Genomic DNA, 67,134 nt, shown 5'->3' with positions numbered 1-67,134 from the left:
AGTGTCAGCTTTTATGTGCAGGGTCCTGTCTACTGTAGAGTGTCAGCTCTTATATACTGTGTCCTCTCTCCTCTAGAGTGTCAGCTCTTATGTGCTGTGTCCTCTCTCCTGCAGAGTGTCAGTTCTTTTGTGCAGGATCCTCTCTCCTGTAGAGTGTCAGCTAGTATGTGCATTGTAATCTCTCCTGTAGAGTGTCAGCTCTTATGTGCAGGATCCTCTCTCCTGTTGAGTGTAAGCTCTTATGTGCAGGATCCTCTCTCCTGTAGAGTGTCAGCTCTTATGTGCAGTGTCCTCTCTCCTGTAGTGTGTCAGCTCTTATTTGCAGTGTCCTCTCTCCTGTAGAGTGTCAGATCTTATGTGCAGTATCCTATCTCCTGTAGAGTGTCAGCTCTTATGTGCAGGATACTCTCTCCTGTAGAGTGTCAGCTCTTATGTGCAGTGTCCTCTCTCCTGTAGAGTGTCAGCTCTTATGTGCAGTGTCCTCTCTCCTGTAGAGTGTCAGCTCTTATGTGCAGGGTCGTCTCTCCTGTAGAGTGTCAGCTCTTATGTGCTGTGTCCTCTCTCCTGTAGAGTGTCAGATCTTTTGTGCTGTGTCCTCTCTCCTGTAGAGTGTCAGCTCTTATGTGCAGGGTCCTCTCTCCTGTAGAGTGTCAGCTCTTATGTGCAGGGTCCTCTCTCCTGTAGAGTGTCAGCTCTTATGTGCTGTGTCCTCTCTCCTGTAGAGTGTCAGATCTTTTGTGCTGTGTCCTCTCTCCTGTAGAGTGTCAGCTCTTATGTGCAGGGTCCTCTCTCCTGTAGAGTGTCAGCTCTTATGTGCAGTGTCCTCTCTCCTGTAGAGTGTCAGCTCTTATGTGCAGGGTCCTCTCTACTGTAGAATGTCAGCTCTTATGTGCAGGGTCCTTTCTCCTGTAGAGTGTCAGCTATTATGTGCAGGGTCCTCTCTCTTGTACAGTGTCAGCTCTTATGTGCTGTGTCCCCTCTCCTGTAGAGTGTCAGCTCTTATGTGCAGGGTCCTCTCTCCTGTAGAGTGTCAGCTCTTATGTGCAGTATCCTGTCTCCTGTAGAGTGTCAGCTCTTATTTGCAGGGTCGTCTCTCTCCTGTAGAGTGTCAGCTCTTATGTGCAGGATCCTCTCTCCTGTAGAGTGTAAGCTTTTATGTGCAGCCTCCTCTCTCCTGTAGAGTGTCAGCTCCTATGTGCAAGGTCCTCTCTCCTGTAGAGTGTCAGCTCTTATGTGCAGGGTCCTCTCTCCTGTAGAGTGTCAGCTCTTATGTGCAGGGTCCCCTCTCCTTTAGAGTGTCAGCTCTTATGTGCAGGGTCCTCTCTCCTGTAGAGTGTCAGCTCTTTTGTGCAGGATCCTCTCTCCTGTAGAGTGTCAGCTCTTATGTGCAGTATCCTGTCTCCTGTAGAGTGTCAGCTCTTATGTGCAGTGTCATCTCTCCAGTATTGTGTCAGCTCTTATGTGCAGGGTCCTCTCTCCTATAGAGTGTCAGCTCTTATGTGCAATGTCCTCACTCCTATAGAGTGTCAGCTCTTATGTGCTGTGTCCTCTCTCCTGTAGAGTGTCAGCTCTTATGTGCAGGGTCCTCTCTCCTGTAGAGTGTCAGCTCTTATGTGCAGGGTCCTCTCTATTGTAGAATGTCAGCTCTTATGTGCAGGGTCCTTTCTCCTGTAGAGTGTCAGCTATTATGTGCAGGGTCCTCTCTCTTGTACAGTGTCAGCTCTTATGTGCTGTGTCCCCTCTCCTGTAGAGTGTCAGCTCTTATGTGCAGGGTCCTCTCTCCTGTAAAGTGTCAGCTCTTATGTGCAGTATCCTGTCTCCTGTAGAGTGTCAGCTCTTATGTGCAGGGTCGTCTCTCTCCTGTAGAGTGTCAGCTCTTATGTGCAGGATCCTCTCTCCTGTAGAGTGTCAGCTCTTATGTGCAGGATCCTCTCTCCTGTAGAGTGTCATCTCTTATGTGCAGTTTCCTCTCTCCTGTAGAGTGTCAGCTCTTATGTGCAGGGTCCTCTCTCTCCTGTAGAGTGTCAGCTCTTATGTGCAGTGTGATCTCTCCTGTAGAGTGTCAGCTCTTATGTGCAGGGTCCTCACTCCTGAAGAGTGTAAGCTGTTATGTGCAGCCTCCTCTCTCCTGTAGAGTGTCAGCTCCTATGTACAAGGTCCTCTCTCCTGTAGAGTGTCAGCTCTTATGTGCAGGGTCCTCTCTCCTGTAGAGTGTCAGCTCTTATGTGCAGGGTCCCCTCTCATGTAGTGTGTCAGCTCTTATGTGCAGGGTCCTCTCTCCTGTAGAGTGTCAGCTCTTTTGTGCAGGATCCTCTCTCCTGTAGAGTGTCAGCTCTTATGTGCAGTATCCTGTCTCCTGTAGAGTGTCAGCTCTTATGTGCAGTGTCATCTCTCCAGTATTGTGTCAGCTCTTATGTGCAGGGTCCTCTCTCCTATAGAGTGTCAGCTCTTATGTGCAGTGTCCTCACTCCTATAGAGTGTCAGCTCTTATGTGCTGTGTCCTCTCTCCTGTAGAGTGTCAGCTCTTATGTGCAGGGCCCTCTCTCCTGTAGAGTGTCAGCTCTTATGTGCAGGGTCCTCTCTACTGTAGAATGTCAGCTCTTATGTGCAGGGTCCTTTCTCCTGTAGAGTGTCAGCTGTTATGTGCAGGGTCCTCTCTCTTGTACAGTGTCAGCTCTTATGTGCTGTGTCCCCTCTCCTGTAGAGTGTCAGCTCTTATGTGCAGGGTCCTCTCTCCTGTAGAGTGTCAGCTCTTATGTGCAGTGTCCTCTCTTCTGTAGAGTGTCAGCTCTTATGTGCAGGGTCCTCTCTCCTGTAGAGTGTCAGCTCTTATGTGCAGTGTCCTCTCTCCTGTAGAGTGTCAGATCTTTTGTGCTGTGTCCTATCTCCTGTAGAGTGTCAGCTCTTATGTGCAGGGTCCTCTCTCCTGTAGAGTGTCAGCTCTTATGTGCAGTGTCCTCTCTTCTGTAGAGTGTCAGCTCTTATGTGCAGGGTCCTCTCTCCTGTAGAGTGTCAGCTCTTATGTGCAGTGTCCTCTCTCCTGTAGTGTGTCAGCTCTTATGTGTAGGATCCTATCTCCTGTAGAGTGTCAGCTCTTATGTGCAGTGTCCTCTCTCCAGTAGAGTGTCAGCTCTTACGTGCAGGATCCTCTCTCCTGTAGAGTCTCAGCTCTTTTGTGCTGTGTCCTCTCTCCTGTAGAGTGTCAGCTCTTATGTGCAGGGTCCTCTCTCCTGTAGAGTGTCAGCTCTTATGTGCAGTGTCCTCTCTTCTGTAGAGTGTCAGCTCTTATGTGCAGGGTCCTCTCTCCTGTAGAGTGTCAGCTCTTATGTGCTGTGTCCTCTCTCCTGTAGAGTGTCAGCTCTTATGTGCAGGGTCCTCTCTCCTGTTGAATGTCAGCTCTTATGTGCAGTGTCCTCTCTTCTGTAGAGTGTCAGCTCTCATGTGCAGGGTCCTCTCTCTTGTAGAGTGTCATCTCTTATGTGAAGGGTCCTCTCTCCTGTAGAGTGTCAGCTCTTATGTGCAGGGTCCTCTCTCCTGTAGAGTGTCAGCTCTTATGTGCAGGGTCCATTCTCCTGTAGAATGTCAGCTCTTATGTGCTGTGCCCTCTCTCCTGTAGAGTGTCATCTCTTATGTGCAGGGTCCTCTCTCCTGTAGAGTGTCAGCTCTTATGTGCAGTATCCTGTCTCCTGTAGAGTGTCAGCTCTTATTTGCAGGGTCGTCTCTCTCCTGTAGAGTGTAAGCTGTTATGTGCAGCCTCCTCTCTCCTGTAGAGTGTCAGCTCCTATGTGCAAGGTCCTCTCTCCTGTAGAGTGTCAGCTCTTATGTGCAGGGTCCTCTCTCCTGTAGAGTGTCAGCTCTTATGTGCAGGGTCCCCTCTCCTTTAGAGTGTCAGCTCTTATGTGCAGGGTCCTCTCTCCTGTAGAGTGTCAGCTCTTTTGTGCAGGATCCTCTCTCCTGTAGAGTGTCAGCTCTTATGTGCAGTATCCTGTCTCCTGTAGAGTGTCAGCTCTTATGTGCAGTGTCATCTCTCCAGTATTGTGTCAGCTCTTATGTGCAGGGTCCTCTCTCCTATAGAGTGTCAGCTCTTATGTGCAATGTCCTCACTCCTATAGAGTGTCAGCTCTTATGTGCTGTGTCCTCTCTCCTGTAGAGTGTCAGCTCTTATGTGCAGGGTCCTCTCTCCTGTAGAGTGTCAGCTCTTATGTGCAGGGTCCTCTCTACTGTAGAATGTCAGCTCTTATGTGCAGGGTCCTTTCTCCTGTAGAGTGTCAGCTATTATGTGCAGGGTCCTCTCTCTTGTACAGTGTCAGCTCTTATGTGCTGTGTCCCCTCTCCTGTAGAGTGTCAGCTCTTATGTGCAGGGTCCTCTCTCCTGTAGAGTGTCAGCTCTTATGTGCAGTATCCTGTCTCCTTTAGAGTGTCAGCTCTTATGTGCAGGGTCGTCTCTCTCCTGTAGAGTGTCAGCTCTTATGTGCAGGATCCTCTCTCCTGTAGAGTGTCAGCTCTTATGTGCAGGATCCTCTCTCCTGTAGAGTGTCATCTCTTATGTGCAGTTTCCTCTCTCCTGTAGAGTGTCAGCTCTTATGTGCAGGGTCCTCTCTCTCCTGTAGAGTGTCAGCTCTTATGTGCAGTGTAATCTCTCCTGTAGAGTGTCAGCTCTTATGTGCAGGGTCCTCACTCCTGAAGAGTGTAAGCTGTTATGTGCAGCCTCCTCTCTCCTGTAGAGTGTCATCTCCTATGTGCAAGGTCCTCTCTCCTGTAGAGTGTCAGCTCTTATGTGCAGGGTCCTCTCTCCTGTAGAGTGTCAGCTCTTATGTGCAGGGTCCCCTCTCATGTAGAGTGTCAGCTCTTATGTGCAGGGTCCTCTCTCCTGTAGAGTGTCAGCTCTTTTGTGCAGGATCCTCTCTCCTGTAGAGTGTCAGCTCTTATGTGCAGTATCCTGTCTCCTGTAGAGTGTCAGCTCTTATGTGCAGGGTCCTCTCTCCTGTAGAGTGTCAGCTCTTATGTGCAGTGTCCTCTCTTCTGTAGAGTGTCAGCTCTTATGTGCAGGGTCCTCTCTCCTGTAGAGTGTCAGCTCTTATGTGCAGTGTCCTCTCTCCTGTAGTGTGTCAGCTCTTATGTGTAGGATCCTATCTCCTGTAGAGTGTCAGCTCTTATGTGCAGTGTCCTCTCTCCAGTAGAGTGTCAGCTCTTACGTGCAGGATCCTCTCTCCTGTAGAGTCTCAGCTCTTTTGTGCTGTGTCCTCTCTCCTGTAGAGTGTCAGCTCTTATGTGCAGGGTCCTCTCTCCTGTAGAGTGTCAGCTCTTATGTGCAGTGTCCTCTCTTCTGTAGAGTGTCAGCTCTTATGTGCAGGGTCCTCTCTCCTGTAGAGTGTCAGCTCTTATGTGCTGTGTCCTCTCTCCTGTAGAGTGTCAGCTCTTATGTGCAGGGTCCTCTCTCCTGTTGAATGTCAGGTCTTATGTGCAGTGTCCTCTCTTCTGTAGAGTGTCAGCTCTCATGTGCAGGGTCCTCTCTCCTGTAGAGTGTCAGCTCTTATGTACTGTGTCCTCTCTCTTGTAGAGTGTCATCTCTTATGTGAAGGGTCCTCTCTCCTGTAGAGTGTCAGCTCTTATGTGCAGGGTCCTCTCTCCTGTAGAGTGTCAGCTCTTATGTGCAGGGTCCATTCTCCTGTAGAGTGTCAGCTCTTATGTGCTGTGCCCTCTCTCCTGTAGAGTGTCATCTCTTATGTGCAGGGTCCTCTCTCCTGTAGAGTGTCAGCTCTTATGTGCAGGGTCCTTTCTCCTGTAGAGTGTCAGCTCTTATGTGCTGTGCACTTTCTCCTGTAGAGTGTCAGCTCTAATGTGCAGTGTCCTCTCTCCTGTAGAGTGTCAGCTCTTATGTGCAGTGTCCTCTCTCCTGTAGAGTGTCAGCTCTTATGTGCAGGATCCTCTCTCCTGTAAAGTGTCAGCTCTTATGTGCAGTCGCCTCTCTCCTGTAGAGTGTCAGCTCTTATGTGCAGGGTCCAATCTCTCCTGTAGAGTGTCAGCTCTTTTGTGCAGGATCCTCTCTCCTGTAGAGTGTCAGCTCTTATGTGCAGTGTCCTCTCTCCTGTAGAGTGTCAGCTCTTATGTGCAGGATCCTCTCTCCTGTAGAGTGTCAGCTCTTATGAGCAGTTTCCTCTCTCCTGTAGAGTGTCAGCTCTTATGTGCAGGGTCCTCTCTCTCCTGTAGAGTGTCAGCTCTTATGTTCAGTGTCCTCTCTCCTGTAGAGTGTCAGCTCTTATGTGCAGGGTCCTCTCTCCTGCAGAGTGTAAGCTGTTATGGGCAGCCTCCTCTCTCCTGTAGAGTGTCAGCTCCTATGTGCAGTGTCCTCTCTCATGTAGAGTGTCAGCTCTTATGTGCAGGGTCCTCTCTCTCCTGTAGAGTGTCATCTCTTTTGAGCAGGATCCTCTCTCCTGTGGAGTGTCAGCTCTTGTGTGCAGGATCCTCTCTCCTGTAGAGTGTCAGATCTTATGTGCAGTGTCATCTCTCCTGTAGAGTGTCAGCTCTTATGTGCAGTGTCCTCTCTCCTGTAGAGTGTCAGCTCTTATGTGTAGTATCCTATCTCCTGTAGAGTGACAGCTCTTTTGTGCATTGTCCTCTCTCCTGTAGAGTGTCAGCTCTTATGTGCAGGATCCTCTCTCCTGTAGAGTGTCAGCTCTTATGTGCAGGGTCCCCTCTCCTATAGAGTGTCAGCTCTTATGTGCAGTGTCATCTCTCCAGTATTGTGTCAGCTCTTATGTGCAGGGTCCTCTCTCCTGTAGTTTGTCAGCTCTTATGTGCAGAGTCCTCACTCCTATAGAGTGTCAGCTCTTATGTGCTGTGTCCTCTCTCCTGTAGAGTGTCAGCTCTTATGTGCAGGGTCCTCTCTACTGTAGAATGTCAGCTCTTATGTGCAGGGTCCTTTCTCCTGTAGAGTGTCAGCTCTTATGTGCTGTGCCCTCTCTCCTGTAGAGTGTCAGCTCTTATGTGCAGGGTCCTCTCTTGTGCAGTGTCAGCTCTTATGTGCTGTGTCCTCTCTTGTGCAGTGTCAGCTCTTATGTGCTGTGTCCTCTCTCCTGTAGAGTGTCAGCTCTTATGTGCAGGGTCCTCTCTCCTGTAGAGTGTCAGCTCTTATGTGCAGGGTCCTCTCTCTCCTGTAGAGTGTCAGATATTTTTTGCAGGATCCTCTCTCCTGTAGAGTGTCAGCTTTTATGTGCAGGGTCCTGTCTACTGTAGAGAGTCAGCTCTTATATACTGTGTCCTCTCTCCTCTAGAGTGTCAGCTCTTATGTGCTGTGTCCTATCTCCTGCAGAGTGTCAGTTCTTTTGTGCAGGATCCTCTCTCCTGTAGAGTGTCAGCTAGTATGTGCATTGTAATCTCTCCTGTAGAGTGTCAGCTCTTATGTGCAGGATCCTCTCTCCTGTTGAGTGTAAGCTCTTATGTGCAGGATCCTCTCTCCTGTAGAGTGTCAGCTCTTATGTGCAGTGTCCTCTCTCCTGTAGTGTGTCAGCTCTTATGTGCAGTGTCCTCTCTCCTGTAGAGTGTCAGATCTTATGTGCAGTATCCTATCTCCTGTAGAGTGTCAGCTCTTATGTGCAGGATACTCTCTCCTGTAGAGTGTCAGCTCTTATGTGCAGTGTCCTCTCTCCTGTAGAGTGTCAGCTCTTATGTGCAGTGTCCTCTCTCCTGTAGAGTGTCAGATCTTATGTGCAGTATCCTATCTCCTGTAGAGTGTCAGCTCTTATGTGCAGGGTCCACTCTCTCCTGTAGAGTGTCAGCTCTTATGTGAAGGATCCTCTCTCCTGTAGAGTGTCAGCTCTTATGTGCAGGATCCTCTCTCCTGTAGAGTGTCAGCTCTTATGAGCAGTTTCCTCTCTCCTGTAGAGTGTCAGCTCTTATGTGCAGGGTCCTCACTCTCCTGTAGAGTGTCAGCTCTTATGTGCAGTGTCCTCTCTCCTGTAGAGTGTCAGCTCTTATGTGCAGGGTCCTCTCTCCTGTAGAGTGTAAGCTGTTATGTGCAGCCTCTTCTCTCCTGTAGAGAGTCAGCTCCTATGTGCAGTGTCCTCTCTCCTGTAGAGTGTCAGCTCTTATGTGCAGGGTCCTCTCTCTCCTGTAGAGTGTCAGCTCTTTTGAGCAGGATCCTCTCTCCTGTGGAGTGTCAGCTCTTGTGTGCAGGATCCTCTCTCCTGTAGAGTGTCAGCTCTTATGTGCAGTGTCCTCTCTCCTGTAGAGTGTCAGATCTTATGTGCAGTGTCATCTCTCCTGTAGAGTGTCAGCTCTTATGTGCAGTGTCCTCTCTCCTGTAGAGTGTCAGCTCTTATGTGTAGGATCCTATCTCCTGTAGAGTGTCAGCTCTTTTGTGCAGTGTCCTCTCTCCTGTAGAGTGTCAGCTCTTATGTGCAGGATCCTCTCTCCTGTAGAGTGTCAGCTCTTATGTGCAGGGTCCCCTCTCCTATAGAGTGTCAGCTCTTATGTGCAGTGTCATCTCTTCAGTATTGTGTCAGATCTTATGTGCAGGGTCCTCTCTCCTGTAGAGTGTCAGCTCTTATGTGCAGAGTCCTCACTCCTATAGAGTGTCAGCTCTTATGTGCTGTGTCCTCTCTCCTGTAGAGTGTCAGCTCTTATGTGCAGGGTCCTCTCTCCTGTAGAGTGTCAGCTCTTATGTGCAGGGTCCTCTCTACTGTAGAATGTCAGCTCTTATGTGCAGGGTCCTTTCTCCTGTAGAGTGTCAGCTCTTATGTGCTGTGCCCTCTCTCCTGTAGAGTGTCAGCTCTTATGTGCAGGGTCCTCTCTCTTGTACAGTGTCAGCTCTTATGTGCTGTGTCCTCTCTCCTCTAGCGTTTCAGCTCTTATGTGCAGGGTCCTCTCTCCTGTAGAGTGTCAGCTCTTATGTGCAGGGTCCTCTCTCTCCTGTAGAGTGTCAGATATTTTTTGCAGGATCCTCTCTCCTGTAGAGTGTCAGCTTTTATGTGCAGGGTCCTCTCTACTGTAGAGTGTCAGCTCTTATGTGCTGTGTCCTCTCTCCTCTAGAGTGTCAGCTCTTATGTGCTGTGTCCTCTCTCCTGTAGAGTGTCAGCTCTTATGTGCAGGGTCCTCTATCTCCTGTAGAGTGTCAGTTCTTTTGTGCAGGATCCTCTCTCCTGTAGAGTGTCAGCTAGTATGTGCATTGTAATCTTTCCTGTAGAGTGTCAGCTCTTATGTGCAGGATCCTCTCTCCTGTTGAGTGTAAGCTCTTATGTGCAGGATCCTCTCTCCTGTAGAGTGTCAGTTCTTATGTGCAGTGTCCTCTCTCCTGTAGAGTGTCAGCTCTTATGTGCAGTGTCCTCTCTCCTGTAGAGTGTCAGATCTTGTGTGCAGTATCCTATCTCCTGTAGAGTGTCAGCTCTTATGTGCAGGATCCTCTCTCCTGTAGAGTGTCAGCTCTTATGTGCAGTGTCCTCTCTCCTGTAGAGTGTCAGCTCTTATGTGCAGTGTCCTCTCTCCTGTAGAGTGTCAGATCTTATGTGCAGTATCCTATCTCCTGTAGAGTGTCAGCTCTTATGTGCAGTGTCCTCTCTCCTGTAGAGTGTCAGCTCTTATGTGCATTGTCCTCTCTCCTGTAGAGTGTCAGATCTTATGTGCAGTATCCTATCTCCTGTAGAGTGTCAGCTCTTATGTGCAGGATCCTATCTCCTGTAGAGTGTCAGCTCTTATGTGCAGTGTCCTCTCTCCTGTAGAGTGTCAGCTCTTATGTGCAGTGTCCTCTCTCCTGTAGAGTGTCAGCTCTTATGTGCAGGGTCCTCTCTCCTGTAGAGTGTCAGCTCTTATGTGCAGGGTCCTCTCTCCTGTAGAGTGTCAGCTCTTATGTGCAGGGTCCTCTCTCCTGTAGAATGTCAGCTCTTACGTGCAGGATCCTCTCTCCTGTAGAATGTCAGCTCTTATGTGCTGTTTGCTCTCTCCTGTAGAGTGTCAGCTCTTATGTGCAGGGTCCTCTCTCCTGTAGAGTGTCAGCACTTATGTGCAGTGTCCTCTCTCCTGTAGAATGTCAGCTCTTACGTGCAGGATCCTCTCTCCTGTAGAGTGTCAGCTCTTATGTGCTGTTTGCTCTCTCCTGTAGAGTGTCAGCTCTAATGTGCAGTGTCCTCTCTCCTGTAGAGTGTCAGCTCTTATGTGCAGGGTCCTCTCTCTCCTGTAGAGTGTCAGCTCTTTTGTGCAGGATCCTCTCTCCTGTAGAGTGTCAGCTCTTATGTGCAGTGTCCTCTCTCCTGTAGAGTGTCAGCTCTTATGTGCAGGATCCTCTCTCCTGTAGAGTGTTAGCTCTTATGTGCAGGATCCTCTCTCCTGTAGAGTGTCAGCTAGTATGTGCATTGTAATCTTTCCTGTAGAGTGTCAGCTCTTATGTGCAGGATCCTCTCTCCTGTTGAGTGTAAGCTCTTATGTGCAGGATCCTCTCTCCTGTAGAGTGTCAGCTCTTATGTGCAGTGTCCTCTCTCCTGTAGAGTGTCAGCTCTTATGTGCAGGATCCTCTCTCCTGTTGAGTGTAAGCTCTTATGTGCAGGATCCTCTCTCCTGTAGAGTGTCAGCTCTTATGTGCAGGATCCTCTCTCCTGTAGAGTGTCAGCTCTTATGTGCAGTGTCCTCTCTCCTGTAGAGTGTCAGCTCTTATGTGCAGTGTCCTCTCTCCTGTAGAGTGTCAGATCTTATGTGCAGTATCCTATCTCCTGTAGAGTGTCAGCTCTTATGTGCAGTGTCCTCTCTCCTGTAGAGTGTCAGCTCTTATGTGCATTGTCCTCTCTCCTGTAGAGTGTCAGATCTTATGTGCAGTATCCTATCTCCTGTAGAGTGTCAGCTCTTATGTGCAGGATCCTATCTCCTGTAGAGTGTCAGCTCTTATGTGCAGTGTCCTCTCTCCTGTAGAGTGTCAGCTCTTATGTGCAGTGTCCTCTCTCCTGTAGAGTGTCAGCTCTTATGTGCAGGGTCCTCTCTCCTGTAGAGTGTCAGCTCTTATGTGCAGGGTCCTCTCTCCTGTAGAATGTCAGCTCTTACGTGCAGGATCCTCTCTCCTGTAGAATGTCAGCTCTTATGTGCTGTTTGCTCTCTCCTGTAGAGTGTCAGCTCTTATGTGCAGGGTCCTCTCTCCTGTAGAGTGTCAGCACTTATGTGCAGGGTCCTCTCTCCTGTAGAATGTCAGCTCTTACGTGCAGGATCCTCTCTCCTGTAGAGTGTCAGCTCTTATGTGCTGTTTGCTCTCTCCTGTAGAGTGTCAGCTCTAATGTGCAGTGTCCTCTCTCCTGTAGAGTGTCAGCTCTTATGTGCAGGGTCCTCTCTCTCCTGTAGAGTGTCAGCTCTTTTGTGCAGGATCCTCTCTCCTGTAGAGTGTCAGCTCTTATGTGCAGTGTCCTCTCTCCTGTAGAGTGTCAGCTCTTATGTGCAGGATCCTCTCTCCTGTAGAGTGTTAGCTCTTATGTGCAGGATCCTCTCTCCTGTAGAGTGTCAGCTCTTATGTGCAGTGTCCTCTCTCCTGTAGAGTGTCAGTTCTTATGTGCAGGGTCCTCTCTCTCCTGTAGAGTGTCAGCTCTTATGTGCAGTGTCCTCTCTCCTGTAGAGTGTCAGCTCTTTCGTGCAGGATCATCTCTCCTGTAGAGTGTCAGCTCTTATGTGCTGTTTCCTCTCTCCTGTAGAGTGTCAGCTCTTATGTGCAGGGTCCTCTCTCCTGTAGAGTGTCAGCACTTATGTGCAGGGTCCTCTCTCCTGTAGAGTGTCAGCTCTTATGTGCAGTGTCCTCTCTCATGTAGAGTGTCAGCTCTTATGTGCAGGGTCCTCTCTCCTGTAGAGTGTAAGCTGTTATGTGCAGCCTCCTCTCTCCTGTAGAGTGTCAGCTCCTATGTGCAGTGTCCTCTCTCCTGTAGAGTGTCAGCTCTTATGTGCAGGGTCCTCTCTATCCGGTAGAGTGTCAGCTCTTTTGTGCAGGATCCTCTCTCCTGTGGAGTGTCAGCTCTTGTGTGCAGGATCCTCTCTCCTGTAGATTGTCAGCTCTTATGTGCAGTGTCCTCTCTCCTGTAGAGTGTCAGATCTTATGTGCAGTGTCATCTCTCCTGTAGAGTGTCAGCTCTTATGTGCAGTGTCCTCTCTCCTGTAGAGTGTCAGCTCTTATATGTAGGATCCTATCTCCTGTAGAGTGTCAGCTCTTATGTGCAGAGTCCTCACTCCTATAGAGTGTCAGCTCTTATGTGCTGTGTCATCTCTCCTGTAGAGTGTCAGCTCTTATGTGCAGGGTCCTCTCTCCTGTAGAGTGTCAGCTCTTATGTGCAGGGTCCTCTCTACTGTAGAATGTCAGCTCTTATGTGCAGGGTCCTTTCTCCTGTAGAGTGTCAGCTCTTATGTGCAAGGTCCTCTCTCTTGTACAGTGTCAGCTCTTATGTGCTGTGTCCTCTCTCCTCTAGAGTGTCAGCTCTTATGTGCTGTGTCCTCTCTCCTGTAGAGTGTCAGCTCTTATGTGCAGGGTCCTCTCTCCTGTAGAGTGTCAGCTCTTGTTTGCAGTGTCCTCTCTTCTGTAGAGTGTCAGCTCTTATGTGCAGGGTCCTCTCTCCTGTAGAGTGTCAGCTCTTTTGTGCAGTGTCCACTCTCCTGTAGAGTGTCAGATCTTATGTGCAGTGTCCTCTCTCCTGTAGAGTGTCAGATCTTATGTGCAGGGTCCTCTCTCCTGTAGAATGTCATCTCTTACGTGCAGGATCCCCTCTCCTGTAGAGTGTCAGCTCTTATGTGCAGGGTCCTCTCTCCTGTAGAGTGTCAGCTCTTATGTGCAGGGTCCTCTCTCCTGTAGAGTGTCAGCTCTTATGTGCAGGGTCCATTCTCCTTTAGAGTGTCAGCTCTTATGTGCTGTGCCCTCTCTCCTGTAGAGTGTCAGCTCTTATGTGCAGGGTCCTCTCTCTTGTACAGTGTCAGCTCTTATGTGCTGTGTCCTCTCTCCTGTAGAGTGTCAGCACTTATGTGCAGTGTCCTCTCTCCTGTAGAGTGTCAGCTCTTATGTGCAGGGTCCTCTCTCTCCTGTAGAGTGTCAGCTCTTATGTGCAGGATCGTCTCTCCTGTAGAGTGTCAGCTCTTATGTGCAGGGTCCTCTCTCCTGTAGAGTGTCAGCTCTTATGTTCTGTGTCCTCTCTCCTGTAGAGTGTCAGCTCTTAAGTGCAGGATCCTCTCTCCTATAGAGTGTCAGCTCTTATGTGCAGTGTCATCTCTCCTATATTGTGTCAGCTCTTATGTGCAGGGTCCTCTTAACTGTAGAGTGTCAGCTCTTATGTGCAGAGTCCTCTCTCCTGTAGAGTGTCAGCTCTTATGTGCAGGGTCCTCTCTCCTGTAGAGTGTCAGCTCTTATGTGCAGGGTCCTCTCTACTGTAGAGTGTCAGCTCTTATGTGCAGGGTCCTTTCTCCTGTAGAGTGTCAGCTCTTATGTGCAGGGTCCTCTCTCTTGTACAGTGTCAGCTCTTATGTGATGTGTCCTCTTTCCTCTAGCGTTTCAGCTCTTATGTGCAGTGTCCTCTCTCCTGTAGAGTGTCAGCTCTTATGTGAAGGGTCCTCTATCTCCTGTAGAATGTCAGCTCTTACGTGCAGGATCCTCTCTCCTGTAGAGTGTCAGCTCTTATGTGCAGAGTCCTCTCTCCTGTAGAGTGTCAGTTCTTTTGTGCAGGATCCTCTCTACTGTAGAGTGTCAGCTATTATGTGCAGTTTTCTCTCTCCTGTAGAGTGTCAGCTCTTATGTGCAGGATACTATCTCCTGTAGAGTGTCAGCTCTTATGTGCATTGTCCTCTCTCCTGTAGAGTGTCAGCTCTTATGTGCAGTGTCCTCTGTCCTGTAGAGTGTCAGCTCTTATGTGCAGGGTCCTCTCTCCTGTAGAGTGTCAGCTGTTATGTGCAGGGTCCTCTCTCCTGTAGAATGTCAGCTCTTACGTGCAGGATCCTCTCTCCTGTAGAGTGTCTGCTCTTATGTGCTGTTTCCTCTCTACTGTAGAGTGTCAGCTCTTATGTGCAGGGTCCTCTCTCCTGTAGAGTGTCAGATCTTATGTGCAGGGTCCTTTCTCCTGTAAAGTGTCAGCTCTTATGTGCTGTGCCCTTTCTCCTGTAGAGTGTCATCTCTAATGTGCAGTGTCCTCTCTCCTGTAGAGTGTCAGCTCTTATGTGCAGTGTCCTCTCTCCTGTAGAGTGTCAGCTCTTATGTGCAGGATCCTCTCTCCTGTAGAGAGTCAGCTCTTATGTGCAGTGGCCTCTCTCCTGTAGAGTGTCAGCTCTTATGTGCAGGGTCCACTCTCTCCTGTAGAGTGTCAGCTCTTTTGTGCAGGATCCTCTCTCCTGTAGAGTGTCAGCTCTTATGTGCAGTGTACTCTCTCCTGTAGAGTGTCAGCTCTTATGTGCAGGATTCTCTCTCCTGTAGAGTGTCAGCTCTTATGTGCAGGATCCTCTCTCCTGTAGAGTGTCAGCTCTTATGTGCAGTTTCCTCTCTCCTGCAGAGTGTCAGCTCTTATGTGCAGGGTCCTCTCTCTCCTGTAGAGTGTCAGCTCTTATGTGCAGTGTCCTCTCTCCTGTAGAGTGTCAGCTCTTAAGTGCAGGATCCTCTCTCCTATAGAGTGTCAGCTCTTATGTGCAGTGTCATCTCTCCTGTATTGTGTCAGCTCTTATGTGCAGGGTCCTCTTAACTGTAGAGTGTCAGCTCTTATGTGCAGAGTCCTCTCTCCTGTAGAGTGTCAGCTCTTATGTGCAGGGTCCTCTCTCCTGTAGAGTGTCAGCTCTTATGTGCAGGGTCCTCTCTACTGTAGAGTGTCAGCTCTTATGTGCAGGGTCCTTTCTCCTGTAGAGTGTCAGCTCTTATGTGCAGGGTCCTCTCTCTTGTACAGTGTCAGCTCTTATGTGATGTGTCCTCTCTCCTCTAGCGTTTCAGCTCTTATGTGCAGTGTCCTCTCTCCTGTAGAGTGTCAGCTCTTATGTGAAGGGTCCTCTATCTCCTGTAGAATGTCAGCTCTTACGTGCAGGATCCTCTCTCCTGTAGAGTGTCAGCTCTTATGTGCAGAGTCCTCTCTCCTGTAGAGTGTCAGTTCTTTTGTGCAGGATCCTCTCTACTGTAGAGTGTCAGCTATTATGTGCAGTTTTCTCTCTCCTGTAGAGTGTCAGCTCTTATGTGCAGGATACTATCTCCTGTAGAGTGTCAGCTCTTATGTGCATTGTCCTCTCTCCTGTAGAGTGTCAGCTCTTATGTGCAGTGTCCTCTCTCCTGTAGAGTGTCAGCTCTTATGTGCAGGGTCCTCTCTCCTGTAGAGTGTCAGCTGTTATGTGCAGGGTCCTCTCTCCTGTAGAATGTCAGCTCTTACGTGCAGGATCCTCTCTCCTGTAGAGTGTCTGCTCTTATGTGCTGTTTCCTCTCTACTGTAGAGTGTCAGCTCTTATGTGCAGGGTCCTCTCTCCTGTAGAGTGTCAGATCTTATGTGCAGGGTCCTTTCTCCTGTAAAGTGTCAGCTCTTATGTGCTGTGCCCTTTCTCCTGTAGAGTGTCATCTCTAATGTGCAGTGTCCTCTCTCCTGTAGAGTGTCAGCTCTTATGTGCAGGATCCTCTCTCCTGTAGAGAGTCAGCTCTTATGTGCAGTGGCCTCTCTCCTGTAGAGTGTCAGCTCTTATGTGCAGGGTCCACTCTCTCCTGTAGAGTGTCAGCTCTTTTGTGTAGGATCCTCTCTCCTGTAGAGTGTCAGCTCTTATGTGCAGTGTACTCTCTCCTGTAGAGTGTCAGCTCTTATGTGCAGGATCCTCTCTCCTGTAGAGTGTCAGCTCTTATGTGCAGGATCCTCTCTCCTGTAGAGTGTCAGCTCTTATGTGCAGTTTCCTCCCTCCTGCAGAGTGTCAGCTCTTATGTGCAGGGTCCTCTCTCTCCTGTAGAGTGTCAGCTCTTATGTGCAGTGTCCTCTCTCCTGTAGAGTGTCAGCTCTTAAGTGCAGGGTCCTCTCTCCTGTAGAGTGTAAGCTGTTTTGTGCAGCCTCCTCTCTCCTGTAGAGTGTCAGCTCCTATGTGCAGTGTCCTCTCTCCTGTAGAGTGTCAGCTCTTATGTGCAGGGTCCTCTCTCTCCTGTAGAGTGTCAGCTCTTTTGTTCAGGATCCTCTCTCCTGTGGAGTGTCAGCTCTTGAGTGCAGGATCCTCTCTCCTGTAGAGTGTCAGCTCTTATGTGCAGTGTCCTCTCTCCTGTAGAGTGTCAGATCTTATGTGCAGTGTCATCTCTCCTGTAGAGTGTCAGCTCTTATGTGCAGTGTCCTCTCTCCTGTAGAGTGTCAGCTCTTATGTGTAGGATCCTATCTCCTGTAGAGTGTCAGCTCTTATGTGCAGTGTCCTCTCTCCTGTAGAGTGTCAGCTCTTATGTGCAGTGTCATCTCTTCAGTATTGTGTCAGCTCTTATGTGCAGGGTCCTCTCTCCTGTAGAGTGTCAGCTCTTATGTGCAGAGTCCTCACTCCTATAGAGTGTCAGCTCTTATGTGCTGTGTCCTCTCTCCTGTAGAATGTCAGCTCTTATTTGCAGGGTCCTCTCTCCTGTAGAGTGTCAGCTCTTATGTGCAGGGTCCTCTCTACTGTAGAATGTCAGCTCTTATGTCCAGTGTCCTTTCTCCTGTAGAGTGTCAGCTCTTATGTGCAGGGTCCTCTCTCTCTTGTATAGTGTCAGCTGTTATGTGCTGTGCCCTCTCTCCTGTAGAGTGTCAGCTCTTATGTGCAGGGTCCTCTCTCTTGTACAGTGTCAGCTCTTATGTGCTGAGTCCTCTCTCCTCTAGCATTTCAGCTCTTATGTGCAGGGTCCTCTCTCCTGTAGAGTGTCAGCTCTTATGTGCAGGGTCCTCTCTCTCCTGTAGAGTGTCAGATCTTTTGTGCAGGATCCTCTCTCCTGTAGAGTGTCAGCTTTTATGTGCAGTGTTCTCTCTACTGTAGAGTGTCAGCTCTTATGTAATGTGTCCTCTCTCCTCTAGAGTGTCAGCTCTTATGTGCTGTGTCCTCTCTCCTGTAGAGTGTCAGCTCTTATGTGCAGGGTCCTCTATCTCCTGTAGAGTGTCAGTTCTTTTGTGCAGGATCCTCTCTCCTGTAGAGTGTCAGCTAGTATGTGAAGTCTCCTCTCTCCTGTAGAGTGTCAGCTCTTATGTGCAGGATCCTCTCTCCTGTTGAGTGTAAGCTCTTATGTGCAGGATCCTCTCTCCTGTAGAGTGTCAGCTCTTATGTGCAGTGTCCTCTCTCCTGTAGAGTGTCAGCTCTTATGTGCAGTGTCCTCTCTCCTGTAGAGTGTCAGATTTTATGTGCAGTATCCTATCTCCTGTAGAGTGTCAGCTATTATGTGCAGGATCCTCTCTCCTGTAGAATGTCAGCTCTTATGTGCAGGATCCTATCTCCTGTAGAGTGTCAGCTCTTATGTGCAGTGTCCTCTCTCCTGTAGAGTGTCAGCTCTTATGTGCAGTGTCCTCTCTCCTGTAGAGTGTCAGCTCTTATGTGCAGGGTCTTCTCTCCTGTAGAATGTCAGCTCTTACGTGCAGGATCCTCTCTCCTGTAGAGTGTCAGCTCTTATGTGCTGTTTCCTCTCTCCTGTAGAGTGTCAGCTCTTATGTGCAGGGTCCTCTCTCCTGTACAGTGTCAGCACTTATGTGCTGTGCCCTTTCTCCTGTAGAGTGTCAGCTCTAATGTGCAGTGTCCTCTCTCCTGTAGAGTGTCAGCTCTTATGTGCAGTGTCCTCTCTCCTGTAGAGTGTCAGCTCGTATGTGCAGTGTCCTCTCTCCTGTAGAGTGTCAGTTCTTATGTGCAGGGTCCTCTCTCCTGTAGAATGTCAGCTCTTACGTGCAGGATCCTCTCTCCTGTAGAGTGTCAGCTCTTATGTGCTGTTTCCTCTCTCCTGTAGCGTGTCAGCTCTTATGTGCAGGGTCCCCTCTCCTGTAGAGTGTCAGCTCTTATGTGCAGGGTCCTCTCTCCTGTAGAGTGTCAGCTCTTATGTGCTGTGTCCTCTCTCCTGTAGAGTGTCAGCTCTTTTGTGCAGGATCCTCTCTCCTGTAGAGTGTCAGCTCTTATGTGCAGTATCCTGTCTCCTGTAGAGTGTCAGCTCTTATGTGCAGGGTCCTCTCTCTCCTGTAGAGTGTCAGCTCTTTTGTGCAGGATCCTCTCTCCTGTAGAGTGTCAGCTCTTATGTGCAGTGTCCTCTCTCCTGTAGAGTGTCAGCTCTTATGTGCAGGATCGTCTCTCCTGTAGAGTGTCAGCTCTTATGTGCAGGGTCCTCTCTGCTGTAGAGTGTCAGCTCTTATGTGCTGTGTCCTCTCTCCTGTAGAGTGTCAGCTCTTTTGTGCAGGATCCTCTCTCCTGTAGAGTGTCAGCTCTTATGTGCAGTATCCTGTCTCCTGTAGAGTGTCAGCTCTTATGTGCAGGGTCCTCTCTCTCCTGTAGAGTGTCAGCGCTTTTGTGCAGGATCCTCTCTCCTGTAGAGTGTCAGCTCTTATGTGCAGTGTCCTCTCTCCTGTAGAGTGTCAGCTCTTATGTGCAGGATCGTCTCTCCTGTAGAGTGTCAGCTCTTAAATGCAGGATCCTCTCTCCTGTAGAGTGTCAGCTCTTATGTGCATTTTCCTCTCTCCTGTAGAGTGTCAGCTCTTATGTGCAGTGTCCTCTCTCTCCTGTAGAGTGTCAGCTCTTATGTGCAGTGTCCTCTCTCCTGTAGAGTGTCAGCTCTTATGTGCAGGGTCCTCTCTCCTGTAGAGTGTAAGCTGTTATGTGCAGCCTCCTCTCTCCTGTAGAGTGTCAGCTCCTATGTGCAGTGTCCTCTCTCCTGTAGAGTGTCAGCTCTTATGTGCAGGGTCCTCTCTATCCTGTAGAGTGTCAGCACTTTTGTGCAGGAACCTCTCTCCTGTGGAGTGTCAGCTCTTGTGTGCAGGATCCTCTCTCCTGTAGAGTGTCAGCTCTTATGTGCAGTGTCCTCTCTCCTGTAGAGTGTCAGATCTTATGTGCAGTGTCATCTCTCCTGTAGAGTGTCAGCTCTTATGTGCAGTGTCCTCTCTCCTGTAGAGTGTCAGCTCTTATGTGTAGGATCCTATCTCCTGTAGAGTGTCAGCTCTTATGTGCAGTGTCCTCTCTCCTGTAGAGTGTCAGCTCTTATGTGCAGGATCCTCTCTCCTGTAGAGTGTCAGCTCTTATGTGCAGGGTCCCCTCTCCTATAGAGTGTCATCTCTTATGTGCAGTGCCATCTCTCCAATATTGTGTCAGCTCTTATGTGCAGGGTCCTCTCTCCTGTAGAGTGTCAGCTCTTATGTGCAGAGTCCTCACTCCTATAGAGTGTCAGCTCTTATGTGCTGTGTCATCTCTCCTGTAGAGTGTCAGCTCTTATGTGCAGGGTCCTCTCTCCTGTAGAGTGTCAGCTCTTATGTGCAGGGTCCTCTCTACTGTAGAATGTCAGCTCTTATGTGCAGGGTCCTTTCTCCTGTAGAGTGTCAGCTCTTATGTGCAGGGTCCTCTCTCTTGTACAGTGTCAGCTCTTATGTGCTGTGTCCTCTCTCCTGTAGAGTGTCAGCTCTTATGTGCAGGGTCCTCTCTCCTGTAGAGTGTCAGCTCTTATGTGCAGTGTCCTCTCTCCTGTAGAGTGTCAGATCTTATGTGCAGTGTCCTCTCTCCTGTAGAGTGTCAGCTCTTATGTGCAGTGTCCTCTCTCCTGTAGAGTGTCAGCTCTTATGTGTAGGATCCTATCTCCTGTAGAGTGTCAGCTCTTATGTGCAGTGTCATCTCTCCTGTAGAGTGTCAGCTGTTACATGCAGGATCCTCTCTCCTGTAGAGTGTCAGCTCTTATGTGCAGTGTCCTCTCTCCTGTAGAGTGTCAGCTCTTATGTGCAGTGTCCTCTCTCCTGTAGAGTGTCAGCTCTTATGTGCAGTGTCCTCTCTCCTGTAGAGTGTCAGCTCTTACATGCAGGATCCTCTCTCCTGTAGAGTGTCAGCTCTTATGTGCTATGTCCTCTCTCCTGTAGAGTGTCAGCTCTTATGTGCAGGGTCCTCTCTCCTGTAGAGTGTCAGCTCTTATATGCAGGGTCCTCTCTCCTGTAGAGTGTCAGCTCTTATGTGCAGGGTCCATTCTCCTGTAGAGTGTCAGCTCTTATGTGCTGTGCCCTCTCTCCTGTAGAGTGTCAGCTCTTATGTGCAGGGTCCTCTCTCTTGTACAGTGTCAGCTCTTATGTGCTGTGTCCTCTCTCCTGTAGAGTGTCAGCTCTTATGTGCAGTGTCCTCTCTCCGGTAGAGTGTCAGCTCTTATGTGCAGGGTCCTCTCTCTCCTGTAGAGTGTCAGCTCTTATGTGCAGGATCGTCTCTCCTGTAGAGTGTCAGCTCTTATGTGCAGGGTCCTCTCTCCTGTAGAGTGTCAGCTCTTATGTGCTGTGTCCTCTCTACTGTAGAGTGTCAGCTCTTTTGTGCAGGATCCTCTCTCCTGTAGAGTGTCAGTTCTTATGTGCAGTATCCTGTCTCCTGTAGAGTGTCAGCTCTTATGTGCAGGGTCCTCTCTCTCCTGTAGAGTGTCAGCTCTTTTGTGCAGGATCCTCTCTCCTGTAGAGTGTCAGCTCTTATGTGCAGTGTCCTCTCTCCTGTAGAGTGTCAGCTCTTATGTGCAGGATCGTCTCTCCTGTAGAGTGTCAGCTCTTATGTGCAGGATCCTCTCTCCTGTAGAGTGTCAGCTCTTATGTGCAGTTTCCTCTCTCCTGTAGAGTGTCAGCTCTTATGTGCAGGGTCCTCTCTCTCCTGTAGAGTGTCAGCTCTTATGTGCAGTGTCCTCTCTCCTGTAGAGTGTCAGCTCTTATGTGCAGGGTCCTCTCTCCTGTAGAGTGTAAGCTGTTATGTGCAGCCTCCTCTCTCCTGTAGAGTGTCAGCTCTTATGTGCAGGGTCCTCTCTATCCTGTAGAGTGTCAGCTCTTTTGTGCAGGATCCTCTCTCCTGTGGAGTGTCAGCTCTTGTGTGCAGGATCCTCTCTCCTGTAGAGTGTCAGCTCTTATGTGCAGTGTCCTCTCTCCTGTAGAGTGTCAGATCTTATGTGCAGTGTCATCTCTCCTGTAGAGTGTCAGCTCTTATGTGCAGTGTCCTCTCTCCTGTAGAGAGTCAGCTCTTATGTGTAGGATCCTATCTCCTGTAGAGTGTCAGCTCTTATGTGCAGTGTCCTCTCTCCTGTAGAGTGTCAGCTCTTATGTGCAGGGTCCTCTCTCTCCTGTAGAGTGTCAGCTCTTTTGTTCAGGATCCTCTCTCCTGTGGAGTGTCAGCTCTTAAGTGCAGGATCCTCTCTCCTGTAGAGTGTCAGCTCTTATGTGCAGTGTCCTCTCTCCTGTAGAGTGTCAGATCTTATGTGCAGTGTCATCTCTCCTGTAGAGTGTCAGCTCTTATGTGCAGTGTCCTCTCTCCTGTAGAGTGTCAGCTCTTATGTGTAGGATCCTATCTCCTGTAGAGTGTCAGCTCTTATTTGCAGTGTCCTCTCTCCTGTAGAGTGTCAGCTCTTATGTGCAGGATCCTCTCTCCTGTAGAGTGTCAGCTCTTATGTGCAGTGTCATCTCTCCAGTATTGTGTCAGCTCTTATGTGCAGGGTCCTCTCTCCTGTAGAGTGTCAGCTCTTATGTGCAGAGTCCTCACTCCTATAGAGTGTCAGCTCTTATGTGCTGTGTCCTCTCTCCTGTAGAATGTCAGCTCTTATGTGCAGGGTCCTCTCTCCTGTAGAGTGTCAGCTCTTATGTGCAGGGTCCTCTCTACTGTAGAATGTCAGCTCTTCTGTGCAGTGTCCTTTCTCCTGTAGAGTGTCAGCTCTTATGTGCAGGGTCCTCTCTCTCTTGTATAGTGTCAGCTGTTATGTGCTGTGCCCTCTCTCCTGTAGAGTGTCAGCTCTTATGTGCAGGGTCCTCTCTCTTGTACAGTGTCAGCTCTTATGTGCTGTGTCCTCTCTCCTCTAGCGTTTCAGCTCTTATGTGCAGGGTCCTCTCTCCTGTAGAGTGTCAGCTCTTATGTGCAGGGTCCTCTCTCCTGTAGAGTGTCAGCTCTTATGTGCAGGGTCCTCTCTCTCCTGTAGAGTGTCAGATCTTTTGTGCAGGATCCTCTCTCCTGTAGAGTGTCAGCTTTTATGTGCAGGGTCCTCTCTACTGTAGAGTGTCAGCTCTTATGTAATGTGTCCTCTCTCCTCTAGAGTGTCAGCTCTTATGTGCTGTGTCCTCTCTCCTGTAGAGTGTCAGCTCTTATGTGCAGGGTCCTCTATCTCCTGTAGAGTGTCAGTTCTTTTGTGCAGGATCCTCTCTCCTGTAGAGTGTCAGCTAGTATGTGCAGTGTCCTCTCTCCTGTAGAGTGTCAGCTCTTATGTGCAGGATCCTCTCTCCTGTTGAGTGTCAGCTCTTATGTGCAGGGTCCTCTCTATCCTGTAGAGTGTCAGCTCTTTTGTGCAGGATCCTCTCTCCTGTGGAGTGTCAGCTCTTGTGTGCAGGATCCTCTCTCCTGTAGAGTGTCAGCTCTTATGTGCAGTGTCCTCTCTCCTGTACAGTGTCAGATCTTATGTGCAGTGTCATCTCTCCTGTAGAGTGTCAGCTCTTATGTGCAGTGTCCTCTCTCCTGTAGAATGTCAGCTCTTATGTGTAGGATCCTATCTCCTGTAGAGTGTCAGCTCTTATGTGCAGTGTCCTCTCTCCTGTAGAGTGTCAGCTCTTATGTGCAGGGTCCTCTCTCTCCTGTAGAGTGTCAGCTCTTTTGTTCAGGATCCTCTCTCCTGTGGAGTGTCAGCTCTTAAGTGCAGGATCCTCTCTCCTGTAGAGTGTCAGCTCTTATGTGCAGTGTCCTCTCTCCTGTAGAGTGTCAGATCTTATGTGCAGTGTCATCTCTCCTGTAGAGTGTCAGCTCTTATGTGCAGTGTCCTCTCTCCTGTAGAGTGTCAGCTCTTATGTGTAGGATCCTATCTCCTGTAGAGTGTCAGCTCTTATTTGCAGTGTCCTCTCTCCTGTAGAGTGTCAGCTCTTATGTGCAGGATCCTCTCTCCTGTAGAGTGTCAGCTCTTATGTGCAGTGTCATCTCTCCAGTATTGTGTCAGCTCTTATGTGCAGGGTCCTCTCTCCTGTAGAGTGTCAGCTCTTATGTGCAGAGTCCTCACTCCTATAGAGTGTCAGCTCTTATGTGCTGTGTCCTCTCTCCTGTAGAATGTCAGCTCTTATGTGCAGGGTCCTCTCTCCTGTAGAGTGTCAGCTCTTATGTGCAGAGTCCTCTCTACTGTAGAATGTCAGCTCTTCTGTGCAGTGTCCTTTCTCCTGTAGAGTGTCAGCTCTTATGTGCAGGGTCCTCTCTCTCTTGTATAGTGTCAGCTGTTATGTGCTGTGCCCTCTCTCCTGTAGAGTGTCAGCTCTTATGTGCAGGGTCCTCTCTCTTGTACAGTGTCAGCTCTTATGTGCTGTGTCCTCTCTCCTCTAGCGTTTCAGCTCTTATGTGCAGGGTCCTCTCTCCTGTAGAGTGTCAGCTCTTATGTGCAGGGTCCTCTCTCTCCTGTAGAGTGTCAGCTCTTATGTAATGTGTCCTCTCTCCTCTAGAGTGTCAGCTCTTATGTGCTGTGTCCTCTCTCCTGTAGAGTGTCAGCTCTTATGTGCAGGGTCCTCTATCTCCTGTAGAGTGTCAGTTCTTTTGTGCAGGATCCTCTCTCCTGTAGAGTGTCAGCTAGTATGTGCAGTGTCCTCTCTCCTGTAGAGTGTCAGCTCTTATGTGCAGGATCCTCTCTCCTGTTGAGTGTAAGCTCTTATGTGCAGGATCCTCTCTCCTGTAGAGTGTCAGCTCTTATGTGCAGTGTCCTCTCTCCTGTAGAGTGTCAGCTCTTATGTGCAGTGTCCTCTCTCCTGTAGAGTGTCAGATTTTATGTGCAGTATCCTATCTCCTGTAGAGTGTCAGCTCTTATGTGCAGGATCCTCTCTCCTGTAGAGTGTCAGCTCTTATGTGCAGGATCCTATCTCCTGTAGAGTGTCAGCTTTTATGTGCAGTGTCCTCTCTCCTGTAGAGTGTCAGCTCTTATGTGCAGTGTCCTCTCTCCTGTAGAATGTCAGCTCTTACGTGCAGGATCCTCTCTCCTGTAGAGTGTCAGCTCTTATGTGCTGTTTCCTCTCTCCTGTAGAGTGTCATCTCTTATGTGCAGGGTCCTCTCTCCTGTACAGTGTCAGCACTTATGTGCTGTGCCCTTTCTCCTGTAGAGTGTCAGCTCTAATGTTCAGTGTCCTCTCTCCTGTAGAGTGTCAGCTCTTATGTGCAGTGTCCTCTCTCCTGTAGAGTGTCAGCTCGTATGTGCAGTGTCCTCTCTCCTGTAGAGTGTCAGTTCTTATTTGCAGGGTCCTCTCTCCTGTAGAATGTCAGCTCTTACGTGCAGGATCCTCTCTCCTGTAGAGTGTCAGCTCTTATGTGCTGTTTCCTCTCTCCTGTACAGTGTCAGCTCTTATGTGCAGGGTCCCCTCTCCTGTAGAGTGTCAGCTCTTATGTGCAGGGTCCTCTCTCCTGTAGAGTGTCAGCTCTTTTGTGCAGGATCCTCTCTCCTGTAGAGTGTCAGCTCTTATGTGCAGTATCCTGTCTCCTGTAGAGTGTCATCTCTTATGTGCAGGGTCCTCTCTCTCCTGTAGAGTGTCAGCTCTTTTGTGCAGGATCCTCTCTCCTGTAGAGTGTCAGCTCTTATGTGCAGTATCCTGTCTCCTGTAGAGTGTCATCTCTTATGTGCAGTGTCATCTCTCCTGTAGAGTGTCAGCTCTTATGTGCAGTGTCCTCTCTCCTGTAGAGTGTCAGCTCTTATGTGTAGGATCCTATCTCCTGTAGAGTGTCAGCTCTTATTTGCAGTGTCCTCTCTCCTGTAGAGTGTCAGCTCTTATGTGCAGGATCCTCTCTCCTGTAGAGTGTCAGCTCTTATGTGCAGTGTCATCTCTCCAGTATTGTGTCAGCTCTTATGTGCAGGGTCCTCTCTCCTGTAGAGTGTCAGCTCTTATGTGCAGAGTCCTCACTCCTATAGAGTGTCAGCTCTTATGTGCTGTGTCCTCTCTCCTGTAGAATGTCAGCTCTTATGTGCAGGGTCCTCTCTCCTGTAGAGTGTCAGCTCTTATGTGCAGGGTGCTCTCTACTGTAGAATGTCAGCTCTTCTGTGCAGTGTCCTTTCTCCTGTAGAGTGTCAGCTCTTATGTGCAGGGTCCTCTCTCTCTTGTATAGTGTCAGCTGTTATGTGCTGTGCCCTCTCTCCTGTAGAGTGTCAGCTCTTATGTGCAGGGTCCTCTCTCTTGTACAGTGTCAGCTCTTATGTGCTGTGTCCTCTCTCTCTTCTAGCGTTTCAGCTCTTATGTGCAGGGTCCTCTCTCCTGTAGAGTGTCAGCTCTTATGTGCAGGGTCCTCTCTCTCCTGTAGAGTGTCAGATCTTTTGTGCAGGATCCTCTCTCCTGTAGAGTGTCAGCTTTTATGTGCAGGGTCCTCTCTACTGTAGAGTGTCAGCTCTTATGTAATGTGTCCTCTCTCCTCTAGAGTGTCAGCTCTTATGTGCTGTGTCCTCTCTCCTGTAGAGTGTCAGCTCTTATGTGCAGGGTCCTCTATCTCCTGTAGAGTGTCAGTTCTTTTGTGCAGGATCCTCTCTCCTGTAGAGTGTCAGCTAGTATGTGCAGTGTCCTCTCTCCTGTAGAGTGTCAGCTCTTATGTGCAGGATCCTCTCTCCTGTTGATTGTCAGCTCTTATGTGCAGGGTCCTCTCTATCCTGTAGAGTGTCAGCTCTTTTGTGCAGGATCCTCTCTCCTGTGGAGTGTCAGCTCTTGTGTGCAGGATCCTCTCTCCTGTAGAGTGTTAGCTCATATGTGCAGTGTCCTCTCTCCTGTAGAGTGTCAGATCTTATGTGCAGTGTCATCTCTCCTGTAGAGTGTCAGCTCTTATGTGCAGTGTCCTCTCTCCTGTAGAATGTCAGCTCTTATGTGCAGGGTCCTCTCTCTCCTGTAGAGTGTCAGCTCTTTTGTTCAGGATCCTCTCTCCTGTGGAGTGTCAGCTCTTAAGTGCAGGATCCTCTCTCCTGTAGAGTGTCAGCTCTTATGTGCAGTGTCCTCTCTCCTGTAGAGTGTCAGATCTTATGTGCAGTGTCATCTCTCCTGTAGAGTGTCAGCTCTTATGTGCAGTGTCCTCTCTCCTGTAGAGTGTCAGCTCTTATGTGTAGGATCCTATCTCCTGTAGAGTGTCAGCTCTTATTTGCAGTGTCCTCTCTCATGTAGAGTGTCAGCTCTTATGTGCAGGATCCTCTCTCCTGTAGAGTGTCAGCTCTTATGTGCAGTGTCATCTCTCCAGTATTGTGTCAGCTCTTATGTGCAGGGTCCTCTCTCCTGTAGAGTGTCAGCTCTTATGTGCAGAGTCCTCACTCCTATAGAGTATCAGCTCTTATGTGCTGTGTCCTCTCTCCTGTAGAATGTCAGCTCTTATGTGCAGGGTCCTCTCTCCTGTAGAGTGTCAGCTCTTATGTGCAGGGTCCTCTCTACTGTAGAATGTCAGCTCTTCTGTGCAGTGTCCTTTCTCCTGTAGAGTGTCAGCTCTTATGTGCAGGGTCCTCTCTCTCTTGTATAGTGTCAGCTGTTATGTGCTGTGCCCTCTCTCCTGTAGAGTGTCAGCTTTTATGTGCAGGGTCCTCTCTCTTGTACAGTGTCAGCTCTTATGTGCTGTGTCCTCTCTCCTCTAGCGTTTCAGCTCTTATGTGCAGGGTCCTCTCTCCTGTAGAGTGTCAGCTCTTATGTGCAGGGTCCTCTCTCTCCTGTAGAGTGTCAGATCTTTTGTGCAGGATCCTCTCTCCTGTAGAGTGTCAGCTTTTATGTGCAGGGTCCTCTCTACTGTAGAGTGTCAGCTCTTATGTAATGTGTCCTCTCTCCTCTAGAGTGTCAGCTCTTATGTGCTGTGTCCTCTCTCCTGTAGAGTGTCAGCTCTTATGTGCAGGGTCCTTTATCTCCTGTAGAGTGTCAGTTCTTTTGTGCAGGATCCTCTCTCCTGTAGAGTGTCAGCTAGTATGTGCAGTGTCCTCTCTCCTGTAGAGTGTCAGCTCTTATGTGCAGGATCCTCTCTCCTGTTGAGTGTAAGCTCTTATGTGCAGGATCCTCTCTCCTGTAGAGTGTCAGCTCTTATGTGCAGTGTCCTCTCTCCTGTAGAGTGTCAGCTCTTATGTGCAGTGTCCTCTCTCCTGTAGAGTGTCAGATTTTATGTGCAGTATCCTATCTCCTGTAGAGTGTCAGCTCTTATGTGCAGGATCCTCTCTCCTGTAGAGTGTCAGCTCTTATGTGCAGGATCCTCACTCCTATAGAGTGTCAGCTCTTATGTGCTGTGTCCTCTCTCCTGTAGAATGTCAGCTCTTATTTGCAGGGTCCTCTCTCCTGTAGAGTGTCAGCTCTTATGTGCAGGGTCCTCTCTACTGTAGAATGTCAGCTCTTATGTCCAGTGTCCTTTCTCCTGTAGAGTGTCAGCTCTTATGTGCAGGGTCCTCTCTCTCTTGTATAGTGTCAGCTGTTATGTGCTGTGCCCTCTCTCCTGTAGAGTGTCAGCTCTTATGTGCAGGGTCCTCTCTCTTGTACAGTGTCAGCTCTTATGTGCTGAGTCCTCTCTCCTGTAGAGTGTCAGCTATTATGTGCAGGATCCTCTCTCCTGTAGAATGTCAGCTCTTATGTGCAGGATCCTATCTCCTGTAGAGTGTCAGCTCTTATGTGCAGTGTCCTCTCTCCTGTAGAGTATCAGCTCTTATGTGCAGTGTCCTCTCTCCTGTAGAGTGTCAGCTCTTATGTGCAGGGTCTTCTCTCCTGTAGAATGTCAGCTCTTACGTGCAGGATCCTCTCTCCTGTAGAGTGTCAGCTCTTATGTGCTGTTTCCTCTCTCCTGTAGAGTGTCAGCTCTAATGTGCAGTGTCCTCTCTCCTGTAGAGTGTCAGCTCTTATGTGCAGTGTCCTCTCTCCTGTAGAGTGTCAGCTCGTATGTGCAGTGTCCTCTCTCCTGTAGAGTGTCAGTTCTTATGTGCAGGGTCCTCTCTCCTGTAGAATGTCAGCTCTTACGTGCAGGATCCTCTCTCCTGTAGAGTGTCAGCTCTTATGTGCTGTTTCCTCTCTCCTGTAGAGTGTCAGCTCTTATGTGCAGGGTCCCCTCTCCTGTAGAGTGTCAGCTCTTATGTGCAGGGTCCTCTCTCCTGTAGAGTGTCAGCTCTTATGTGCTGTGTCCTCTCTCCTGTAGAGTGTCAGCTCTTTTGTGCAGGATCCTCTCTCCTGTAGAGTGTCAGCTCTTATGTGCAGTATCCTGTCTCCTGTAGAGTGTCAGCACTTATGTGCAGGGTCCTCTCTCTCCTGTAGAGTGTCAGCTCTTTTGTGCAGGATCCTCTCTCCTGTAGAGTGTCAGCTCTTATGTGCAGTGTCCTCTCTCCTGTAGAGTGTCAGCTCTTATGTGCAGGATCGTCTCTCCTGTAGAGTGTCAGCTCTTATGTGCAGGGTCCTCTCTGCTGTAGAGTGTCAGCTCTTATGTGCTGTGTCCTCTCTCCTGTAGAGTGTCAGCTCTTTTGTGCAGGATCCTCTCTCCTGTAGAGTGTCAGCTCTTATGTGCAGTATCCTGTCTCCTGTAGAGTGTCAGCTCTTATGTGCAGGGTCCTCTCTCTCCTGTAGAGTGTCAGCTCTTTTGTGCAGGATCCTCTCTCCTGTAGAGTGTCAGCTCTTATGTGCAGTGTCCTCTCTCCTGTAGAGTGTCAGCTCTTATGTGCAGGATCGTCTCTCCTGTAGAGTGTCAGCTCTTAAATGCAGGATCCTCTCTCCTGTAGAGTGTCAGCTCTTATGTGCATTTTCCTCTCTCCTGTAGAGTGTCAGCTCTTATGTGCAGTGTCCTCTCTCTCCTGTAGAGTGTCAGCTCTTATGTGCAGTGTCCTCTCTCCTGTAGAGTGTCAGCTCTTATGTGCAGGGTCCTCTCTCCTGTAGAGTGTAAGCTGTTATGTGCAGCCTCCTCTCTCCTGTAGAGTGTCAGCTCCTATGTGCAGTGTCCTCTCTCCTGTAGAGTGTCAGCTCTTATGTGCAGGGTCCTCTCTATCCTGTAGAGTGTCAGCTCTTTTGTGCAGGAACCTCTCTCCTGTGGAGTGTCAGCTCTTGTGTGCAGGATCCTCTCTCCTGTAGAGTGTCAGCTCTTATGTGCAGTGTCCTCTCTCCTGTAGAGTGTCAGATCTTATGTGCAGTGTCATCTCTCCTGTAGAGTGTCAGCTCTTATGTGCAGTGTCCTCTCTCCTGTAGAGTGTCAGCTCTTATGTGTAGGATCCTATCTCCTGTAGAGTGTCAGCTCTTATGTGCAGTGTCCTCTCTCCTGTAGAGTGTCAGCTCTTATGTGCAGGATCCTCTCTCCTGTAGAGTGTCAGCTCTTATGTGCAGGGTCCCCTCTCCTATAGAGTGTCATCTCTTATGTGCATGCCATCTCTCCAATATTGTGTCAGCTCTTATGTGCAGGGTCCTCTCTCCTGTAGAGTGTCAGCTCTTATGTGCAGAGTCCTCACTCCTATAGAGTGTCAGCTCTTATGTGCTGTGTCATCTCTCCTGTAGAGTGTCAGCTCTTATGTGCAGGGTCCTCTCTCCTGTAGAGTGTCAGCTCTTATGTGCAGGGTCCTCTCTACTGTAGAATGTCAGCTCTTATGTGCAGGGTCCTTTCTCCTGTAGAGTGTCAGCTCTTATGTGCAGGGTCCTCTCTCTTGTACAGTGTCAGCTCTAATGTGCTGTGTCCTCTCTCCTGTAGAGTGTCAGCTCTTATGTGCAGGGTCCTCTCTCCTGTAGAGTGTCAGCTCTTATGTGCAGTGTCCTCTCTCCTGTAGAGTGTCAGATCTTATGTGCAGTGTCCTCTCTCCTGTAGAGTGTCAGCTCTTATGTGCAGTGTCCTCTCTCCTGTAGAGTGTCAGCTCTTATGTGTAGGATCCTATCTCCTGTAGAGTGTCAGCTCTTATGTGCAGTGTCCTCTCTCCTGTAGAGTGTCAGCTGTTACATGCAGGATCCTCTCTCCTGTAGAGTGTCAGCTCTTATGTGCAGTGTCCTCTCTCCTGTAGAGTGTCAGCTCTTATGTGCAGTGTCCTCTCTCCTGTAGAGTGTCAGCTCTTATGTGCAGTGTCCTCTCTCCTGTAGAGTGTCAGCTCTTACATTCAGGATCCTCTCTCCTGTAGAGTGTCAGCTCTTATGTGCTATGTCCTCTCTCCTGTAGAGTGTCAGCTCTTATGTGCAGGGTCCTCTCTCCTGTAGAGTGTCAGCTCTTATGTGCAGGGTCCTCTCTCCTGTAGAGTGTCAGCTCTTATGTGCAGGGTCCATTCTCCTGTAGAGTGTCAGCTCTTATGTGCTGTGGCCTCTCTCCTGTAGAGTGTCAGCTCTTATGTGCAGGGTCCTCTCTCTTGTACAGTGTCAGCTCTTATGTGCTGTGTCCTCTCTCCTGTAGAGTGTCAGCTCTTATGTGCAGTGTCCTCTCTCCGGTAGAGTGTCAGCTCTTATGTGCAGGGTCCTCTCTCTCCTGTAGAGTGTCAGCTCTTATGTGCAGGATCGTCTCTCCTGTAGAGTGTCAGCTCTTATGTGCAGGGTCCTCTCTCCTGTAGAGTGTCAGCTCTTATGTGCTGTGTCCTCTCTACTGTAGAGTGTCAGCTCTTTTGTGCAGGATCCTCTCTCCTGTAGAGTGTCAGTTCTTATGTGCAGTATCCTGTCTCCTGTAGAGTGTCAGCTCTTATGTGCAGGGTCCTCTCTCTCCTGTAGAGTGTCAGCTCTTATGTGCAGTGTCCTCTCTCCTGTAGACTGTCAGCTCTTATGTGCAGGATCGTCTCTCCTGTAGAGTGTCAGCTCTTATGTGCAGGATCCTCTCTCCTGTAGAGTGTCAGCTCTTATGTGCAGTTTCCTCTCTCCTGTAGAGTGTCAGCTCTTATGTGCAGGGTCCTCTCTCTCCTGTAGAGTGTCAGCTCTTATGTGCAGTGTCCTCTCTCCTGTAGAGTGTCAGCTCTTATGTGCAGGGTCCTCTCTCCTGTAGAGTGTAAGCTGTTATGTGCAGCCTCCTCTCTCCTGTAGAGTGTCAGCTCTTATGTGCAGGGTCCTCTCTATCCTGTAGAGTGTCAGCTCTTTTGTGCAGGATCCTCTCTCCTGTGGAGTGGCAGCTCTTGTGTGCAGGATCCTCTCTCCTGTAGAGTGTCAGCTCTTATGTGCAGTGTCCTCTCTCCTGTAGAGTGTCAGATCTTATGTGCAGTGTCATCTCTCCTGTAGAGTGTCAGCTCTTATGTGCAGTGTCCTCTCTCCTGTAGAGAGTCAGCTCTTATGTGTAGGATCCTATCTCCTGTAGAGTGTCAGCTCTTATGTGCAGTGTCCTCTCTCCTGTAGAGTGTCAGCTCTTATGTGCAGGGTCCTCTCTCTCCTGTAGAGTGTCAGCTCTTTTGTTCAGGATCCTCTCTCCTGTGGAGTGTCAGCTCTTAAGTGCAGGATCCTCTCTCCTGTAGAGTGTCAGCTCTTATGTGCAGTGTCCTCTCTCCTGTAGAGTGTCAGATCTTATGTGCAGTGTCATCTCTCCTGTAGAGTGTCAGCTCTTATGTGCAGTGTCCTCTCTCCTGTAGAGTGTCAGCTCTTATGTGTAGGATCCTATCTCCTGTAGAGTGTCAGCTCTTATTTGCAGTGTCCTCTCTCCTGTAGAGTGTCAGCTCTTATGTGCAGGATCCTCTCTCCTGTAGAGTGTGAGCTCTTATTTGCAGTGTCCTCTCTCCTGTAGAGTGTCAGCTCTTATGTGCAGGGTCCTCTCTCCTGTAGAGTGTCAGCTCTTATGTGCAGAGTCCTCACTCCTATAGAGTGTCAGCTCTTATGTGCTGTGTCCTCTCTCCTGTAGAATGTCAGCTCTTATGTGCAGGGTCCTCTCTCCTGTAGAGTGTCAGCTCTTATGTGCAGGGTCCTCTCTACTGTAGAATGTCAGCTCTTCTGTGCAGTGTCCTTTCTCCTGTAGAGTGTCAGCTCTTATGTGCAGGGTCCTCTCTCTCTTGTAGAGTGTCAGCTGTTATGTGCTGTGCCCTCTCTCCTGTAGAGTGTCAGCTCTTATGTGCAGGGTCCTATCTCTTGTACAGTGTCAGCTCTTATGTGCTGTGTCCTCTCTCCTCTAGCGTTTCAGCTCTTATGTGCAGGGATCTCTCCTGTAGAGTGTCAGCTCTTATGTGCAGGGTCCTCTCTCTCCTGTAGAGTGTCAGATCTTTTGTGCAGGATCCTCTCTCCTGTAGAGTGTCAGCTTTTATGTGCAGGGTCCTCTCTACTGTAGAGTGTCAGCTCTTATGTAATGTGTCCTCTCTCCTCTAGAGTGTCAGCTCTTATGTGCTGTGTCCTCTCTCCTGTAGAGTGTCAGCTCTTATGTGCAGGGTCCTCTATCTCCTGTAGAGTGTCAGTTCTTTTGTGCAGGATCCTCTCTCCTGTAGAGTGTCAGCTAGTATGTGCAGTGTCCTCTCTCCTGTAGAGTGTCAGCTCTTATGTGCAGGATCCTCTCTCCTGTTGAGTGTCAGCTCTTATGTGCAGGGTCCTCTCTATCCTGTAGAGTGTCAGCTCTTTTGTGCAGGATCCTCTCTCCTGTGGAGTGTCAGCTCTTGTGTGCAGGATCCTCTCTCCTGTAGAGTGTCAGCTCTTATGTGCAGTGTCCTCTCTCCTGTAGAGTGTCAGATCTTATGTGCAGTGTCATCTCTCCTGTAGAGTGTCAGCTCTTATGTGCAGTGTCCTCTCTCCTGTAGAATGTCAGCTCTTATGTGTAGGATCCTATCTCCTGTAGAGTGTCAGCTCTTATGTGCAGTGTCCTCTCTCCTGTAGAGTGTCAGCTCTTATGTGCAGGGTCCTCTCTCTCCTGTAGAGTGTCAGCTCTTTTGTTCAGGATCCTCTCTCCTGTGGAGTGTCAGCTCTTAAGTGTAGGATCCTCTCTCCTGTAGAGTGTCAGCTCTTATGTGCAGTGTCCTCTCTCCTGTAGAGTGTCAGATCTTATGTGCAGTGTCATCTCTCCTGTAGAGTGTCAGCACTTATGTGCAGTGTCCTCTCTCCTGTAGAGTGTCAGCTCTTATGTGTAGGATCCTATCTCCTGTAGAGTGTCAGCTCTTATTTGCAGTGTCCTCTCTCCTGTAGAGTGTCAGCTCTTATGTGCAGGATCCTCTCTCCTGTAGAGTGTCAGCTCTTATGTGCAGGATCCTCTCTCCTGTAGAGTGTCAGCTCTTATGTGCAGGATCCTCACTCCTATAGAGTGTCAGCTCTTATGTGCTGTGTCCTCTCTCCTGTAGAATGTCAGCTCTTATTTGCAGGGTCCTCTCTCCTGTAGAGTGTCAGCTCTTATGTGCAGGGTCCTCTCTACTGTAGAATGTCAGCTCTTATGTCCAGTGTCCTTTCTCCTGTAGAGTGTCAGCTCTTATGTGCAGGGTCCTCTCTCTCTTGTATAGTGTCAGCTGTTATGTGCTGTGCCCTCTCTCCTGTAGAGTGTCAGCTCTTATGTGCAGAGTCCTCTCTCTTGTACAGTGTCAGCTCTTATGTGCTGAGTCCTCTCTCCTCTAGCATTTCAGCTCTTATGTGCAGGGTCCTCTCTCCTGTAGAGTGTCAGCTCTTATGTGCAGGGTCCTCTCTCTCCTGTAGAGTGTCAGATCTTTTGTGCAGGATACTCTCTCCTGAAGAGTGTCAGCTTTTATGTGCAGGGTTCTCTCTACTGTAGAGTGTCAGCTCTTATGTAATGTGTCCTCTCTCCTCTAGAGTGTCAGCTCTTATGTGCAGTGTCCTCTCTCCTGTAGAGTGTCAGCTCTTATGTGCAGGGTCCTCTCTATCCTGTAGAGTGTCAGCTCTTTTGTGCAGGAACCTCTCTCCTGTGGAGTGTCAGCTCTTGTGTGCAGGATCCTCTCTCCTGTAGAGTGTCAGCTCTTATGTGCAGTGTCCTCTCTCCTGTAGAGTGTCAGATCTTATGTGCAGTGTCATCTCTCCTGTAGAGTGTCAGCTCTTATGTGCAGTGTCCTCTCTCCTGTAGAGTGTCAGCTCTTATGTGTAGGATCCTATCTCCTGTAGAGTGTCAGCTCTTATGTGCAGTGTCCTCTCTCCTGTAGAGTGTCAGCTCTAATGTGCAGGATCCTCTCTCCTGTAGAGTGTCAGCTCTTATGTGCAGGGTCCCCTCTCCTATAGAGTGTCATCTCTTATGTGCAGTGCCATCTCTCCAATATTGTGTCAGCTCTTATGTGCAGGGTCCTCTCTCCTGTAGAGTGTCAGCTCTTATGTGCAGAGTCCTCACTCCTATAGAGTGTCAGCTCTTATGTGCTGTGTCATCTCTCCTGTAGAGTGTCAGCTCTTATGTGCAGGGTCCTCTCTCCTGTAGAGTGTCAGCTCTTATGTGCAGAGTCCTCTCTACTGTAGAATGTCAGCTCTTATGTGCAGGGTCCTTTCTCCTGTAGAGTGTCAGCTCTTATGTGCAGGGTCCTCTCTCTTGTACAGTGTCAGCTCTTATGTGCTGTGCCCTCTCTCCTGTAGAGTGTCAGCTCTTATGTGCAGGGTCCTCTCTCCTGTAGAGTGTCAGCTCTTATGTGCAGTCTCCTCTCTCCTGTAGAGTGTCAGATCTTATGTGCAGTGTCCTCTCTCCTGTAGAGTGTCAGCTCTTATGTGCAGTGTCCTCTCTCCTGTAGAGTGTCAGCTCTTATGTGTGGGATCCTATCTCCTGTAGAGTGTCAGCTCTTATGTGCAGTGTCCTCTCTCCTGTAGAGTGTCAGCTGTTACATGCAGGATCCTCTCTCCTGTAGAGTGTCAGCTCTTATGTGCAGTGTCCTCTCTCCTGTAGAGTGTCAGCTCTTATGTGCAGTGTCCTCTCTCCTGTAGAGTGTCAGCTCTTATGTGCAGTGTCCTCTCTCCTGTAGAGTGTCAGCTCTTACATTCAGGATCCTCTCTCCTGTAGAGTGTCAGCTCTTATGTGCTATGTCCTCTCTCCTGTAGTGTGTCAGCTCTTATGTGCAGGGTCCTCTATCCTGTAGAGTGTCAGCTCTTATGTGCAGGGTCCTCTCTCCTGTAGAGTGTCAGCTCTTATGTGCAGGGTCCATTCTCCTGTAGAGTGTCAGCTCTTATGTGCTGTGCCCTCTCTCCTGTAGAGTGTCAGCTCTTATGTGCAGGGTCCTCTCTCTTGTACAGTGTCAGCTCTTATATGCTGTGTCCTCTCTCCTGTAGAGTGTCAGCTCTTATGTGCAGTGTCCTCTCTCCGGTAGAGTGTCAGCTCTTATGTGCAGGGTCCTCTCTCTCCTGTAGAGTGTCAGCTCTTATGTGCAGGATCGTCTCTCCTGCAGAGTGTCAGCTCTTATGTGCAGGGTCCTCTCTCCTGTAGAGTGTCAGCTCTTATGTGCTGTGTCCTCTCTACTGTAGAGTGTCAGCTCTTTTGTGCAGGATCCTCTCTCCTGTAGAGTGTCAGTTCTTATGTGCAGTATCCTGTCTCCTGTAGAGTGTCAGCTCTTATGTGCAGGGTCCTCTCTCTCCTGTAGAGTGTCAGCTCTTTTGTGCAGGATCCTCTCTCCTGTAGAGTGTCAGCTCTTATGTGCAGTGTCCTCTCTCCTGTAGAGTGTCAGGTCTTATGTGCAGGATCGTCTCTCCTGTAGAGTGTCAGCTCTTATGTGCAGGATCCTCTCTCCTGTAGAGTGTCAGCTCTTATGTGCAGTTTCCTCTCTCCTGTAGAGTGTCAGCTCTTATGTGCAGGGTCGTCTCTCTCCTGTAGAGTGTCAGCTCTTATGTGCAGTGTCCTCTCTCCTGTAGAGTGTCAGCTCTTATGTGCAGGGTCCTCTCTCCTGTAGAGTGTAAGCTGTTATGTGCAGCCTCCTCTCTCCTGTAGAGTGTCAGCTCTTATGTGCAGGGTCCTCTCTATCCTGTAGAGTGTCAGCTCTTTTGTGCAGGATCCTCTCTCCTGTGGAGTGTCAGCTCTTGTGTGCAGGATCCTCTCTCCTGTAGAGTGTCAGCTCTTATGTGCAGTGTCCTCTCTCCTGTAGAGTGTCAGATCTTATGTGCAGTGTCATCTCTCCTGTAGAGTGTCAGCTCTTATGTGCAGTGTCCTCTCTCCTGTAGAGAGTCAGCTCTTATGTGTAGGATCCTATCTCCTGTAGAGTGTCAGCTCTTATGTGCAGTGTCCTCTCTCCTGTAGAGTGTCAGCTCTTATGTGCAGGGTCCTCTCTCTCCTGTAGAGTGTCAGCTCTTTTGTTCAGGATCCTCTCTCCTGTGGAGTGTCAGCTCTTAAGTGCAGGATCCTCTCTCCTGTAGAGTGTCAGCTCTTATGTGCAGTGTCCTCTCTCCTGTAGAGTGTCAGATCTTATGTGCAGTGTCATCTCTCCTGTAGAGTGTCAGCTCTTATGTGCAGTGTCCTCTCTCCTGTAGAGTGTCAGCTCTTATGTGTAGGATCCTATCTCCTGTAGAGTGTCAGCTCTTATTTGCAGTGTCCTCTCTCCTGTAGAGTGTCAGCTCTTATGTGCAGGATCCTCTCTCCTGTAGAGTGTCAGCTCTTATGTGCAGTGTCATCTCTCCAGTATTGTGTCAGCTCTTATGTGCAGGGTCCTCTCTCCTGTAGAGTGTCAGCTCTTATGTGCAGAGTCCTCACTCCTATAGAGTGTCAGCTCTTATGTGCTGTGTCCTCTCTCCTGTAGAATGTCAGCTCTTATGTGCAGGGTCCTCTCTCCTGTAGAGTGTCAGCTCTTATGTGCAGGGTGCTCTCTACTGTAGAATGTCAGCTCTTCTGTGCAGTGTCCTTTCTCCTGTAGAGTGTCAGCTCTTATGTGCAGGGTCCTCTCTCTCTTGTATAGTGTCAGCTGTTATGTGCTGTGCCCTCTCTCCTGTAGAGTGTCAGCTCTTATGTGCAGGGTCCTCTCTCTTGTACAGTGTCAGCTCTTATGTGCTGTGTCCTCTCTCTCTTCTAGCGTTTCAGCTCTTATGTGCAGGGTCCTCTCTCCTGTAGAGTGTCAGCTCTTATGTGCAGGGTCCTCTCTCTCCTGTAGAGTGTCAGATCTTTTGTGCAGGATCCTCTCTCCTGTAGAGTGTCAGCTTTTATGTGCAGGGTCCTCTCTACTGTAGAGTGTCAGCTCTTATGTAATGTGTCCTCTCTCCTCTAGAGTGTCAGCTCTTATGTGCTGTGTCCTCTCTCCTGTAGAGTGTCAGCTCTTATGTGCAGGGTCCTCTATCTCCTGTAGAGTGTCAGTTCTTTTGTGCAGGATCCTCTCTCCTGTAGAGTGTCAGCTAGTATGTGCAGTGTCCTCTCTCCTGTAGAGTGTCAGCTCTTATGTGCAGGATCCTCTCTCCTGTTGAGTGTCAGCTCTTATGTGCAGGGTCCTCTCTATCCTGTAGAGTGTCAGCTCTTTTGTGCAGGATCCTCTCTCCTGTGGAGTGTCAGCTCTTGTGTGCAGGATCCTCTCTCCTGTAGAGTGTCAGCTCATATGTGCAGTGTCCTCTCTCCTGTAGAGTGTCAGATCTTATGTGCAGTGTCATCTCTCCTGTAGAGTGTCAGCTCTTATGTGCAGTGTCCTCTCTCCTGTAGAATGTCAGCTCTTATGTGTAGGATCCTATCTCCTGTAGAGTGTCAGCTCTTATGTGCAGTGTCCTCTCTCCTGTAGAGTGTCAGCTCTTATGTGCAGGGTCCTCTCTCTCCTGTAGAGTGTCAGCTCTTTTGTTCAGGATCCTCTCTCCTGTGGAGTGTCAGCTCTTAAGTGCAGGATCCTCTCTCCTGTAGAGTGTCAGCTCTTATGTGCAGTGTCCTCTCTCCTGTAGAGTGTCAGATCTTATGTGCAGTGTCATCTCTCCTGTAGAGTGTCAGCTCTTATGTGCAGTGTCCTCTCTCCTGTAGAGTGTCAGCTCTTATGTGTAGGATCCTATCTCCTGTAGAGTGTCAGCTCTTATTTGCAGTGTCCTCTCTCCTGTAGAGTGTCAGCTCTTATGTGCAGGATCCTCTCTCCTGTAGAGTGTCAGCTCTTATGTGCAGTGTCATCTCTCCAGTATTGTGTCAGCTCTTATGTGCAGGGTCCTCTCTCCTGTAGAGTGTCAGCTCTTATGTGCAGAGTCCTCACTCCTATAGAGTATCAGCTCTTATGTGCTGTGTCCTCTCTCCTGTAGAATGTCAGCTCTTATGTGCAGGGTCCTCTCTCCTGTAGAGTGTCAGCTCTTATGTGCAGGGTCCTCTCTACTGTAGAATGTCAGCTCTTCTGTGCAGTGTCCTTTCTCCTGTAGAGTGTCAGCTCTTATGTGCAGGGTCCTCTCTCTCTTGTATAGTGTCAGCTGTTATGTGCTGTGCCCTCTCTCCTGTAGAGTGTCAGCTCTTATGTGCAGGGTCCTCTCTCTTGTACAGTGTCAGCTCTTATGTGCTGTGTCCTCTCTCCTCTAGCGTTTCAGCTCTTATGTGCAGGGTCCTCTCTCCTGTAGAGTGTCAGCTCTTATGTGCAGGGTCCTCTCTCTCCTGTAGAGTGTCAGATCTTTTGTGCAGGATCCTCTCTCCTGTAGAGTGTCAGCTTTTATGTGCAGGGTCCTCTCTACTGTAGAGTGTCAGCTCTTATGTAATGTGTCCTCTCTCCTCTAGAGTGTCAGCTCTTATGTGCTGTGTCCTCTCTCCTGTAGAGTGTCAGCTCTTATGTGCAGGGTCCTTTATCTCCTGTAGAGTGTCAGTTCTTTTGTGCAGGATCCTCTCTCCTGTAGAGTGTCAGCTAGTATGTGCAGTGTCCTCTCTCCTGTAGAGTGTCAGCTCTTATGTGCAGGATCCTCTCTCCTGTTGAGTGTAAGCTCTTATGTGCAGGATCCTCTCTCCTGTAGAGTGTCAGCTCTTATGTGCAGTGTCCTCTCTCCTGTAGAGTGTCAGCTCTTATGTGCAGTGTCCTCTCTCCTGTAGAGTGTCAGATTTTATGTGCAGTATCCTATCTCCTGTAGAGTGTCAGCTCTTATGTGCAGGATCCTCTCTCCTGTAGAGTGTCAGCTCTTATGTGCAGGATCCTCACTCCTATAGAGTGTCAGCTCTTATGTGCTGTGTCCTTTCTCCTGTAGAATGTCAGCTCTTATTTGCAGGGTCCTCTCTCCTGTAGAGTGTCAGCTCTTATGTGCAGGGTCCTCTCTACTGTAGAATGTCAGCTCTTATGTCCAGTGTCCTTTCTCCTGTAGAGTGTCAGCTCTTATGTGCAGGGTCCTCTCTCTCTTGTATAGTGTCAGCTGTTATGTGCTGTGCCCTCTCTCCTGTAGAGTGTCAGCTCTTATGTGCAGGGTCCTCTCTCTTGTACAGTGTCAGCTCTTATGTGCTGAGTCCTCTCTCCTCTAGCATTTCAGCTCTTATGTGCAGGGTCCTCTCTCCTGTAGAGTGTCAGCTCTTATGTGCAGGGTCCTCTCTCTCCTGTAGAGTGTCAGATCTTTTGTGCAGGATCCTCTCTCCTGTAGAGTGTCAGCTTTTATGTGCAGGGTTCTCTCTACTGTAGAGTGTCAGCTCTTATGTAATGTGTCCTCTCTCCTCTAGAGTGTCAGCTCTTATGTGCTGTGTCCTCTCTCCTGTAGAGTGTCAGCTCTTATGTGCAGGGTCCTCTATCTCCTGTAGAGTGTCAGTTCTTTTGTGCAGGATCCTCTCTCCTGTAGAGTGTCAGCTAGTATGTGAAGTGTCCTCTCTCCTGTAGAGTGTCAGCTCTTATGTGCAGGATCCTCTCTCCTGTTGAGTGTAAGCTCTTATGTGCAGGATCCTCTCTCCTGTAGAGTGTCAGCTCTTATGTGCAGTGTCCTCTCTCCTGTAGAGTGTCAGCTCTTATGTGCAGTGTCCTCTCTCCTGTAGAGTGTCAGATTTTATGTGCAGTATCCTATCTCCTGTAGAGTGTCAGCTATTATGTGCAGGATCCTCTCTCCTGTAGAATGTCAGCTCTTATGTGCAGGATCCTATCTCCTGTAGAGTGTCAGCTCTTATGTGCAGTGTCCTCTCTCCTGTAGAGTGTCAGCTCTTATGTGCAGTGTCCTCTCTCCTGTAGAGTGTCAGCTCTTATGTGCAGGGTCTTCTCTCCTGTAGAATGTCAGCTCTTACGTGCAGGATCCTCTCTCCTGTAGAGTGTCAGCTCTTATGTGCTGTTTCCTCTCTCCTGTAGAGTGTCAGCTCTTATGTGCAGGGTCCTCTCTCCTGTACAGTGTCAGCACTTATGTGCTGTGCCCTTTCTCCTGTAGAGTGTCAGCTCTAATGTGCAGTGTCCTCTCTCCTGTAGAGTGTCAGCTCTTATGTGCAGTGTCCTCTCTCCTGTAGAGTGTCAGCTCGTATGTGCAGTGTCCTCTCTCCTGTAGAGTGTCAGTTCTTATGTGCATGGTCCTCTCTCCTGTAGAATGTCAGCTCTTACGTGCAGGATCCTCTCTCCTGTAGAGTGTCAGCTCTTATGTGCTGTTTCCTCTCTCCTGTAGAGTGTCAGCTCTTATGTGCAGGGTCCCCTCTCCTATAGAGTGTCAGCTCTTATGTGCAGGGTCCTCTCTCCTGTAGAGTGTCAGCTCTTATGTGCTGTGTCCTCTCTCCTGTAGAGTGTCAGCTCTTTTGTGCAGGATCCTCTCTCCTGTAGAGTGTCAGCTCTTATGTGCAGTATCCTGTCTCCTGTAGAGTGTCAGCTCTTATGTGCAGGGTCCTCTCTCTCCTGTAGAGTGTCAGCTCTTTTGTGCAGGATCCTCTCTCCTGTAGAGTGTCAGCTCTTATGTGCAGTGTCCTCTCTCCTGTAGAGTGTCAGCTCTTATGTGCAGGATCGTCTCTCCTGTAGAGTGTCAGCTCTTATGTGCAGGGTCCTCTCTGCTGTAGAGTGTCAGCTCTTATGTGCTGTGTCCTCTCTCCTGTAGAGTGTCAGCTCTTTTGTGCAGGATCCTCTCTCCTGTAGAGTGTCAGCTCTTATGTGCAGTATCCTGTCTCCTGTAGAGTGTCAGCTCTTATGTGCAGGGTCCTCTCTCTCCTGTAGAGTGTCAGCTCTTTTGTGCAGGATCCTCTCTCCTGTAGAGTGTCAGCTCTTATGTGCAGTGTCCTCTCTCCTGTAGAGTGTCAGCTCTTATGTGCAGGATCGTCTCTCCTGTAGAGTGTCAGCTCTTAAATGCAGGATCCTCTCTCCTGTAGAGTGTCAGCTCTTATGTGCATTTTCCTCTCTCCTGTAGAGTGTCAGCTCTTATGTGCAGTGTCCTCTCTCTCCTGTAGAGTGTCAGCTCTTATGTGCAGTGTCCTCTCTCCTGTAGAGTGTCAGCTCTTATGTGCAGGGTCCTCTCTATCCTGTAGAGTGTCAGCTCTTTTGTGCAGGAACCTCTCTCCTGTGGAGTGTCAGCTCTTGTGTGCAGGATCCTCTCTCCTGTAGAGTGTCAGCTCTTATGTGCAGTGTCCTCTCTCCTGTAGAGTGTCAGATCTTATGTGCAGTGTCATCTCTCCTGTAGAGTGTCAGCTCTTATGTGCAGTGTCCTCTCTCCTGTAGAGTGTCAGCTCTTATGTGTAGGATCCTATCTCCTGTAGAGTGTCAGCTCTTATGTGCAGTGTCCTCTCTCCTGTAGAGTGTCAGCTCTTATGTGCAGGATCCTCTCTCCTGTAGAGTGTCAGCTCTTATGTGCAGGGTCCCCTCTCCTATAGAGTGTCATCTCTTATGTGCAGTGCCATCTCTCCAATATTGTGTCAGCTCTTATGTGCAGGTTCCTCTCTTCTGTAGAGTGTCAGCTCTTATGTGCAGAGTCCTCACTCCTATAGAGTGTCAGCTCTTATGTGCTGTGTCATCTCTCCTGTAGAGTGTCAGCTCTTATGTGCAGGGTCCTCTCTCCTGTAGAGTGTCAGCTCTTATGTGCAGGGTCCTCTCTACTGTAGAATGTCAGCTCTTATGTGCAGGGTCCTTTCTCCTGTAGAGTGTCAGCTCTTATGTGCAGGGTCCTCTCTCTTGTACAGTGTCAGCTCTTATGTGCTGTGTCCTCTCTCCTGTAGAGTGTCAGCTCTTATGTGCAGGGTCCTCTCTCCTGTAGAGTGTCAGCTCTTATGTGCAGTGTCCTCTCTCCTGTAGAGTGTCAGATCTTATGTGCAGTGTCCTCTCTCCTGTAGAGTGTCAGCTCTTATGTGCAGTGTCCTCTCTCCTGTAGAGTGTCAGCTCTTATGTGTAGGATCCTATCTCCTGTAGAGTGTCAGCTCTTATGTGCAGTGTCCTCTCTCCTGTAGAGTGTCAGCTGTTACATGCAGGATCCTCTCTCCTGTAGAGTGTCAGCTCTTATGTGCAGTGTCCTCTCTCCTGTAGAGTGTCAGCTCTTATGTGCAGTGTCCTCTCTCCTGTAGAGTGTCAGCTCTTATGTGCAGTGTCCTCTCTCCTGTAGAGTGTCAGCTCTTACATTCAGGATCCTCTCTCCTGTAGAGTGTCAGCTCTTATGTGCTATGTCCTCTCTCCTGTAGAGTGTCAGCTCTTATGTGCAGGGTCCTCTCTCCTGTAGAGTGTCAGCTCTTATGTGCAGGGTCCTCTCTCCTGTAGAGTGTCAGCTCTTATGTGCAGGGTCCATTCTCCTGTAGAGTGTCAGCTCTTATGTGCTGTGCCCTCTCTCCTGTAGAGTGTCAGCTCTTATGTGCAGGGTCCTCTCTCTTGTACAGTGTCAGCTCTTATGTGCTGTGTCCTCTCTCCTGTAGAGTGTCAGCTCTTATGTGCAGTGTCCTCTCTCCGGTAGAGTGTCAGCTCTTATGTGCAGGGATCTCTCTCTCCTGTAGAGTGTCAGCTCTTATGTGCAGGATCGTCTCTCCTGTAGAGTGTCAGCTCTTATGTGCAGGGTCCTCTCTCCTGTAGAGTGTCAGCTCTTATGTGCTGTGTCCTCTTTACTGTAGAGTGTCAGCTCTTTTGTGCAGGATCCTCTCTCCTGTAGAGTGTCAGTTCTTATGTGCAGTATCCTGTCTCCTGTAGAGTGTCAGCTCTTATGTGCAGGGTCCTCTCTCTCCTGTAGAGTGTCAGCTCTTTTGTGCAGGATCCTCTCTCCTGTAGAGTGTCAGCTCTTATGTGCAGTGTCCTCTCTCCTGTAGAGTGTCAGCTCTTATGTGCAGGATCGTCTCTCCTGTAGAGTGTCAGCTCTTATGTGCAGGATCCTCTCTCCTGTAGAGTGTCAGCTCTTATGTGCAGTTTCCTCTCTCCTGTAGAGTGTCAGCTCTTATGTGCAGGGTCCTCTCTCTCCTGTAGAGTGTCAGCTCTTATGTGCAGTGTCCTCTCTCCTGTAGAGTGTCAGCTCTTATGTGCAGGGTCCTCTCTCCTGTAGAGTGTAAGCTGTTATGTGCAGCCTCCTCTCTCCTGTAGAGTGTCAGCTCTTATGTGCAGGATCCTCTCTATCCTGTAGAGTGTCAGCTCTTTTGTGCAGGATCCTCTCTCCTGTGGAGTGTCAGCTCTTGTGTGCAGGATCCTCTCTCCTGTAGAGTGTCAGCTCTTATGTGCAGTGTCCTCTCTCCTGTAGAGTGTCAGATCTTATGTGCAGTGTCATCTCTCCTGTAGAGTGTCAGCTCTTATGTGCAGTGTCCTCTCTCCTGTAGAGAGTCAGCTCTTATGTGTAGGATCCTATCTCCTGTAGAGTGTCAGCTCTTATGTGCAGTGTCCTCTCTCCTGTAGAGTGTCAGCTCTTATGTGCAGGGTCCTCTCTCTCCTGTAGAGTGTCAGCTCTTTTGTTCAGGATCCTCTCTCCTGTGGAGTGTCAGCTCTTAAGTGCAGGATCCTTTCTCCTGTAGAGTGTCAGCTCTTATGTGCAGTGTCCTCTCTCCTGTAGAGTGTCAGATCTTATGTGCAGTGTCATCTCTCCTGTAGAGTGTCAGCTCTTATGTGCAGTGTCCTCTCTCCTGTAGAGTGTCAGCTCTTATGTGTAGGATCCTATCTCCTGTAGAGTGTCAGCTCTTATTTGCAGTGTCCTCTCTCCTGTAGAGTGTCAGCTCTTATGTGCAGGATCCTCTCTCCTGTAGAGTGTCAGCTCTTATGTGCAGTGTCATCTCTCCAGTATTGTGTCAGCTCTTATGTGCAGGGTCCTCTCTCCTGTAGAGTGTCAGCTCTTATGTGCAGAGTCCTCACTCCTATAGAGTGTCAGCTCTTATGTGCTGTGTCCTCTCTCCTGTAGAATGTCAGCTCTTATGTGCAGGGTCCTCTCTCCTGTAGAGTGTCAGCTCTTATGTGCAGGGTCCTCTCTACTGTAGAATGTCAGCTCTTCTGTGCAGTGTCCTTTCTCCTGTAGAGTGTCAGCTCTTATGTGCAGGGTCCTCTCTCTCTTGTATAGTGTCAGCTGTTATGTGCTGTGCCCTCTCTCCTGTAGAGTGTCAGCTCTTATGTGCAGGGTCCTCTCTCTTGTACAGTGTCAGCTCTTATGTGCTGTGTCCTCTCTCCTCTAGCGTTTCAGCTCTTATGTGCAGGGATCTCTCCTGTAGAGTGTCAGCTCTTATGTGCAGGGTCCTCTCTCTCCTGTAGAGTGTCAGATCTTTTGTGCAGGATCCTCTCTCCTGTAGAGTGTCAGCTTTTATGTGCAGGGTCCTCTCTACTGTAGAGTGTCAGCTCTTATGTGCAGTGTCCTCTCTCCTGTAGAGTGTCAGCTCTTATGTGCAGTGTCCTCTCTCCTCTAGAGTGTCAGCTCTTATGTGCTGTGTCCTCTCTCCTGTAGAGTGTCAGCTCTTATGTGCAGGGTCCTCTATCTCCTGTAGAGTGTCAGTTCTTTTGTGCAGGATCCTCTCTCTTGTAGAGTGTCAGCTAGTATGTGCAGTGTCCTCTCTCCTGTAGAGTGTCAGCTCTTATGTGCAGGATCCTCTCTCCTGTTGAGTGTCAGCTCTTATGTGCAGGGTCCTCTCTATCCTGTAGAGTGTCAGCTCTTTTGTGCAGGATCCTCTCTCCTGTGGAGTGTCAGCTCTTGTGTGCAGGATCCTCTCTCCTGTAGAGTGTCAGCTCTTATGTGCAGTGTCCTCTCTCCTGTAGAGTGTCAGATCTTATGTGCAGTGTCATCTCTCCTGTAGAGTGTCAGCTCTTATGTGCAGTGTCCTCTCTCCTGTAGAATGTCAGCTCTTATGTGTAGGATCCTATCTCCTGTAGAGTGTCAGCTCTTATGTGCAGTGTCCTCTCTCCTGTAGAGTGTCAGCTCTTATGTGCAGGGTCCTCTCTCTCCTGTAGAGTGTCAGCTCTTTTGTTCAGGATCCTCTCTCCTGTGGAGTGTCAGCTCTTAAGTGCAGGATCCTCTCTCCTGTAGAGTGTCAGCTCTTATGTGCAGTGTCCTCTCTCCTGTAGAGTGTCAGATCTTATGTGCAGTGTCATCTCTCCTGTAGAGTGTCAGCTCTTATGTGCAGTGTCCTCTCTCCTGTAGAGTGTCAGCTCTTATGTGTAGGATCCTATCTCCTGTAGAGTGTCAGCTCTTATTTGCAGTGTCCTCTCTCCTGTAGAGTGTCAGCTCTTATGTGCAGGATCCTCTCTCCTGTAGAGTGTCAGCTCTTATGTGCAGTGTCATCTCTCCAGTATTGTGTCAGCTCTTATGTGCAGGGTCCTCTCTCCTGTAGAGTGTCAGCTCTTATGTGCAGAGTCCTCACTCCTATAGAGTGTCAGCTCTTATGTGCTGTGTCCTCTCTCCTGTAGAATGTCAGCTCTTATGTGCAGGGTCCTCTCTCCTGTAGAGTGTCAGCTCTTATGTGCAGGGTCCTCTCTACTGTAGAATGTCAGCCCTTCTGTGCAGTGTCCTTTCTCCTGTAGAGTGTCAGCTCTTATGTGCAGGGTCCTCTCTCTCTTGTATAGTGTCAGCTATTATGTGCTGTGCCCTCTCTCCTGTAGAGTGTCAGCTCTTATGTGCTGGGTCCTCTCTCTTGTACAGTGTCAGCTCTTATGTGCTCAGTCCTCTCTCCTCTAGCGTTTCAGCTCTTATGTGCAGGGTCCTCTCTCCTGTAGAGTGTCAGCTCTTATGTGCAGGGTCCTCTCTCTCCTGTAGAGTGTCAGCTCTTATGTAATGTGTCCTCTCTCCTCTAGAGTGTCAGCTCTTATGTGCTGTGTCCTCTCTCCTGTAGAGTGTCAGCTCTTATGTGCAGGGTCCTCTATCTCCTGTAGAGTGTCAGTTCTTTTGTGCAGGATCCTCTCTCCTGTAGAGTGTCAGCTAGTATGTGCAGTGTCCTCTCTCCTGTAGAGTGTCAGCTCTTATGTGCAGGATCCTCTCTCCTGTTGAGTGTAAGCTCTTATGTGCAGGATCCTCTCTCCTGTAGAGTGTCAGCTCTTATGTGCAGTGTCCTCTCTCCTGTAGAGTGTCAGCTCTTATGTGCAGTGTCCTCTCTCCTGTAGAGTGTCAGATTTTATGTGCAGTATCCTATCTCCTGTAGAGTGTCAGCTCTTATGTGCAGGATCCTCTCTCCTGTAGAGTGTCAGCTCTTATGTGCAGGATCCTATCTCCTGTAGAGTGTCAGCTTTTATGTGCAGTGTCCTCTCTCCTGTAGAGTGTCAGCTCTTATGTGCAGTGTCCTCTCTCCTGTAGAGTGTCAGCTCTTACGTGCAGGATCCTCTCTCCTGTAGAGTGTCAGCTCTTATGTGCTGTTTCCTCTCTCCTGTAGAGTGTCATCTCTTATGTGCAGGGTCCTCTCTCCTGTACAGTGTCAGCACTTATGTGCTGTGCCCTTTCTCCTGTAGAGTGTCAGCTCTAATGTGCAGTGTCCTCTCTCCTGTAGAGTGTCAGCTCTTATGTGCAGTGTCCTCTCTCCTGTAGAGTGTCAGCTCGTATGTGCAGTGTCCTCTCTCCTGTAGAGTGTCAGTTCTTATTTGCAGGGTCCTCTCTCCTGTAGAATGTCAGCTCTTACGTGCAGGATCCTCTCTCCTGTAGAGTGTCAGCTCTTATGTGCTGTTTCCTCTCTCCTGTACAGTGTCAGCTCTTATGTGCAGGGTCCCCTCTCCTGTAGAGTGTCAGCTCTTATGTGCAGGATCCTCTCTCCTGTAGAGTGTCAGCTCTTTTGTGCAGGATCCTCTCTCCTGTAGAGTGTCAGCTCTTATGTGCAGTATCCTGTCTCCTGTAGAGTGTCATCTCTTATGTGCAGGGTCCTCTCTCTCCTGTAGAGTGTCAGCTCTTTTGTGCAGGATCCTCTCTCCTGTAGAGTGTCAGCTCTTATGTGCAGTGTCCTCTCTCCTGTAGAGTGTCAGCTCTTATGTGCAGGATCGTCTCTCCTGTAGAGTGTCAGCTCTTATGTGCAGGGTCCTCTCTCCTGTAGAGTGTCAGCTCTTATGTGCTGTGTCCTCTCTCCTGTAGAGTGTCAGCTCTTTTGTGCAGGATCCTCTCTCCTGTAGAGTGTCAGCTCTTATGTGCAGTATCCTGTCTCCTGTAGAGTGTCAGCTCTTATGTGCAGGGTCCTCTCTCTCCTGTAGAGTGTCAGCTCTTTTGTGCAGGATCCTCTCTCCTGTAGAGTGTCAGCTCTTATGTGCAGTGTCCTCTCTCCTGTAGAGTGTCAGCTCTTATGTGCAGGATCGTCTCTCCTGTAGAGTGTCAGCTCTTATGTGCAGGATCCTCTCTCCTGTAGAGTGTCAGCTCTTATGTGCAGTTTCCTCTCTCCTGTAGTGTGTCAGCTCTTATGTGCAGGGTCCTCTCTCTCCTGTAGAGTGTCAGCTCTTTTGTTCAGGATCCTCTCTCCTGTGGAGTGTCAGCTCTTAAGTGCAGGATCCTCTCTCCTGTAGAGTGTCAGCTCTTATGTGCAGTGTCCTCTCTCCTGTAGAGTGTCGGATCTTATGTGCAGTGTCATCTCTCCTGTAGAGTGTCAGCTCTTATGTGCAGTGTCCTCTCTCCTGTAGAGTGTCAGCTCTTATGTGTAGGATCCTATCTCCTGTAGAGTGTCAGCTCTTATTTGCAGTGTCCTCTCTCCTGTAGAGTGTCAGCTCTTATGTGCAGGATCCTCTCTCCTGTAGAGTGTCAGCTCTTATGTGCAGTGTCATCTCTCCAGTATTGTGTCAGCTCTTATGTGCAGGGTCCTCTCTCCTGTAGAGTGTCAGCTCTTATGTGCAGAGTCCTCACTCCTATAGAGTGTCAGCTCTTATGTGCTGTGTCCTCTCTCCTGTAGAATGTCAGCTCTTATGTGCAGGGTCCTCTCTCCTGTAGAGTGTCAGCTCTTATGTGCAGGGTGCTCTCTACTGTAGAATGTCAGCTCTTCTGTGCAGTGTCCTTTCTCCTGTAGAGTGTCAGCTCTTATGTGCAGGGTCCTCTCTCTCTTGTATAGTGTCAGCTGTTATGTGCTGTGCCCTCTCTCCTGTAGAGTGTCAGCTCTTATGTGCAGGGTCCTCTCTCTTGTACAGTGTCAGCTCTTATGTGCTGTGTCCTCTCTCTCTTCTAGCGTTTCAGCTCTTATGTGCAGGGTCCTCTCTCCTGTAGAGTGTCAGCTCTTATGTGCAGGGTCCTCTCTCTCCTGTAGAGTGTCAGATCTTGTGTGCAGGATCCTCTCTCCTGTAGAGTGTCAGCTTTTATGTGCAGGGTCCTCTCTACTGTAGAGTGTCAGCTCTTATGTAATGTGTCCTCTCTCCTCTAGACTGTCAGCTCTTATGTGCTGTGTCCTCTCTCCTGTAGAGTGTCAGCTCTTATGTGCAGGGTCCTCTATCTCCTGTAGAGTGTCAGTTCTTTTGTGCAGGATCCTCTCTCCTGTAGAGTGTCAGCTAGTATATGCAGTGTCCTCTCTCCTGTAGAGTGTCAGCTCTTATGTGCAGGATCCTCTCTCCTGTTGAGTGTCAGCTCTTATGTGCAGGGTCCTCTCTATCCTGTAGAGTGTCAGCTCTTTTGTGCAGGATCCTCTTTCCTGTGGAGTGTCAGCTCTTGTGTGCAGGATCCTCTCTCCTGTAGAGTGTCAGCTCTTATGTGCAGTGTCCTCTCTCCTGTAGAGTGTCAGATCTTATGTGCAGTGTCATCTCTCCTGTAGAGTGTCAGCTCTTATGTGCAGTGTCCTCTCTCCTGTAGAATGTCAGCTCTTATGTGTAGGATCCTATCTCCTGTAGAGTGTCAGCTCTTATGTGCAGTGTCCTCTCTCCTGTAGAGTGTCAGCTCTTATGTGCAGGGTCCTCTCTCTCCTGTAGAGTGTCAGCTCTTTTGTTCAGGATCCTCTCTCCTGTGGAGTGTCAGCTCTTAAGTGCAGGATCCTCTCTCCTGTAGAGTGTCAGCTCTTATGTGCAGTGTCCTCTCTCCTGTAGAGTGTCAGATCTTATGTGCAGTGTCATCTCTCCTGTAGAGTGTCAGCTCTTATGTGCAGTGTCCTCTCTCCTGTAGAGTGTCAGCTCTTATGTGTAGGATCCTATCTCCTGTAGAGTGTCAGCTCTTATTTGCTGTGTCCTCTCTCCTATAGAGTGTCAGCTCTTATGTGCAGGATCCTCTCTCCTGTAGAGTGTCAGCTCTTATGTGCAGTGTCATCTCTCCAGTATTGTGTCAGCTCTTATGTACAGGGTCCTCTCTCCTGTAGAGTGTCAGCTCTTATGTGCAGAGTCCTCACTCCTATAGAGTGTCAGCTCTTATGTGCTGTGTCCTCTCTCCTGTAGAATGTCAGCTCTTATGTGCAGGGTCCTCTCTCCTGTAGAGTGTCAGCTCTTATGTGCAGGGTGCTCTCTACTGTAGAATGTCAGCTCTTCTGTGCAGTGTCCTTTCTCCTGTAGAGTGTCAGCTCTTATGTGCAGGGTCCTCTCTCTCTTGTATAGTGTCAGCTGTTATGTGCTGTGCCCTCTCTCCTGTAGAGTGTCAGCTCTTATGTGCAGGGTCCTCTCTCTTGTACAGTGTCAGCTCTTATGTGCTGTGTCCTCTCTCTCTTCTAGCGTTTCAGCTCTTATGTGCAGGGTCCTCTCTCCTGTAGAGTGTCAGCTCTTATGTGCAGGGTCCTCTCTCTCCTGTAGAGTGTCAGATCTTTTGTGCAGGATCCTCTCTCCTGTAGAGTGTCAGCTTTTATGTGCAGGGTCCTCTCTACTGTAGAGTGTCAGCTCTTATGTAATGTGTCCTCTCTCCTCTAGAGTGTCAGCTCTTATGTGCTGTGTCCTCTCTCCTGTAGAGTGTCAGCTCTTATGTGCAGGGTCCTCTATCTCCTGTAGAGTGTCAGTTCTTTTGTGCAGGATCCTCTCTCCTGTAGAGTGTCAGCTAGTATATGCAGTGTCCTCTCTCCTGTAGAGTGTCAGCTCTTATGTGCAGGATCCTCTCTCCTGTTGAGTGTCAGCTCTTGTGTGCAGGATCCTCTCTCCTGTAGAGTGTCAGCTCTTATGTGCAGTGTCCTCTCTCCTGTAGAGTGTCAGATCTTATGTGCAGTGTCCTCTCTCCTGTAGAATGTCAGCTCTTATGTGTAGGATCCTATCTCCTGTAGAGTGTCAGCTCTTATGTGCAGTGTCCTCTCTCCTGTAGAGTGTCAGCTCTTATGTGCAGGGTCCTCTCTCTCCTGTAGAGTGTCAGCTCTTTTGTTCAGGATCCTCTCTCCTGTGGAGTGTCAGCTCTTAAGTGCAGGATCCTCTCTCCTGTAGAGTGTCAGCTCTTATGTGCAGTGTCCTCTCTCCTGTAGAGTGTCAGATCTTATGTGCAGTGTCATCTCTCCTGTAGAGTGTCAGCTCTTATGTGCAGTGTCCTCTCTCCTGTAGAGTGTCAGCTCTTATGTGTAGGATCCTATCTCCTGTAGAGTGTCAGCTCTTATTTGCTGTGTCCTCTCTCCTGTAGAGTGTCAGCTCTTATGTGCAGGATCCTCTCTCCTGTAGAGTGTCAGCTCTTATGTGCAGTGTCATCTCTCCAGTATTGTGTCAGCTCTTATGTGCAGGGTCCTCTCTCCTGTAGAGTGTCAGCTCTTATGTGCAGAGTCCTCACTCCTATAGAGTATCAGCTCTTATGTGCTGTGTCCTCTCTCCTGTAGAATGTCAGCTCTTATGTGCAGGGTCCTCTCTCCTGTAGAGTGTCAGCTCTTATGTGCAGGGTCCTCTCTACTGTAGAATGTCAGCTCTTCTGTGCAGTGTCCTTTCTCCTGTAGAGTGTCAGCTCTTATGTGCAGGGTCCTCTCTCTCTTGTATAGTGTCAGCTGTTATGTGCTGTGCCCTCTCTCCTGTAGAGTGTCAACTCTTATGTGCAGGGTCCTCTCTCTTGTACAGTGTCAGCTCTTATGTGCTGTGTCCTCTCTCCTCTAGCGTTTCAGCTCTTATGTGCAGGGTCCTCTCTCCTGTAGAGTGTCAGCTCTTTTGTGCAGGGTCCTCTCTCTCCTGTAGAGTGTCAGATCTTTTGTGCAGGATCCTCTCTCCTGTAGAGTGTCAGCTTTTATGTGCAGGGTCCTCTCTACTGTAGAGTGTCAGCTCTTATGTAATGTGTCCTCTCTCCTCTAGAGTGTCAGCTCTTATGTGCTGTGTCCTCTCTCCTGTAGAGTGTCAGCTCTTATGTGCAGGGTCCTTTATCTCCTGTAGAGTGTCAGTTCTTTTGTGCAGGATCCTCTCTCCTGTAGAGTGTCAGCTAGTATGTGCAGTGTCCTCTCTCCTGTAGAGTGTCAGCTCTTATGTGCAGGATCCTCTCTCCTGTTGAGTGTAAGCTCTTATGTGCAGGATCCTCTCTCCTGTAGAGTGTCAGCTCTTATGTGCAGTGTCCTCTCTCCTGTAGAGTGTCAGCTCTTATGTGCAGTGTCCTCTCTCCTGTAGAGTGTCAGATTTTATGTGCAGTATCCTATCTCCTGTAGAGTGTCAGCTCTTATGTGCAGGATCCTCTCCTGTAGAGTGTCAGCTCTTATGTGCAGGATCCTATCTCCTGTAGAGTGTCAGCTTTTATGTGCAGTATCCTCTCTCCTGTAGAGTGTCAGCTCTTATGTGCAGTGTCCTCTCTCCTGTAGAGTGTCAGCTCTTATGTGCAGGGTCTTCTCTCCTGTAGAATGTCAGCTCTTACGTGCAGGATCCTCTCTCCTGTAGAGTGTCAGCTCTTATGTGCTGTTTCCTCTCTCCTGTAGAGTGTCATCTCTTATGTGCAGGGTCCTCTCTCCTGTACAGTGTCAGCACTTATGTGCTGTGCCCTTTCTCCTGTAGAGTGTCAGCTCTAATGTGCAGTGTCGTCTCTCCTGTAGAGTGTCAGCTCTTATGTGCAGTGTCCTCTCTCCTGTAGAGAGTCAGCTCGTATGTGCAGTGTCCTCTCTCCTGTAGAGTGTCAGTTCTTATTTGCAGGGTCCTCTCTCCTGTAGAATGTCAGCTCTTACGTGCAGGATCCTCTCTCCTGTAGAGTGTCAGCTCTTATGTGCTGTTTCCTCTCTCCTGTAGAGTGTCAGCTCTTATGTGCAGGGTCCCCTCTCCTGTAGAGTGTCAGCTCTTATGTGCAGGGTCCTCTCTCCTGTTGAGTGTCAGCTCTTATGTGCAGTATCCTGTCTCCTGTAGAGTGTCATCTCTTATGTGCAGGGTCCTCTCTCTCCTGTAGAGTGTCAGCTCTTTTGTGCAGGATCCTCTCTCCTGTAGAGTGTCAGCTCTTATGTGCAGTGTCCTCTCTCCTGTAGAGTGTCAGCTCTTATGTGCAGGATCGTCTCTCCTGTAGAGTGTCAGCTCTTATGTGCAGGGTCCTCTCTCCTGTTGAGTGTCAGCTCTTATGTGCAGTATCCTGTCTCCTGTAGAGTGTCATCTCTTATGTGCAGGGTCCTCTCTCTCCTGTAGAGTGTCAGCTCTTATGTGCAGGATCCTCTCTCCTGTAGAGTGTCAGCTCTTATGTGCAGGGTTCCCTCTCCTATAGAGTGTCATCTCTTATGTGCAGTGCCATCTCTCCAATATTGTGTCAGCTCTTATGTGCAGTGTCCTCTCTCCTGTAGAGTGTCAGCTCTTATGTGCAGAGTCCTCACTCCTATAGAGTGTCAGCTCTTATGTGCTGTGTCATCTCTCCTGTAGAGTGTCAGCTCTTATGTGCAGGGTCCTCTCTCCTGTAGAGTGTCAGCTCTTATGTGCAGGGTCCTCTCTACTGTAGAATGTCAGCTCTTATGTGCAGGGTCCTTTCTCCTGTAGAGTGTCAGCTCTTATGTGCAGGGTCCTCTCTCTTGTACAGTGTCAGCTCTTATGTGCTGTGTCCTCTCTCCTGTAGAGTGTCAGCTCTTATGTGCAGGGTCCTCTCTCCTGTAGAGTGTCAGCTCTTATGTGCAGTGTACTCTCACCTGTAGAGTGTCAGATCTTATGTGCAGTGTCCTCTCTCCTGTAGAGTGTCAGCTCTTATGTGCAGTGTCCTCTCTCCTGTAGAGTGTCAGCTCTTATGTGTAGGATCCTATCTCCTGTAGAGTGTCAGCTCTTATGTGCAGTGTCCCCTCTCCTGTAGAGTGTCAGCTCTTACATGCAGGATCCTCTCTCCTGTAGAGTGTCAGCTCTTATGTGCAGTGTCCTCTCTCCTGTAGAGTGTCAGCTCTTATGTGCAGTGTCCTCTATCCTGTAGAGTGTCAGCTCTTATGTGCAGTGTCCTCTCTCCTGTAGAGTGTCAGCTCTTACATGCAGGATCCTCTCTCCTGTAGAGTGTCAGCTCTTATGTGCTGTGTCCTCTCTCCTGTAGAGTGTCAGCTCCTATGTGCAGTGTCCTCTCTCCTGTAGAGTGTCAGCTCTTATGTGCAGGGTCCTCTCTCTCCTGTAGAGTGTCAGATCTTTTGTGCAGGATCCTCTCTCCTGTAGAGTGTCAGCTTTTATGTGCAGGGTCCTCTCTACTGTAGAGTGTCAGCTCTTATGTAATGTGTCCTCTCTCCTCTAGAGTGTCAGCTCTTATGTGCTGTGTCCTCTCTCCTGTAGAGTGTCAGCTCTTATGTGCAGGGTCCTCTATCTCCTGTAGAGTGTCAGTTCTTTTGTGCAGGATCCTCTCTCCTGTAGAGTGTCAGCTAGTATGTGCAGTGTCCTCTCTCCTGTAGAGTGTCAGCTCTTATGTGCAGGATCCTCTCTCCTGTTGAGTGTCAGCTCTTATGTGCAGGGTCCTCTCTATCCTGTAGAGTGTCAGCTCTTTTGTGCAGGATCCTCTCTCCTGTGGAGTGTCAGCTCTTGTGTGCAGGATCCTCTCTCCTGTAGAGTGTCAGCTCTTATGTGCAGTGTCCTCTCTCCTGTAGAGTGTCAGATCTTATGTGCAGTGTCATCTCTCCTGTAGAGTGTCAGCTCTTATGTGCAGTGTCCTCTCTCCTGTAGAATGTCAGCTCTTATGTGTAGGATCCTATCTCCTGTAGAGTGTCAGCTCTTATGTGCAGTGTCCTCTCTCCTGTAGAGTGTCAGCTCTTATGTGCAGGGTCCTCTCTCTCCTGTAGAGTGTCAGCTCTTTTGTTCAGGATCCTCTCTCCTGTGGAGTGTCAGCTCTTAAGTGCAGGATCCTCTCTCCTGTAGAGTGTCAGCTCTTATGTGCAGTGTCCTCTCTCCTGTAGAGTGTCAGATCTTATGTGCAGTGTCATCTCTCCTGTAGAGTGTCAGCTCTTATGTGCAGTGTCCTCTCTCCTGTAGAGTGTCAGCTCTTATGTGTAGGATCCTATCTCCTGTAGAGTGTCAGCTCTTATTTGCAGTGTCCTCTCTCCTGTAGAGTGTCAGCTCTTATGTGCAGGATCCTCTCTCCTGTAGAGTGTCAGCTCTTATGTGCAGGATCCTCTCTCCTGTAGAGTGTCAGCTCTTATGTGCAGGATCCTCACTCCTATAGAGTGTCAGCTCTTATGTGCTGTGTCCTCTCTCCTGTAGAATGTCAGCTCTTATTTGCAGGGTCCTCTCTCCTGTAGAGTGTCAGCTCTTATGTGCAGGGTCCTCTCTACTGTAGAATGTCAGCTCTTATGTCCAGTGTCCTTTCTCCTGTAGAGTGTCAGCTCTTATGTGCAGGGTCCTCTCTCTCTTGTATAGTGTCAGCTGTTATGTGCTGTGCCCTCTCTCCTGTAGAGTGTCAGCTCTTATGTGCAGGGTCCTCTCTCTTGTACAGTGTCAGCTCTTATGTGCTGAGTCCTCTCTCCTCTAGCATTTCAGCTCTTATGTGCAGGGTCCTCTCTCCTGTAGAGTGTCAGCTCTTATGTGCAGGGTCCTCTCTCTCCTGTAGAGTGTCAGATCTTTTGTGCAGGATCCTCTCTCCTGTAGAGTGTCAGCTTTTATGTGCAGGGTTCTCTCTACTGTAGAGTGTCAGCTCTTATGTAATGTGTCCTCTCTCCTCTAGAGTGTCAGCTCTTATGTGCTGTGTCCTCTCTCCTGTAGAGTGTCAGCTCTTATGTGCAGGGTCCTCTATCTCCTGTAGAGTGTCAGTTCTTTTGTGCAGGATCCTCTCTCCTGTAGAGTGTCAGCTAGTATGTGAAGTGTCCTCTCTCCTGTAGAGTGTCAGCTCTTATGTGCAGGATCCTCTCTCCTGTTGAGTGTAAGCTCTTATGTGCAGGATCCTCTCTCCTGTAGAGTGTCAGCTCTTATGTGCAGTGTCCTCTCTCCTGTAGAGTGTCAGCTCTTATGTGCAGTGTCCTCTCTCCTGTAGAGTGTCAGATTTTATGTGCAGTATCCTATCTCCTGTAGAGTGTCAGCTATTATGTGCAGGATCCTCTCTCCTGTAGAATGTCAGCTCTTATGTGCAGGATCCTATCTCCTGTAGAGTGTCAGCTCTTATGTGCAGTGTCCTCTCTCCTGTAGAGTGTCAGCTCTTATGTGCAGTGTCCTCTCTCCTGTAGAGTGTCAGCTCTTATGTGCAGGGTCTTCTCTCCTGTAGAATGTCAGCTCTTACGTGCAGGATCCTCTCTCCTGTAGAGTGTCAGCTCTTATGTGCTGTTTCCTCTCTCCTGTAGAGTGTCAGCTCTTATGTGCAGGGTCCTCTCTCCTGTACAGTGTCAGCACTTATGTGCTGTGCCCTTTCTCCTGTAGAGTGTCAGCTCTAATGTGCAGTGTCCTCTCTCCTGTAGAGTGTCAGCTCTTATGTGCAGTGTCCTCTCTCCTGTAGAGTGTCAGCTCGTATGTGCAGTGTCCTCTTTCCTGTAGAGTGTCAGTTCTTATGTGCAGGGTCCTCTCTCCTGTAGAATGTCAGCTCTTACGTGCAGGATCCTCTCTCCTGTAGAGTGTCAGCTCTTATGTGCTGTTTCCTCTCTCCTGTAGAGTGTCAGCTCTTATGTGCAGGGTCCCCTCTCCTGTAGAGTGTCAGCTCTTATGTGCAGGGTCCTCTCTCCTGTAGAGTGTCAGCTCTTATGTGCTGTGTCCTCTCTCCTGTAGAGTGTCAGCTCTTTTGTGCAGGATCCTCTCTCCTGTAGAGTGTCAGCTCTTATGTGCAGTATCCTGTCTCCTGTAGAGTGTCAGCTCTTATGTGCAGGGTCCTCTCTCTCCTGTAGAGTGTCAGCTCTTTTGTGCAGGATCCTCTCTCCTGTAGAGTGTCAGCTCTTATGTGCAGTGTCCTCTCTCCTGTAGAGTGTCAGCTCTTATGTGCAGGATCGTCTCTCCTGTAGAGTGTCAGCTCTTATGTGCAGGGTCCTCTCTGCTGTAGAGTGTCAGCTCTTATATGCTGTGTCCTCTCTCCTGTAGAGTGTCAGCTCTTTTGTGCAGGATCCTCTCTCCTGTAGAGTGTCAGCTCTTATGTGCAGTATCCTGTCTCCTGTAGAGTGTCAGCTCTTATGTGCAGGGTCCTCTCTCTCCTGTAGAGTGTCAGCTCTTTTGTGCAGGATCCTCTCTCCTGTAGAGTGTCAGCTCTTATGTGCAGTGTCCTCTCTCCTGTAGATTGTCAGCTCTTATGTGCAGGATCGTCTCTCCTGTAGAGTGTCAGCTCTTAAATGCAGGATCCTCTCTCCTGTAGAGTGTCAGTTCTTATGTGCATTTTCCTCTCTCCTGTAGAGTGTCAGCTCTTATGTGCAGTGTCCTCTCTCTCCTGTAGAGTGTCAGCTCTTATGTGCAGTGTCCTCTCTCCTGTAGAGTGTCAGCTCTTATGTGCAGGGTCCTCTCTCCTGTAGAGTGTAAGCTGTTATGTGCAGCCTCCTCTCTCCTGTAGAGTGTCAGCTCCTATGTGCAGTGTCCTCTCTCCTGTAGAGTGTCAGCTCTTATGTGCAGGGTCCTCTCTATCCTGTAGAGTGTCAGCTCTTTTGTGCAGGAACCTCTCTCCTGTGGAGTGTCAGCTCTTGTGTGCAGGATCCTCTCTCCTGTAGAGTGTCAGCTCTTATGTGCAGTGTCCTCTCTCCTGTAGAGTGTCAGATCTTATGTGCAGTGTCATCTCTCCTGTAGAGTGTCAGCTCTTATGTGCAGTGTCCTCTCTCCTGTAGAGTGTCAGCTCTTATGTGTAGGATCCTATCTCCTTTAGAGTGTCAGCTCTTATGTGCAGTGTCCTCTCTCCTGTAGAGTGTCAGCTCTTATGTGCAGGATCCTCTCTCCTGTAGAGTGTCAGCTCTTATGTGCAGGGTCCCCTCTCCTATAGAGTGTCATCTCTTATGTGCAGTGCCATCTCTCCAATATTGTGTCAGCTCTTATGTGCAGGTTCCTCTCTTCTGTAGAGTGTCAGCTCTTATGTGCAGAGTCCTCACTCCTATAGAGTGTCAGCTCTTATGTGCTGTGTCATCTCTCCTGTAGAGTGTCATCTCTTATGTGCAGGGTCCTCTCTCCTGTAGAGTGTCAGCTCTTATGTGCAGGGTCCTCTCTACTGTAGAATGTCAGCTCTTATGTGCAGGGTCCTTTCTCCTGTAGAGTGTCAGCTCTTATGTGCAGGGTCCTCTCTCTTGTACAGTGTCAGCTCTTATGTGCTGTGTCCTCTCTCCTGTAGAGTGTCAGCTCTTATGTGCAGGGTCCTCTCTCCTGTAGAGTGTCAGCTCTTATGTGCAGTGTCCTCTCTCCTGTAGAGTGTCAGATCTTATGTGCAGTGTCATCTCTCCTGTAGAGTGTCAGCTCTTATGTGCAGTGTCCTCTCTCCTGTAGAGTGTCAGCTCTTATGTGTAGGATCCTATCTCCTGTAGAGTGTCAGCTCTTATGTGCAGTGTCCTCTCTCCTGTAGAGTGTCAGCTGTTACATGCAGGATCCTCTCTCCTGTAGAGTGTCAGCTCTTATGTGCAGTGTCCTCTATCCTGTAGAGTGTCAGCTCTTATGTGCAGTGTCCTCTCTCCTGTAGAGTGTCAGCTCTTATGTGCAGTGTCCTCTCTCCTGTAGAGTGTCAGCTCTTACATTCAGGATCCTCTCTCCTGTAGAGTGTCAGCTCTTATGTGCTATGTCCTCTCTCCTGTAGAGTGTCAGCTCTTATGTGCAGGGTCCTCTCTCCTGTAGAGTGTCAGCTCTTATGTGCAGGGTCCTCTCTCCTGTAGAGTGTCAGCTCTTATGTGCAGGGTCCATTCTCCTGTAGAGTGTCAGCTCTTATGTGCTGTGCCCTCTCTCCTGTAGAGTGTCAGCTCTTATGTGCAGGGTCCTCTCTCTTGTACAGTGTCAGCTCTTATGTGCTGTGTCCTCTCTCCTGTAGAGTGTCAGCTCTTATGTGCAGTGTCCTCTCTCCGGTAGAGTGTCAGCTCTTATGTGCAGGGATCTCTCTCTCCTGTAGAGTGTCAGCTCTTATGTGCAGGATCGTCTCTCCTGTAGAGTGTCAGCTCTTATGTGCAGGGTCCTCTCTCCTGTAGAGTGTCAGCTCTTATGTGCTGTGTCCTCTTTACTGTAGAGTGTCAGCTCTTTTGTGCAGGATCCTCTCTCCTGTAGAGTGTCAGTTCTTATGTGCAGTATCCTGTCTCCTGTAGAGTGTCAGCTCTTATGTGCAGGGTCCTCCCTCTCCTGTAGAGTGTCAGCTCTTTTGTGCAGGATCCTCTCTCCTGTAGAGTGTCAGCTCTTATGTGCAGTGTCCTCTCTCCTGTAGAGTGTCAGCTCTTATGTGCAGGATCGTCTCTCCTGTAGAGTGTCAGCTCTTATGTGCAGGATCCTCTCTCCTGTAGAGTGTCAGCTCTTATGTGCAGTTTCCTCTCTCCTGTAGAGTGTCAGCTCTTATGTGCAGGGTCCTCTCTCTCCTGTAGAGTGTCAGCTCTTATGTGCAGTGTCCTCTCTCCTGTAGAGTGTCAGCTCTTATGTGCAGGGTCCTCTCTCCTGTAGAGTGTAAGCTGTTATGTGCAGCCTCCTCTCTCCTGTAGAGTGTCAGCTCTTATGTGCAGGATCCTCTCTATCCTGTAGAGTGTCAGCTCTTTTGTGCAGGATCCTCTCTCCTGTGGAGTGTCAGCTCTTGTGTGCAGGATCCTCTCTCCTGTAGAGTGTCAGCTCTTATGTGCAGTGTCCTCTCTCCTGTAGAGTGTCAGATCTTATGTGCAGTGTCATCTCTCCTGTAGAGTGTCAGCTCTTATGTGCAGTGTCCTCTCTCCTGTAGAGAGTCAGCTCTTATGTGTAGGATGCTATCTCCTGTAGAGTGTCAGCTCTTATGTGCAGTGTCCTCTCTCCTGTAGAGTGTCAGCTCTTATGTGCAGGGTCCTCTCTCTCCTGTAGAGTGTCAGCTCTTTTGTTCAGGATCCTCTCTCCTGTGGAGTGTCAGCTCTTAAGTGCAGGATCCTTTCTCCTGTAGAGTGTCAGCTCTTATGTGCAGTGTCCTCTCTCCTGTAGAGTGTCAGATCTTATGTGCAGTGTCATCTCTCCTGTAGAGTGTCAGCTCTTATGTGCAGTGTCCTCTCTCCTGTAGAGTGTCAGCTCTTATGTGTAGGATCCTATCTCCTGTAGAGTGTCAGCTCTTATTTGCAGTGTCCTCTCTCCTGTAGAGTGTCAGCTCTTATGTGCAGGATCCTCTCTCCTGTAGAGTGTCAGCTCTTATGTGCAGTGTCATCTCTCCAGTATTGTGTCAGCTCTTATGTGCAGGGTCCTCTCTCCTGTAGAGTGTCAGCTCTTATGTGCAGAGTCCTCACTCCTATAGAGTGTCAGCTCTTATGTGCTGTGTCCTCTCTCCTGTAGAATGTCAGCTCTTATGTGCAGGGTCCTCTCTCCTGTAGAGTGTCAGCTCTTATGTGCAGGGTCCTCTCTACTGTAGAATGTCAGCTCTTCTGTGCAGTGTCCTTTCTCCTGTAGAGTGTCAGCTCTTATGTGCAGGGTCCTCTCTCTCTTGTATAGTGTCAGCTGTTATGTGCTGTGCCCTCTCTCCTGTAGAGTGTCAGCTCTTATGTGCAGGGTCCTCTCTCTTGTACAGTGTCAGCTCTTATGTGCTGTGTCCTCTCTCCTCTAGCGTTTCAGCTCTTATGTGCAGGGATCTCTCCTGTAGAGTGTCAGCTCTTATGTGCAGGGTCCTCTCTCTCCTGTAGAGTGTCAGATCTTTTGTGCAGGATCCTCTCTCCTGTAGAGTGTCAGCTTTTATGTGCAGGGTCCTCTCTACTGTAGAGTGTCAGCTCTTATGTGCAGTGTCCTCTCTCCTGTAGAGTGCCAGCTCTTATGTGCAGTGTCCTCTCTCCTGTAGAGTGTCAGATCTTATGTGCAGTGTCCTCTCTCCTCTAGAGTGTCAGCTCTTATGTGCTGTGTCCTCTCTCCTGTAGAGTGTCAGCTCTTATGTGCAGGGTCCTCTATCTCCTGTAGAGTGTCAGTTCTTTTGTGCAGGATCCTCTCTCCTGTAGAGTGTCAGCTAGTATGTGCAGTGTCCTCTCTCCTGTAGAGTGTCAGCTCTTATGTGCAGGATCCTCTCTCCTGTTGAGTGTCAGCTCTTATGTGCAGGGTCCTCTCTATCCTGTAGAGTGTCAGCTCTTTTGTGCAGGATCCTCTCTCCTGTGGAGTGTCAGCTCTTGTGTGCAGGATCCTCTCTCCTGTAGAGTGTCAGCTCTTATGTGCAGTGTCCTCTCTCCTGTAGAGTGTCAGATCTTATGTGCAGTGTCATCTCTCCTGTAGAGTGTCAGCTCTTATGTGCAGTGTCCTCTCTCCTGTAGAATGTCAGCTCTTATGTGTAGGATCCTATCTCCTGTAGAGTGTCAGCTCTTATGTGCAGTGTCCTCTCTCCTGTAGAGTGTCAGCTCTTATGTGCAGGGTCCTCTCTCTCCTGTAGAGTGTCAGCTCTTTTGTTCAGGATCCTCTCTCCTGTGGAGTGTCAGCTCTTAAGTGCAGGATCCTCTCTCCTGTAGAGTGTCAGCTCTTATGTGCAGTGTCCTCTCTCCTGTAGAGTGTCAGATCTTATGTGCAGTGTCATCTCTCCTGTAGAGTGTCAGCTCTTATGTGCAGTGTCCTCTCTCCTGTAGAGTGTCAGCTCTTATGTGTAGGATCCTATCTCCTGTAGAGTGTCAGCTCTTATTTGCAGTGTCCTCTCTCCTGTAGAGTGTCAGCTCTTATGTGCAGGATCCTCTCTCCTGTAGAGTGTCAGCTCTTATGTGCAGTGTCATCTCTCCAGTATTGTGTCAGCTCTTATGTGCAGGGTCCTCTCTCCTGTAGAGTGTCAGCTCTTATGTGCAGAGTCCTCACTCCTATAGAGTGTCAGCTCTTATGTGCTGTGTCCTCTCTCCTGTAGAATGTCAGCTCTTATGTGCAGGGTCCTCTCTCCTGTAGAGTGTCAGCTCTTATGTGCAGGGTCCTCTCTACTGTAGAATGTCAGCCCTTCTGTGCAGTGTCCTTTCTCCTGTAGAGTGTCAGCTCTTATGTGCAGGGTCCTCTCTCTCTTGTATAGTGTCAGCTATTATGTGCTGTGCCCTCTCTCCTGTAGAGTGTCAGCTCTTATGTGCTGGGTCCTCTCTCTTGTACAGTGTCAGCTCTTATGTGCTCAGTCCTCTCTCCTCTAGCGTTTCAGCTCTTATGTGCAGGGTCCTCTCTCCTGTAGAGTGTCAGCTCTTATGTGCAGGGTCCTCTCTCTCCTGTAGAGTGTCAGCTCTTATGTAATGTGTCCTCTCTCCTCTAGAGTGTCAGCTCTTATGTGCTGTGTCCTCTCTCCTGTAGAGTGTCAGCTCTTATGTGCAGGGTCCTCTATCTCCTGTAGAGTGTCAGTTCTTTTGTGCAGGATCCTCTCTCCTGTAGAGTGTCAGCTAGTATGTGCAGTGTCCTCTCTCCTGTAGAGTGTCAGCTCTTATGTGCAGGATCCTCTCTCCTGTTGAGTGTAAGCTCTTATGTGCAGGATCCTCTCTCCTGTAGAGTGTCAGCTCTTATGTGCAGTGTCCTCTCTCCTGTAGAGTGTCAGCTCTTATGTGCAGTGTCCTCTCTCCTGTAGAGTGTCAGATTTTATGTGCAGTATCCTATCTCCTGTAGAGTGTCAGCTCTTATGTGCAGGATCCTCTCTCCTGTAGAGTGTCAGCTCTTATGTGCAGGATCCTATCTCCTGTAGAGTGTCAGCTTTTATGTGCAGTGTCCTCTCTCCTGTAGAGTGTCAGCTCTTATGTGCAGTGTCCTCTCTCCTGTAGAGTGTCAGCTCTTATGTGCAGGGTCTTCTCTCCTGTAGAATGTCAGCTCTTACGTGCAGGATCCTCTCTCCTGTAGAGTGTCAGCTCTTATGTGCTGTTTCCTCTCTCCTGTAGAGTGTCATCTCTTATGTGCAGGGTCCTCTCTCCTGTACAGTGTCAGCACTTATGTGCTGTGCCCTTTCTCCTGTAGAGTGTCAGCTCTAATGTGCAGTGTCCTCTCTCCTGTAGAGTGTCAGCTCTTATGTGCAGTGTCCTCTCTCCTGTAGAGTGTCAGCTCGTATGTGCAGTGTCCTCTCTCCTGTAGAGTGTCAGTTCTTATTTGCAGGGTCCTCTCTCCTGTAGAATGTCAGCTCTTACGTGCAGGATCCTCTCTCCTGTAGAGTGTCAGCTCTTATGTGCTGTTTCCTCTCTCCTGTACAGTGTCAGCTCTTATGTGCAGGGTCCCCTCTCCTGTAGAGTGTCAGCTCTTATGTGCAGGATCCTCTCTCCTGTAGAGTGTCAGCTCTTTTGTGCAGGATCCTCTCTCCTGTAGAGTGTCAGCTCTTATGTGCAGTATCCTGTCTCCTGTAGAGTGTCATCTCTTATGTGCAGGGTCCTCTCTCTCCTGTAGAGTGTCAGCTCTTTTGTGCAGGATCCTCTCTCCTGTAGAGTGTCAGCTCTTATGTGCAGTGTCCTCTCTCCTGTAAAGTGTCAGCTCTTATGTGCAGGATCGTCTCTCCTGTAGAGTGTCAGCTCTTATGTGCAGGGTCCTCTCTCCTGTAGAGTGTCAGCTCTTATGTGCTGTGTCCTCTCTCCTGTAGAGTGTCAGCTCTTTTGTGCAGGATCCTTTCTCCTGTAGAGTGTCAGCTCTTATGTGCAGTATCCTGTCTCCTGTAGAGTGTCAGCTCTTATGTGCAGGGTCCTCTCTCTCCTGTAGAGTGTCAGCTCTTTTGTGCAGGATCCTCTCTCCTGTAGAGTGTCAGCTCTTATGTGCAGTGTCCTCTCTCCTGTAGAGTGTCAGCTCTTATGTGCAGGATCGTCTCTCCTGTAGAGTGTCAGCTCTTATGTGCAGGATCCTCTCTCCTGTAGAGTGTCAGCTCTTATGTGCAGTTTCCTCTCTCCTGTAGTGTGTCAGCTCTTATGTGCAGGGTCCTCTCTCTCCTGTAGAGTGTCAGCTCTTTTGTTCAGGATCCTCTCTCCTGTGGAGTGTCAGCTCTTAAGTGCAGGATCCTCTCTCCTGTAGAGTGTCAGCTCTTATGTGCAGTGTCCTCTCTCCTGTAGAGTGTCGGATCTTATGTGCAGTGTCATCTCTCCTGTAGAGTGTCAGCTCTTATGTGCAGTGTCCTCTCTCCTGTAGAGTGTCAGCTCTTATGTGTAGGATCCTATCTCCTGTAGAGTGTCAGCTCTTATTTGCAGTGTCCTCTCTCCTGTAGAGTGTCAGCTCTTATGTGCAGGATCCTCTCTCCTGTAGAGTGTCAGCTCTTATGTGCAGTGTCATCTCTCCAGTATTGTGTCAGCTCTTATGTGCAGGGTCCTCTCTCCTGTAGAGTGTCAGCTCTTATGTGCAGAGTCCTCACTCCTATAGAGTGTCAGCTCTTATGTGCTGTGTCCTCTCTCCTGTAGAATGTCAGCTCTTATGTGCAGGGTCCTCTCTCCTGTAGAGTGTCAGCTCTTATGTGCAGGGTGCTCTCTACTGTAGAATGTCAGCTCTTCTGTGCAGTGTCCTTTCTCCTGTAGAGTGTCAGCTCTTATGTGCAGGGTCCTCTCTCTCTTGTATAGTGTCAGCTGTTATGTGCTGTGCCCTCTCTCCTGTAGAGTGTCAGCTCTTATGTGCAGGGTCCTCTCTCTTGTACAGTGTCAGCTCTTATGTGCTGTGTCCTCTCTCTCTTCTAGCGTTTCAGCTCTTATGTGCAGGGTCCTCTCTCCTGTAGAGTGTCAGCTCTTATGTGCAGGGTCCTCTCTCTCCTGTAGAGTGTCAGATCTTTTGTGCAGGATCCTCTCTCCTGTAGAGTGTCAGCTTTTATGTGCAGGGTCCTCTCTACTGTAGAGTGTCAGCTCTTATGTAATGTGTCCTCTCTCCTCTAGAGTGTCAGCTCTTATGTGCTGTGTCCTCTCTCCTGTAGAGTGTCAGCTCTTATGTGCAGGGTCCTCTATCTCCTGTAGAGTGTCAGTTCTTTTGTGCAGGATCCTCTCTCCTGTAGAGTGTCAGCTAGTATATGCAGTGTCCTCTCTCCTGTAGAGTGTCAGCTCTTATGTGCAGGATCCTCTCTCCTGTTGAGTGTCAGCTCTTATGTGCAGGGTCCTCTCTATCCTGTAGAGTGTCAGCTCTTTTGTGCAGGATCCTCTTTCCTGTGGAGTGTCAGCTCTTGTGTGCAGGATCCTCTCTCCTGTAGAGTGTCAGCTCTTATGTGCAGTGTCCTCTCTCCTGTAGAGTGTCAGATCTTATGTGCAGTGTCATCTCTCCTGTAGAGTGTCAGCTCTTATGTGCAGTGTCCTCTCTCCTGTAGAATGTCAGCTCTTATGTGTAGGATCCTATCTCCTGTAGAGTGTCAGCTCTTATGTGCAGTGTCCTCTCTCCTGTAGAGTGTCAGCTCTTATGTGCAGGGTCCTCTCTCTCCTGTAGAGTGTCAGCTCTTTTGTTCAGGATCCTCTCTCCTGTGGAGTGTCAGCTCTTAAGTGCAGGATCCTCTCTCCTGTAGAGTGTCAGCTCTTATGTGCAGTGTCCTCTCTCCTGTAGAGTGTCAGATCTTATGTGCAGTGTCATCTCTCCTGTAGAGTGTCAGCTCTTATGTGCAGTGTCCTCTCTCCTGTAGAGTGTCAGCTCTTATGTGTAGGATCCTATCTCCTGTAGAGTGTCAGCTCTTATTTGCTGTGTCCTCTCTCCTATAGAGTGTCAGCTCTTATGTGCAGGATCCTCTCTCCTGTAGAGTGTCAGCTCTTATGTGCAGTGTCATCTCTCCAGTATTGTGTCAGCTCTTATGTACAGGGTCCTCTCTCCTGTAGAGTGTCAGCTCTTATGTGCAGAGTCCTCACTCCTATAGAGTGTCAGCTCTTATGTGCTGTGTCCTCTCTCCTGTAGAATGTCAGCTCTTATGTGCAGGGTCCTCTCTCCTGTAGAGTGTCAGCTCTTATGTGCAGGGTGCTCTCTACTGTAGAATGTCAGCTCTTCTGTGCAGTGTCCTTTCTCCTGTAGAGTGTCAGCTCTTATGTGCAGGGTCCTCTCTCTCTTGTATAGTGTCAGCTGTTATGTGCTGTGCCCTCTCTCCTGTAGAGTGTCAGCTCTTATGTGCAGGGTCCTCTCTCTTGTACAGTGTCAGCTCTTATGTGCTGTGTCCTCTCTCTCTTCTAGCGTTTCAGCTCTTATGTGCAGGGTCCTCTCTCCTGTAGAGTGTCAGCTCTTATGTGCAGGGTCCTCTCTCTCCTGTAGAGTGTCAGATCTTTTGTGCAGGATCCTCTCTCCTGTAGAGTGTCAGCTTTTATGTGCAGGGTCCTCTCTACTGTAGAGTGTCAGCTCTTATGTAATGTGTCCTCTCTCCTCTAGAGTGTCAGCTCTTATGTGCTGTGTCCTCTCTCCTGTAGAGTGTCAGCTCTTATGTGCAGGGTCCTCTATCTCCTGTAGAGTGTCAGTTCTTTTGTGCAGGATCCTCTCTCCTGTAGAGTGTCAGCTAGTATATGCAGTGTCCTCTCTCCTGTAGAGTGTCAGCTCTTATGTGCAGGATCCTCTCTCCTGTTGAGTGTCAGCTCTTGTGTGCAGGATCCTCTCTCCTGTAGAGTGTCAGCTCTTATGTGCAGTGTCCTCTCTCCTGTAGAGTGTCAGATCTTATGTGCAGTGTCATCTCTCCTGTAGAGTGTCAGCTCTTATGTGCAGTGTCCTCTCTCCTGTAGAATGTCAGCTCTTATGTGTAGGATCCTATCTCCTGTAGAGTGTCAGCTCTTATGTGCAGTGTCCTCTCTCCTGTAGAGTGTCAGCTCTTATGTGCAGGGTCCTCTCTCTCCTGTAGAGTGTCAGCTCTTTTGTTCAGGATCCTCTCTCCTGTGGAGTGTCAGCTCTTAAGTGCAGGATCCTCTCTCCTGTAGAGTGTCAGCTCTTATGTGCAGTGTCCTCTCTCCTGTAGAGTGTCAGATCTTATGTGCAGTGTCATCTCTCCTGTAGAGTGTCAGATCTTATGTGCAGTGTCATCTCTCCTGTAGAGTGTCAGCTCTTATGTGTAGGATCCTATCTCCTGTAGAGTGTCAGCTCTTATTTGCTGTGTCCTCTCTCCTGTAGAGTGTCAGCTCTTATGTGCAGGATCCTCTCTCCTGTAGAGTGTCAGCTCTTATGTGCAGTGTCATCTCTCCAGTATTGTGTCAGCTCTTATGTGCAGGGTCCTCTCTCCTGTAGAGTGTCAGCTCTTATGTGCAGAGTCCTCACTCCTATAGAGTATCAGCTCTTATGTGCTGTGTCCTCTCTCCTGTAGAATGTCAGCTCTTATGTGCAGGGTCCTCTCTCCTGTAGAGTGTCAGCTCTTATGTGCAGGGTCCTCTCTACTGTAGAATGTCAGCTCTTCTGTGCAGTGTCCTTTCTCCTGTAGAGTGTCAGCTCTTATGTGCAGGGTCCTCTCTCTCTTGTATAGTGTCAGCTGTTATGTGCTGTGCCCTCTCTCCTGTAGAGTGTCAGCTCTTATGTGCAGGGTCCTCTCTCTTGTACAGTGTCAGCTCTTATGTGCTGTGTCCTCTCTCCTCTAGCGTTTCAGCTCTTATGTGCAGGGTCCTCTCTCCTGTAGAGTGTCAGCTCTTATGTGCAGGGTCCTCTCTCTCCTGTAGAGTGTCAGATCTTTTGTGCAGGATCCTCTCTCCTGTAGAGTGTCAGCTTTTATGTGCAGGGTCCTCTCTACTGTAGAGTGTCAGCTCTTATGTAATGTGTCCTCTCTCCTCTAGAGTGTCAGCTCTTATGTGCTGTGTCCTCTCTCCTGTAGAGTGTCAGCTCTTATGTGCAGGGTCCTTTATCTCCTGTAGAGTGTCAGTTCTTTTGTGCAGGATCCTCTCTCCTGTAGAGTGTCAGCTAGTATGTGCAGTGTCCTCTCTCCTGTAGAGTGT

This window comes from Dendrobates tinctorius, unplaced genomic scaffold, assembly GCF_039654945.1.
Source record: "Dendrobates tinctorius isolate UK_male_01 unplaced genomic scaffold, ASM3965494v1 ptg000332l, whole genome shotgun sequence".
Classification (NCBI taxonomy): Eukaryota; Metazoa; Chordata; class Amphibia; order Anura; family Dendrobatidae; genus Dendrobates; species Dendrobates tinctorius.
This window is presented reverse-complemented; position numbering follows the sequence as displayed.